We start from the raw sequence: 70150 nt of genomic DNA, 5'->3' as shown, positions 1-70150 counted from the left end.
AGTCCTCAGCTGTCAGCCTCAGGGAGGCAGCCCCAGAGAGCACAGGAGCATGGGCTTTGGGCTTTCCTTTTCCAAGGCCACAGGGAATTCCAGGAGCTTGTGGGCGGAGAAGGCCCAGGGCTGCTGTCTGGGGAGGGGCAGCCCTGTAGGGAGGTGGGGAAGGACATAACCAGGGCTGTGCCAGCTTTGGATGGGAAGCACAGAGCCCCAGGAAGCTTCCTTATTAAGTGATAACCATGTACTGGTGTAGAGCTAACTACTTTTACAAGCCTTATCTAATTTGATCCTTCCAACACACTTGTAATATGGATACTGTTATTAGCCAGATTTTAAAGGCAAGAAAGCCAAAGCTTGGCTATTTAAGTAACTTCTCCAAGGTCATATAGCTGGTAATTGGTGGGGCTGGGATTCAGACTCAGGCCTGTCTGTCTTCCCAGCCTGCATTCTTGCTCCCTGAAATGAGCCTTTGTTTATCCTGCCCCATTCACTCTGTTAGCCACAACAGTCCCAGTTCTCCCCTCTTGGCCTTTGCCCTGAGTCCCACTTTCTCCCCAGTTGTACCAGACACTTGGAAACCGTCCCCCTACCCAACAGTCTCTGCCCCTTTTTCCAAAGTCCTTTCTTACCACACCTGATCCTGGGCGATCATTACTTATCCTCATGCAAGATCCATAAAGAGAGGGCTTACCTTTGACATACAAATGAGCCACTTCTTTTGTCCGTGATATATATAGTATTTTATGGTCTGTATGTCTCCTGCGTGTCTGCTTGTGGCCACATGGGCTGTATGTATGTGTGTGTGTGTATTTATCTGCCTGATGGGCTAGAAGCCCCGGAAACACAACAGCCTAGTCTGGATTTCTTGTTGTTTGAAGTGTAATCTCTCTGTGTGTGGGGTTTTTTTTTTTTTTTTCCTCATTCTATCTTCCCACCTAGTCTGTGAACCACTTGTGGCAGGGCGTTCGGTTTTGCTCATCTCTGTAACCCCAGCCCCTGCGTGATACCTGAAGTTGAGTGATGCTTAGTGGATGCTTTTAAAGAAAGGAGCAGGAAAAGGTGCAGCCGTGAGCAGGGAGGCATTTAATGATGGTCGTGGTCATGATGAATGGGGACCATGATCATTTGGACTGGAAGGTCTGGGCATGGGCTGGGGGTCGGGGGGAAGTTCCCCAGCCCCTTTCCTCCCTGAGCCTCTTGGGACCAAAGGGAAGAAATCAGACCTGGCTGACTTAAGCACACACCAGTGAAGGCCTATTTGAGGCCAGTCAGCTGGGTTGTGCTTCAGGGCCACTGAATGCTCCCTTCTCCCTGGCCAGCCATGCCTTCCAGGTCCTTTCAGCATTGTTAGTCTTCTGGGGAGTAACAGCTCACTGGGTGGCCTCATGAAATGGATCAGATGTGCCATCTTCGAAGGAGACACTGCATTTCATTCTCTCATCATCCTTGTCACAGTGGGTGAGGGGATCTGCTCTTCCAGGAGAAGGAAAACCAAGTCCGTGGCCAAATGACCCATCTATCTGCCTTCTTTCTATGCAGTTCAATGTTGTGTACCCTCTATTTGCCAAGCACTGTCTTCCAGGGTGCTGGAGACCTTAACAAGAAGATATAGTCCCTGTCATTAAGGGAAGTATGATGTGTGAAGATACCACCATGACAGCAGCCCCAGAGCCCAGCACTATGTTCATACATGGTAGGTGATTTAAAAAAAATTCCATAAAAACCAAAAAAGTGATATACTCAGATGCTCAGGGAGCTGAAAGGAGGAGTTTCTGACTCAAACTGGAGGTAAAGGCATGGGATGGGGGTGGAAAAACATCAGAGCTACCTCCTGGGAGAAGTAGCACTTGGATTGCATCTTGCAGGAATGGTATGAATTGTGGTAGAAGGGAGAGGAGCAAGGGGGGGGTGCAGGGGATGAATAATGGCCATCATTCTGAGAAGAGGGAATAACATGTATAAAGCATAGAGATAAGTGAGAGCATGGCTATTCCTGAAGAAGTTTATTCTGGGAACACAGGATGCTTAAGGGGAGATTGGAGAGAATTTATTGTGAAGAGTGTGTCTATCAGGGTTCTAAATAGGATATCTATACGTATAAAGGAAACGCTAGTGGCGTAGCGGTTAAGTGCTATGGCTGCTAACCAAAATGTCAGCAGTTCAAATCCACCAGGTGCTCCTTAGAAACTCTGTGGGGCAGTTCTACTCTGTCCTATAGGGTCACTATGAGTCAGAATTGACTCGACAGGACTGGGTTTGGTTTGGTTTTTCGTATCTATAAAACCGTTACCATGGAGCTGATTCCAACCCATGGTGATCCCATGTGTGTCAGAGTAGACCTGTGCTCCACAGGGTTTTCAATGGCTGATTTTTTAGGAAGTAGATCATCAGGCCTTTCTTCCAAGGCTCCTCTAGGTGGACTTGAACATCCAACCTTTTGGTTAGCAGCTGAGCATGTTAACTGTTTATACCATTCAGGGACTCCCCCTGTATCTACCTGTCTATCTATCCATCTAGATTTAGCTGTATTGTATATAGGTAGACAGATAAATAGATAGATATTTTGATAGATAAATAGGTAGATGTTGCCGTTGTTGTTAGCAACCCAATGTGATGGAGTAAAACTGCCTCGTAGGGTTTCCTAGGCTGAAAACTTTACAGGGGCAGATTGCCAGGTCTTTCTCCTGTGGAGCAGCTGGGTGGGTTCAAACTGCCAACCTTTTGGTTAGCAGCTGAGCACTTAACCATTGCACCACCAGGGCTCCTTAGATAGACAGACAGACAGATAGATAGATAGATACATGCATATTTATATACCTTTATATCCATCTATCTATCTGGAGATTCATTTTAAGGAATTGGCTTATGCAATTGTGGTGGCTGGCAAGTTCAAAATTTGTAGGGCAGGCCAGCAGGCTGGAAACTCAATCAGGCGTTGATGATACAGTTTGAGGCAGGACATCTCCCAGAAACCTCAGTTGTTTTGCTCTTAGGGACTTCCAACTGATTGGATGAGGCCCATCCGTATAATAGAGAGTAACCTACTTCACTTAAATTCAACTGATTGTAGATGTTAAACGTATCTACACAACACATTTACAGCAACACCTAGATTAGTGTTGGATTAGATAACTGGGTCCTATTACCTTAGCCAGGCTGACACATAAAACTCACCATCCCAGAGAGGTTGCAAGGGGAGACCATGAAGAGCCCTCTAGTTCATGATAAAGGGTTTAGATTTAGTCCTATAGACCAGGGTTCCCAGGCAGTGGGTAGCAGACCCCTGTAAGACTGTGGAATTATGAAAGGATGCAGGAATCCATAAAGGCACTTGTATTTTTTTAGTCAGCAGATACTAGAAGGACAACTATCATATGGGGAGGTGGGCAAGATTTTCTGCTTTGAAAACTTGAAACCCTTTTCCGAGAACATGAAATACAAATGACAAATAAACATATGAAAAGATGCTCCAGCTCACCATAAATGAGGGAGGTGCAAACATAAGAGACACAATGATCTACCACTTCCATCCTACTGGCAACAAATTAAAATGTCTGTGTCACGAGTTGCTTTCTCTAGAAGCAGGTGGAGTGTGGGGGGCAAGATGTTTATGAAGGATTAATACCTGTGAGAGGAACCAGTAGGAAGTAAGATTGGGGAGAGGGAGAAGTCCAACTGCCTCGGTCAACTTGGTGGGGTTCTCTGGAGTGAATAGTGTCCCTCGGAGTGTCTTTCGGAGGCCTTAAATGGCTGGACTATTATGTCCCCAGATGTAGGCTGCCCCAAGAAGAGTGCACCTTCTTGTGAGGTGAGTTTCTGCCACTGAGGCAGACCCTGAAGGAGCTGACAGTTGGAGGCCAAGTGCTGACACTCCCACAACTGGGCAGGAGGTCCTTCCTGAAAGGGAATCTGGGCAGCACATCTTGTTGTCTACCACAGTCTGACCATCAGAGTTAGTAAGAATGAGCAGTGTGGTAGACCGAAAAATAGCCCTCGAAAAGATATCCATGTAAAATCCCTGAAACCTGTGAATGTTACCTCATTTGGAAAAAGGGTCTTTGTGGATGTGATTAATTTAAGAACCTTGAGATGGTTTAATCCTGGAGAATCCAGGTAGACCCTGAATGCTACTGCAAATATCCTTATGAAAGAAAGGTAGAGCCCCTCAGGCCTGTGCTCTGTGGTGGCAGCGGCCGGCGTGGCACCCGTCCATGCTGTCAGGATGCCCTCATGCCCTGAGCCTGTAGGCAACACCGCTAGGACTGTGGTGGGGAGGAAGGGCCAGCTCTTCTCATCTCTCAAATAAAGCTGTTTATCTAATGGAAAAAAAGAAGAAAGGCAGAAAGAGAGTAGACAGGCAGAAGGAGAGTAGACAGGCAGAAGGAGAGTAGACAGGCAGAAGTTGAGTAGACAGGCAGAAGGAGAGTAGACAGGCAGAAGGAGAGAGGCCCTGGGTGATGCAAACAGTTAAGTACTTGGATACTAACTAAAAGGTTGGTGGCTGGCATCCACCCAGAAGCATCTCTAAAGAAAGGCCTGGCAATCCACTTCCAAAAGGTGACAACCATTGAAAACCCTGTAGAGTACAGTTCTGCTCTGAAACACAAGAGGTCTCCATGATTCAGAATCGACTCAATGGCAACTGATTTTTTTGTTTGTTTGTTTGTTTACTATATTCTAGGCAGAGCCCTGGTGGTACAGTGGTTAAGCCACAATGATGGGCTCAAGCATAGCAACAATTGTGAGAATGGTACAGGACCAGGCAGTGTTTTGTTCTATTGTACCATAGGGTCACTGTGAGTCAGAACCGACCTGATGGCACCTAACAACAACAACAATCTTTATGGAAGCACATCCCCAGTCCGGTCTTCCATGGGTCACTGGGTGAGTTAAAACCAGTAACCTTTATGTTAGTAATTGAGCGCACAGCATTTATGCCACCCAGGGACATTTTACTCCCTGGGCAGGGATCAGGAAATGGAAATGATATGTCAGGCCAGATTAAATTTGTAACCCAGTAACCGCCCCCAACACCCTCTCTGGTCCTATGGCTGTGCGCCTCAATCAGGGCACCAAGGTCCTCGGGGCTCCCTCAGATGTATTTAACTTGCTTTACCCAACAAGGACAAGTTTCTGAAAACACGCAAATCGCATGTTCATATACAGAATATCACACTTAACCTGCTTTCAGGAAGGTGCACTTAAAGGTGACAAAAATTTTATAAAGCAATGAAGCAGCCTGTGTGTGTTATCTGTTTATGGGAGCTAAGTTCGCCTTATCTCAAACTCCCCTCCCCACCCTGCTCCTTCCAGAAATAAATCCCCTGAAGGCCAAGGGTTGGGCCTGGCCTCCCAAGTGGATCCCTCCCAAGGAGGTGGGGGATGGAGTTAGGGGTGTGGGCTAGGGCCTCCATATCCCGCATCTGGTCCCGGTGGTGCCCTTGGAAGGGCAGGCACAGGTGAGCTCCTTGGGGCTCACTGGGGCTCCTTCTCCTGAGAGAAGAAGAAGCGCTGCGTCTCAGACCTCAGGGCAGCCTGGATTTCTGAGGTGGATGAAACGAGTGTGTCCCACTACCAGCCCCTTCCTGTTCAGATGGGAAACAAGGCCATGTCTCCCAAGCCCCAGGCTCCTTGCACCATCCTTCCTGTCTTTTCCCAGTACCTGAGCTGGGATGAGCTTTTAGCCTTCTCTGGTGCCTTCTGGCCCTGACCTCCACTCTCTGAGCGGACTAGACTTTCAGAGAAAGCAGCAGATGTAGAAAACTGTGAGCAGCTTCCCGGGACATTTCACACTAGAGGCAGGGGGAAATCGTGCAAAATAATATCCTCCGATTCACGTAAACCACTTGGAGCTGATGATGTAACAGCAAGCCTGCTGTAGCTGGAACCACAGGAGGTCAAATAAATGGGTTTTCTCTCACCTTCGCCCACACCAGGGAAAGTGGGACAAAGGCAATTGGCTACATTGCTTCTTGAGGGCAAAGACAATGCTTCCACTTCTCATTCACGTTTATAAGCTGGTATTAAGTACCTATGACATGTCAGGCCTGTATCAGTGATAGATAATTCTGGGCTCAAAGAACTGAAATCCTCTAAAGGAAGAAAACACATGAATAGATAATTACATATATGGAGCCATGGTGGCACAAATGTTAAGCAGTTGGCTGGTAAGCAATAGGTCAATAGTTTAAACCCAGAAGCAGGAGAAAAGACCTGGCTATCTCTCCCCTAAAGATTACAGCCTAGGAAACCCTACAGGGCAGTTCTACTCTGTCCTATAGGTTCGCTATGAGTTGGAATCAATTCACACAACCACACAACAACGTATATATACATATATATATTTGTTGTTGTTGTTAGGTACCACGGAATTGGTTCCAACTCATAGCAACCATGTGTACAACAGAAGAAACACCGCCCAGTCCTGTACCATCCTCACAATTGTAGCTATGCTTAAGCCCGTTATTGCAGTCACAGTGTCAATCCATCTCGTTGAGGGTCTTTCTCTCTTTCACTGATCCTCTGCTTTACCAAGCATGATGTCCTTCTCCGGACACTGGTCCCTCCTAATAACATATCCTAGGTACATTAGATGAAGTCTCACCATCCTAACTTGTAAGGAGCATTCTGGCTGCATTTCTTCCAAGACAGATTTGTTCATTCTTCTGTCAGTCCATAGTAAATTCAATATTCTTCACCAACATCAAAATTCAAAGGCATAGATTCTTCTTCAGTCTTTCTTATTCATCCTCTAGCTTTCACATTCATATGAGGCGATCAAAAAATACCATGGAAGGGTACCTTAGTCCTCAAAGTGACATCTTTGCTTTTTAACATCATAAAGAGGTCTTTTGCAGCAAATTTGCCCAATGCAATATGTCGTTTGATTTCTTGACTGCTGCTCCCAGGGGCATTGATTGTGGACCCAGGTAAAATGAAATCCTTGATAACTTCAATCTTTTCTGTTTATCATGATATTGCTTATTGGTCCAGTTGTGAGGATTTTTGTTTTCTTTATGTTGAGGTGTAATCCATACTGAAGGCTATGGCCTTTGACCTTCGTCAGTAAGTGCCTCAAATCCTCTTCACTTTCAGCAAGCATATCCCAGGTTGTTGAGCATGTCCTAGGTTGTTAATAAGTCTTTCTCCAGTCCTGATGCCCCATTCTTCTCCATACTTCGTATTCCCTCGTTCTGTTTGAACGACTGCCTCTTGGTCTGTGTACAGCTTCCTCATGAGCACAATTAAGTGTTCTGGAATTCCCATTCTAGGAAATATTATCCATAATTTGTTATGATCCACACTGTCAAATGCCTTTGCATAGTCAATGAAATACAGGTAAACATCTTTCTGGTATTCTCTGCTTTCAGCCAAGATCCCTCTGACATCAGCAGTGATATCCCTCATTCCACATCCTATTCGGAATCCAGCTTGAATTTCTGGCAGTTCCCTGTGACTGTACTGTTGCAACCGCTTCTGAATGATCTTCAACAAAATTTTACTTCAGTGTGAATGAGTATTTTTCGATAATTTCCACGTTCTGTTGGATCATCTTTCTTTGGAATAGGCACAAATATGGATCTCTCCCGGTTGGTTGGCCAGGAAGCTGTCTTCCAAATTTCTTGGCATAGATGAGTGAGCACCTCCAGTGATGCTTCTGTTTGTTGAAACACCTCTACTGTTATACCATCAGTTCCTGGAGGCTTGTTTTTTTGCCAGTGCCTTCAGTGCAATTGGGACTTCTTCTTTCAACACCATCACTTCTTGATCATATGTTACATCCTGAAATGGATGAACGTCAACCAATTCTTTTTGATATAGTGACTCTGTGTATTCCTACCATCTTCTTTTGATGCTTCCTGTATTATTCAATATTTTGCCCGTAGAATCCTTCAGTATTGCAACTCAAGGCTTGAAAACACACAAACACACACACACGTATGTTGTTGTTAAGTGCCAAGTCAGTTCCAACTCATAGCAACCTTACGTATAACAGAACAAAACATTGCCCGGTGCTGTGGTCCTGTGCCATCCTCACAATTGTTGCTATGCTATATACGTATATAGTACTGCAATTACCTATTCTTGTGCCTGCCTCCCTTATACAATAGATAGAATATATATAATTATATATATAGCATATATACATATAATCAATCATGGTATACATTCATGTGAAATTGAAATAAATGAGCCAGCTCTGTGGGAATGCAGAAGGAGGGACAAGAAACTTCCTGGTGGGGAGGGGAAGCATAATAATTTATCCAGGTCTCGAGGGATGAATAGGAGTTTGTCTTGGGTTGCAAAGGGGGTGGGGGGCCATTCCTGGCCAAGGACACAGCATGCATGCCTAATCTTACCCTCTTAGGTAGCCTCTGTGCCCAGGAAGGTAGGCAGAGAAAGGACCTTGTGTGTGTATTCAGAGAGAGTTGGGAGTGGTGGGCAGGGATAGAAGTCTGCAGAGGCTCCGTCTTAGAAGGGCCAAGCCACGTGGGTTCCACCATGGGCCATGGGGACCTTTTGAAGAACTGTCGACTCGAGAGACCAGGGCCAGGGGAACTATGGAGAATGGAGGGGAATACCAAATGAAGAGGCCATGAGAAGCTGAACCGCGTGGAAGTAAGGCTTGTGACAGGATGGGACAGGCTTGAGAGTTGGTATGTTAGGATTTAAAATGTAACTTAGATGGGGGAGACAGGGGAAAGGGGGAACTTCATGCTTTTTCCCTACCTAGCGCCTAGCTCAGTGCCTGGCTCATAAGGAATACTCAGTACATGCGGGAAGGTAGGTGGGCTGATGGATTGAGCATCTAAGCTGGGCAGCACAGGGCGCCAGGAACTGAACGTGCAGCAGATGTTGCCCACTCAGTGATGCCCATCAGAGGGGAGAAACAAATACAAATGCAATCCACCACCTCAGGGGGACTGCAAAACAACGTTCTCCAAAGCCCGGAGCCAGCTCCAGGAGCAGCAGGGCTTGGCTGGGCTGTGGTGGGAGGGCTAACATGGGGAGGTTTCCAGGAGGAAGTGCAGCTGCGGCTTGGCGAGGAGACACCCCCTTCGTGCACACTCTGCTCCCAGTCCCCCCACCTTATGGGTTTCTCTCATCTCCCCCTCTTTCCCTGTAAGCTTGCTTGGGGTTTTGCCACCTTCAGAATCTCAGTAGAGCCTTCCAAATGACTGCTGGGAGTTTGTGGGAAGTTGAAGGAAGTGGCACTTGGGTGTGGGGAGGCAGTCACAGTTCTCTTTGAGAGTCTGTGAAAGCTTTGGATCCTGTAATAGAAAAAGCAATGCCCCTCTGTCCTCACGCGTGGAGTTTCGCGTGGGATTCAAGACCCCTGAAGCCCTCCTCTAAGCTGGGGGCCAGGGAATGAGAATGTTTGAGATTGTGGCAGATCTAGAGAGCCTGGCCCATGGAAGGGCCAGTGCCACCTTCTCTTCCACCTCAGGAAGATCCTGAGGAGGGGCCTTCAGGTCAGGAGGGACCCATAGCACTCCTCCACTGCTCCCCCACCCCACCTGAGGAGCACTGAGGCTTTTGCAGGGGAGCAGACAGTCTGGGAACCGGTCTGCCAACCAGTTTAACCAGGGACTAGTTTCGACTCAAGGAGTTCAAAGGCAGCTGGGGTGCACCCCGTCCTGCCGCTGTGCGGTCCTGCCGCTGTGCACCAACGGAACAGCGGCCCTTAACCCTTTCCCGGTTGTACCTGAGGCAATGTCCAAGTGATAGTTCACGTTGGAGAAGGATCTGAGCCTCTTCCAGGGATAGAATGGGAGGGGGTGACCTTGACTATAGCTGGGGTGCACCACCGGGCAGCCCAAGGGTGGGGAAACTGAGGAGAGAGACTTCCATGCCCCCACCCCCACCCCAGACACCCTGTGGAATTCCCTCGTCTGGCTTGGTGGTCCCTGGAGAACCCTGGCTTCCGGGTGGGTGCAGGGGCACTGGGATTGGGTTTCTGGGGTGATGAATATTCATCAGCCTGAGCCGGCCTTTGCTTCTGTTTACTTAGCTGGGAGGGGCTGGGTTTCAGGTTCACCTTGACTCCAGGAGCCACAGCGGGAGCAGTTACCTGCTCCTACACCTGTTTCTCTTGCACCTGACGTACAGCTGCTCCTACCCACCCCTCCTGCCTGGAGTGGCACCCTGGAGACACCCCTACCTTCTCCAGTCTCACCCTCCTGGGCAGCTCCTACACTCGTTCCTTCTCTGGGGAAGGTCTCGCCTCCAGCCCGGAGAAGGCAGGATTACAGGTACAGGCAGAGGGCAGGTGGGTAGGGAGTCTGAGGCACAGTCCCCAGTCAGGGCACCATGTTCTGCCTCCATAGCTGACAAAGCCTACTGGGAAAAGAACCCAGGCATGCCATCTCCCACCTCTCTGTAGGTGGGCAGGCAGGACTCTGGACTCATCCCACTGGCATCTTGGAGTTAATCCAGGCCTCCAGCAGAGCTCCTTCTGGGAAAGTTTCACTCCAGAGCGGTTCTCTATTAACCCTTGCTGAACTAGAGCTCCCTTTATCCACCTTACCCTGCCCCCCCCCAACCCCAAACTCAGCCTGGAAGATATTTCTTGCTGTCAAGCAGGAGTACCTCCCTGTTCTGTCCAGGGCACCTTAACCTCATCCAGAGTCAGAAGTGCCATTAGGGACCCTGGGGGAGAGGGTTCTGAGTCTTCTCAAACAACCTAGAAGCTGCCTTGCTCTGCCTCTCCCTTAGTCAATTGTTAACCCACCCCAGTTTAGGAAAAGGCCAGGCCCAATCTGGGCAAAGCCCTCAGAGAAGCTCACGAACCCAGCTGGGGTGGTGGGGTTGTCCTGGGGCACACACATGCATGCTATGGTGCTGGCCACCAAAGGCAGAGGTAGCAGGCATCCGTCCAGACCCTTTGTGGGCTCCAAAGCTGTGCAGACAGCGGAGGTGGAGCCGGCATCCTCAGGGGCTGATTCCAACTCCCTGTAGATTGTAAGGCCCCAGGGCAAGGGCCCAGCCCTGTCTCGGCCAGTTCAGGGCCCTGTACAAGGCCAACTGCAGGGTCACCAACTTCCACCAAATGCTGGACCCATTTGAAATCCCAAAAGACACCCCCGTCCCAGACCTTCTGTGATTAGGCTGGGCATTTAGCTGTAGGTATCTTTGGTAGGTATCTTCCCAGTTTGGATATCTGGGAAGTTTCAATATCATGTCTCAAATCAGATTTAACACTATCTTGGGGTAGCTCACACTAGAAGAATCTTGTAGCTGGGTTATTTTGTAAAGCAAAGAAGCGCCTTAATTTATGTTTTGCAAATTCAGATTTCCGTATGTCAGGCTTGCCTAAAGTGGTAAACACCTGCTCACTGGTGCTCACATCTCCTTCCTGGACAGAAGGGACTGGAGGCCTAGCAAAGGACCTCCCAGAGAGACCAGGATACACCACCAGGATATGAGGCCCTAGGGCAGGTCCGTGGGCTATTCTTGTTTCTTATGGCTTTCTGGAGCCCTGGTGGTGCAGTGGTTAAGAGCTGCTAACCAAAATGTCGGGAGTTCAGATCCACCATCAACTTCTTGGAAACCCCTTAAGGCAGTTCTACTCTGTTCTATAGAGTCACTAGGAGTTGGGATCAACTAGACAGCAAGGAGTTTGGTTTTGGTTTTTTTTATGGCTTTCTGATAAGAAGTTCCTGGTAATCTGTGGCTCCTTTTACTCTGAGAGTAAAGCCCACGAATGGCAACTCATAAAACCCATTAAAGTGGATATATTTTAGCGGGCACTTCCTCTCATGGACCTAGGTGGTCTGGTGGTTAAAGTGAGTCCAGGAGCTGGATCTTCTGTTCCTCTACTCCCCAAATTCTTTGACAGGCCTGATGGTCAATGGTAGGGCTGTGGGCCTTGTCCCAGACAAGTCAGTGACTGGGGCAAGCACAGTGCAAGCAAGTGCCCTGTCTCTCCTTCCTTGCCTTGCCCCCAACTCCTTCTAGAAGCCCATTCTGGAACACCAAGTTCTGTGCAAGGCTGTGCTAAGCCCAGGTAGGGAAAGGTGGCGGGGGGGGGGGGGCAGGCTGCCAAAATAAACCTCTCGGGCTGTCCCCTTTGTGCGCTCACCTCTCCAGGGTGCCCTGAAAGCATGTGTCTGCCACTCTCACCCGCTCCTTCATATTCCAAGTAGGAGCTGTGTAAGATCTCCCCTTGGCTTCTCTGGCTACTTGAGCTCAGCGACAGAGCCAGAGCTAGCACTGTGGGGTTTGCTTCCTGGACAATGAGGTGGGAAGGAATCCACTGAGTATGTGCTCTGGGCAAAGGGGTGGGTATGTGGAGGGGTGGAAAATAGCAGCAGCAAGGAGCAATGGCTGCAGGCACACAACTCATTCCAAGCCTAAGCCAGCATTCTGTTTTCTATTTTCCCTAATTCGATAGGTTCCTCCCTTTATAACATAATCCATACTCATTATGGAAAATCTGGAAATCAGAAAAGTAGAGGGAGAAAGTATCTCCTATTTCTTCTATATAAAAAACCACACTATTAATAGTTTGGCATATTTTTTTCCTGATCTTTTTAGAAAATATAGTTAAGGCCATCAGTTTTTTGTTGTTGTTTTTAAATATTTTATTGTGTTTTTGGTGAAAGCTTACACAAAAAATTAGGTTCTCATTTAACAATTTCTATACATATTGTTCAGTGACATTGGTTACATTCTTCACAATATATCAGCATTCTCATTATTTCCATTTTGGTTGTTCTGTTCCCATTAATCTAGCTTCTCTGTCCCCTCTTGCCTTCTCACTTTTGGCCTAGGGTAAATGTTAACCATTTGGTTTTATCTAGATGATTATTTTGAGGAGCACAGTACTCATAGGTGACAGGATTTATTTTATGGGCCAATCTGTCACTTGGCTGAAAGATGACCTCTGGGAGTGGTTTGAGTTCTAAGTTTAAAGAGTATCTCAGGGCAATAGTCTCAGGTGTTCATCTAGTCTCTACCGATCCAGTAAGCCTTTTTTTAGGATTTTGAGTTTTGTTCTACATATTTCTTCCATTCTATCCAGCACCATCTATTGAGAACCTGGTTGGAACCATCAGTAGTGGTAGCTGGGCACCATCTAGTTCTTCAGGTCTCAAGGTAGGTGATGTCACTGTTCATGTAGACTGTTGGTTCTGCAGACTAGTTTCTTCTCTGAGTCTTTGGTTTCCTTCTTTCTCTTTAGCTACAGACAAGTAGAGACCAATAGCTGTATTTTAGATAAGGCAATCAGTTTTTAAAATGAAGTCAGCTGATCAGCTAGCTTTCTGGTCTATTCTATGGCTACTGTGGGGGCAGTGGTGGTTCAGTGGTAGAGTTCTTGCCTCGTATGCAGGAGACCTCAGTTTGATTTCCAGCCAATGCACCTCAAGCACAGCCACCACTCATTTGTCAGTAGAGGCTTGCATGTTGCTATGATGCTGAACAGGTTTTAATGGAGTGTCCAAGCTAAGAGTAGGAAGAAAGTCCTGTGGATCTACTTCCAAAAATCAGCCAGTGCAGACCCAGTGGATCACAGTGGTCTTAGCCTGTTGTGCATGGGTCACCATGAGTGGGGGCTGACTCCATAGCAGTTAACAATGAGGACTACTGTATCTTCAGGAGGTTTCTCAGCCCACATTCAGGAGTCCTAAGAGCCAGACCACCAGCCTCTCCAGGCCCAGCGATGACTATATTTCTCATCACTCTGCCTGTTCTTTCACTGATCTTAATTCCTCTAGTCTATTATCCCCTTCTCCCATCCTACATGCCTCAGGTACTAATGATGTCCAGGCATCTTCATAACCTAGAACCCCACTAACTCATACAGTTCCTTTGTGCAAATTAGCAAAAGGTGAGGTCCCTGGGGAAGGCTTCTCTGTGGAAGGGCACACAGCTTGTGAGTGGAGAAGCCTGGATCTCAGCCCCCACATCCCATGTCTATGAGGAGCCTGTGTGCAGGTACAACCTGTGATGGCCATATCTCACATGTACCTCTTGACACCAAATCTCCTTCCAAACTCTTTCAAGTTTCTGTTCTCATGGAAGCTGGGTGGGGAAAGAGAGCCATCCTTTAGTAATTATTAATATTAGCATAAGTTTTACTTTGCAAAGCATGTCTACCTCTGTGGCAGGGATTAACGTCAGAGCGAAAGGGCTGGAAGGGACAGATGATGAAACTGAGGCCCAGAGAAGTAACCGGCCAGAGGTCAGGAGGCTAGAACAGTCCCAAGACTTCTTGCTCACTGCCACCCCAAGGTTCTTCCCCCTTGGACAAAGGTCAGCAGCTTCTTTAGCCTGTTGGTCACCAGTGGGAAGCCTGAATTACTCAGATTATTACAAATTCTGTTTGATTTTGTAATGAATTCCAAGCAAAATGTGAAGAGCATTTCAGTCCGTCTGATACCAGTTGTCCATCTGCCCATCTCCTGGCAGCAGGGCCTGGCATGGAGTGGGAAAAGCATGGGAAGGTGTTAAATGTCTGGATACTGAGTGACTCAAGCAAGCTCTTCCCTTTCCTGTGACCCTGAAAACCAAACCAAACCCATGGCAGTCAAGTCAGTTGACCCATGATGTCCTGTGTATTACACAGTAGAACTGTGCTCCATAGAGTTTTCTTGGAGCAGATCACCAGGCCTTTCTTCCAAGGCACTGCTGGGGAGGGTTCAAACCATTAGCCTTTAGGTTAGTAGTTGAGCGTAAACTATTTGCACTACTCTGAGGGGCCTGGAATCAATGATCTTAAAGCTTCCTTCAAGCCTGCCTGGCAGCGCTGTGTGATTGTCACCCTGTCCCCTCTGTCTGGCTCCACTGACTTCCTTGCCTATGTTGGTTTTGGCTGACCCCTCACCAGGCTCTTCTCTCTTATACTCTCCAAAAGCATCACATCACACCACCTACCTGAATCCTTGGTTCATTTGGCCCTATCTTCAAGTCTTTCAGGTCCAAGCTATTAAAATCACCCATGATTAGGAGTCCAGAGAGTGTTGGGCCCTGGGCACCCACCCCCTTCTCCTCACTGACCTCCATCTCTCCCCCACCCTGCTCCAGCAGAAAGCCCTATCTTCGGATCGGGGATCGCCATGACTGAAGTTGGTTGGTGGAAGCTGACCTTCCTCCGAAAAAAGAAATCCACTCCCAAGGTGCTGTATGCGATCCCAGACACCTATGCCCAAACGGACGGGGGCACGGAGCCCCCAAGGCCCGAGGGCGGCAGCCCCACCAGCGACTTTAACACCCGCCTTGAGAAGATTGTGGACAAGAGCACAAAAGGCAAGCATGTCAAAGTCTCCAACTCAGGCCGGTTCAAGGAGAAGAAAAAAGTTCGCGCCACCCTGGCAGAGAACCCTGACCTCTTTGATGACAGGGAGGACGAAGGACAGTGAAGGGGACCGCGGAGGATGCTAGTGCCCTCGCTCCCTGACATCAGCAGGGTCAGGGACCAGAGCAGGCCACGCTGGTCTCTTTGGCCACAGCGGACACCGTGGGGTAATGTAATTGATGGCCAACCCAAAACCAAACCCAGTGCTGTCGAGTCGATTCCGACTCATAGCGACCCTACAGGACAGAGTGGAACTGCCCCATAGAGTTTCCAAGGAGCGCCTGGTGGATTCGAACTGCTGACCCTTTGGTTAGCAGCCGTAGCACTTAACCACTACACCACCAGGGTTTCCAAATGATGGCCACTGGTGAGAAAATGTCTGGCTTTAGGTTTATATTTATGTATCCAGCTTTATTTAAGGCCCTGGGGACCTCAAAGTCCTCCCATTCTCCTCCAGTCACATACAGAAGGCACTCCGGTTCAAGGATAGAAACTTCCACCCTGGAAAGACAGTCTGCCACAAAGCCCCGGTGGTGCCAGCGGGCAGGTGGCATGTCAAAGAACTGAGAGAGAAGGCCAGACAGACCCCCGACCCCTACACCCGCCCCCCAGGCCCAGGGTCAAATGTGAGTGTCTTTCTCCACCTTGGAACGACTCTGAGGAGAGCACATTTTCCAGAAGCCACGTGATGGGGAGTTGGTTTCCTTGGAACCAGAGGCGGAGACTGAGACACTGAACTTGAGCTCACCTCCCAACACAAGTGGTAAACTTCCTGGAACTTTGCTGCCAGGTGTGGAGGGGGAAGATGACCCTGGCACTCTATGGGGCCACAGAAGGCCAGATTAGTTGACTCTATGAATTCCTGCTTTGGCCACCACTTATGCAGGTGCCAAGCTACCTGCCCTCAAAGGGAGGTCCCACTGGACCAAGGGTCCTAACGGGGGAGGCAGCAGGAGAGCTAAAAGCTGCCCGTTTTCGCCTCTTGGACCCCTACTAGTATTTAAGACAGATCAGCACCAGAGACGAGTCCTGGAGCTGTGAATTTTGTTTAAAAAATTCATCATAGGTCTTTGTAATAAACAATGCTACAAAAGCAGGGAACGTGTGTGCTCTTGTCCTGCATTTACCGAGGTGACTGGTTTTCATGTCTTTATCTCCCTTCATGTAAACGTGGAACTTTGTGCTGAAACTCTTCCTTGCAGGCACCAGGAAGGGTGTGAGAATGTAGGAACTGAGTCCCTGGTTCCCCCTCAAGCCAGCCTTAGCATCCCGGGGCTGAGCTGAGGGAGAGCAAAGAGCTAGTCACACTTCAGTGGTCACTTCCTTCTTGCCACAGAGAGGCGAGCAGGGGGCCCAAAAGAGTGGGGCAGGCCTTTGGTGACTGACCTCAAAGTTTGGCTTGGGATTAGGATTCATGTTCTCATTCCACTCCTTAGTACCTGAGCGATCTTGAGAATATTTTTTAAAAATTTCCTCTGAGTCTTGGATTCTTCCTTAAACCCTCTCCTACCTTGAGTCGATTCCGACTCATAGGAACCCTAAAGGACGGAGTGGCACTGCCCCTAGAGTTTCCATGGCTATAAATATTTACAGAAGAGGCTGCCACATCTTTTTCCCACAGAGTAACTTTTAGGTTTGAACTGCCGACCTTTTCGTTAGCAGCCAAACACTTTAACCACTGTGCCACCAGGTCTCCCTTAAAAGGGGGCTGCAATAATACCTACTTCACAAGGAGGCGTCAGTAATAAGCCACTGGCCCAAACATAAGTGCTCAGTTAAATATAGATTTCCTTTCTCCTTCCTTTATTAAGACACTCCAGCATACCCCATAGCTTCAGTTTAAGAAGAGAGCTTTCTCTACGATGTCATCAGCTGCTGTCAAGTCAGCCCCTGACTCAGGGCGACCCCATGCACTATGGAACCAAATGCTGCCCATTTCTGCATTATCCCCATGATCGGCTGCAGATCAGACAGTTGTGATCCACAGGACTTTTCATTGGCTGGTTTTCAGAAGTAAATTGCCAGGCCTTTCTTCCAAGGTCCAGTTTTTTCTTAATCCACAGCAGCTACAATTGGAAAAAAATTGTCCAAATCTCAGGAGTTTGTGACAGGAACAGGGAGAGACCAAGGTGGCCAGCTAAGCAATGTGGTCCTGTAGCTTCCAGGTCAGCTCTTTGCATGCTGCTGGGCCACCCCACCCCACCCCAGAGAGCTGTTGCTCAGAAATTACCAAAACAAACAGAACTATACAAGGGGTCTTTGTTAGGTAGTGTCACCCAGGCCAAGGGGAACTCTGAGGATGAGTTAGGGAGACCAGGAGGGGAAGGGAGGGAAGGCAGGATTAGGTCTGCTGCCTTCCCCAAGGCCTCTTCCCTCATCCTTCCCCACCACCTGGAACTTCCTAGGGACCTACATTACCAATCCTTGGAGCTCAGGCTTTCCCCACAGCCCTGGCCTACGTTAACAGTTAACATCTAGAGAGCACTTACGTAGGCCAAGCCCTGTGGCAAGCAGTTCATAAGGTTCCTCTTTTAATCCCTGCACCACCCCTGAGACAGGTGTTACCATTATCCCTATTTCCCAGGAAAGTTAGCTGAGGCTCAGGAAGGTTAAGTCACTTGCCCCAGGTCAGGTGCTCACAGTGACAGCTGTGACTGAAGCCAGAGCTGATCTGCACAGGTAACCACTATACCACACAGTCCCTTCTCACTCTTGATTTTTGTCTGCTCAGGGGAAGGGAAACTGAAGCTCAGAACAAAGGAACACAGTGGTCTCTTGCAGAAGGGGAGGTGGGAATGAGGGCAATGTCTGGGCCACTGGAGGGCGCTGTGTAGATTCTGGAACCAATGGGAAAAGCCAACCAGCTTCAGGGCTGGGTGTCCTGAGACTCCAGCCTGTGGGAACCTCCAACTTCAACCCACCTTGTGGTTCTCTGGCACTGGGAGGTGGGGAAAGAGGATAGGCCCGGGGCCACCAGCATTGCCACCTGTCCCTGTGATATCACGGACACCATTGCTCCTCTTAGGTGACAGGGTCCATGGCCCCTCAACAGCCCCAAAGTGATCTCCACAGAAATCTCCAAGGGAAACTCCACTTAAATCCCTAAGCTGAGGGCAGCGGAGGGGGGAGGCTACTAAAAGCCAAAGGAGGGCTGGCTGCCTGAGGAGTCAGAGTGAGGCAGCTGCAGGATTTCAGGAGGAGGAGGAACTGAGAGTGCAAATATGTGCATGAGCTGGGAGAGGCTACAGGTTATCGACCACAGTTTCACTGGGACGCGGCCCAAGGTGGGGGGAGGGGGGAGCAGGCTGCCGCCAGAACTGGCCTTTGTGGCCCAGAAGGGACCAATCCTGGGCGGCTAGCTCCCCCTGCTGGAGGCCCAACCTTCCCCAGGAGGAAAGGGGAAGTGGGAGGAGACTCACATTCCCCAATTCCCCTCCTTCGGGCAAGACCAGGACAGGCTCAGTGTTAAAATCACGCACAGTTGACAGGCTTTTATTACATATTCGGGATTGACTATTTGCTGGAAAATCTGAAAGGTGCAGCTGAGACCAGGATCAAAGCTGGGGGGGATACACAGCCCCCAAGAACACAGGTAGGGTGCTGAACGTCTCCAAGCGTGTGCGCGCCGCACACACACGCATACATGGACTCCTAAAACTTATGGCACAAGGACACAAAGGACAAGGCAGTGAAGGGCATCCTGGCACCCTCTCCTGAAGGTGGCCACGAGGTTAATGTTGTGCCTCCCTGCACTCAGGTTTAGGGGGGATCAACACAGGAGAGGCTGCCCTTGGAGGAACCCAGTCAGTAAGAGATGCTAAACCCCACGCCCATTACAGTCAAATGAAGTACAGTTGACAGAGTAGCAAGTTCACTGCCAAAAAGTGCAAATACTAGTCAGTTCTCTGATCCCGGCTTAGTCACAGCAAACATTTGCCAGCCTGGCTCCTCTCCACAGCAGCACACCTCTCCTCCAGGCTGTCCCTGGTCACCAGGTGTGTGCTCAAGGAAAGCAAATACATTTCAGCAGAGGCCTCAGCCCAGGTTATTAAAGACTCACAGGCTGTGATGGGGGAGGTTGTTGTCTAGAGGCTGAGGCCAGTGCAGACGGTCACCTGGGGGCCTTGTGGAAATGGAGAACAGAGTTCAGGGAGTCTGGGGTGAGCCCGAGGGTCTACACCTCTAACTGGTTCTGGGGAATGCTGGTGCTGTTGGCCCATGGCCCACACTGTGACTAGCAAGGATCTAGACCACGGGTCTCAATCTTGGCTCCACAAGAACTCCTTGGGGATTCTAGTCTGGAATGCACCCATGCGGTAGACCAGGCTAGTTAAAACATCTCTGAAGGGGGGAACCAGGCAGCAGGACTTTTAAGGCTCCCCAGGTGAGTCCATTGTGGTTGAAAACCACAGGTCTAGGTGGTCAGCATGGGTAGAAGTGGGGAGTGGGGGAAGGGGGGTTGTGAGTAGTCTGAAAGGCATAATTTCTACAATAATTTAATTTTATGCTAGGAAAAGGAGCCCTGGTGGCGCAACGGTTAAGCACTCAGCTGCTAACCGAAAAGTCAGGGGTTTGAGCCCACCAGCTGCTCCACAGGAGAAAGACCTGGCAATCTGCTTCCATAAAGATTACAGCCTAGAAGACCCTATGAGGCAGTTCTACTCTGCCACATGGGGTCACTGCAAGTCGGAATTGACTCGACAGCATCTAACAACAGGAAAATGATGTATGTATGTGTCAAAAAAAAAAAACAAACCCACATATATACAGATTTTATAAACAAACAGGAAAAATGAAGATTGATTAAAATCTTCTCAGCCTGCAGAGCACCCAGCACATGAATCCCTGCTACCAATTGCTAACTGGGATTGCATACTCCTAGTTACAAGAAACTTATCACCTAACAAGCAGCCCACTCCCTCTTGGGCACTCTGATTGTTTAAAATCTGCCCCCATATTGAGATGAAACCAGCTTCCCTGCAACTCCCATTCATGGAGCCTCTGGATTAAAAAATTAATCTGTGCTTCAAATAATGGAAGGCAGTAATCATAGGGCACATGCCACTAAAATATCCTATCAGTCAATGTATTAGTTAAGGCTTTTAGCTGCAAGCAACAGAAATCAATTCCAGCTTTCTTAAGCCAAAAACCGAATATGAGGGATAGTGTGGCGCTGTGAGGCAGAAGGAGAAACTGTACAGCCCAGACCTGGGAAGCAGGGGGCTAGGGCATCTTGGGGGAATCCCAACAGCTACAACCAGAGACCTGTTGCTTCTTGGCTGCCGTCAATGGATTGACTATGAAGACTCCTGTCCTCTGGGCCTCTCCATTCCAAATTTCAAATTGTTGACAAGAAAATCTGACTGGTGAGATTGGCTCAGGTGCCTACACTGGAACCAATCAGCTCTGGCTAGTATGACCCATCACATGGTAACAGGCAGGGCTGCTGGGGGCCCACCAGGTGTTACCAGAGAAGCGAATCATACCACCTGTTACCCCAAGAGGGAGCTATTAGAATAAATCCTCATCAAGGTGAAGAAAACTAATTATGGGATTATTGCCCATTTGTGATTTTCTATGCCACTGTTACACTCTACTGGCCAGGTAATTGAGAGAACTGGGAGGACAAACTCTGGAGAGCCCTAATACAAAGGTGGGGAGGGAAATGGGTTGACTTTAGAGGTGGCTGGCTCCCCATCCCACACTGTCTTGTAGCACCTTGCCCCAGTTCCAGCCGTGCAGGCAGACTCCGGAGTTAAGGTGCAAGTCTCTCATACAGCCAATCCTCCTCCCCACGGTGGGTCATGGATCCCAAAGGGCAATCTCCTGCCGGTAGTCGCCGGAAGACAATCCTGTCGTGCAGGCGGTTGGTTTGGCCTTGCCAGAACTCCATCACCTGCGGGCACAGGACGTAGCCACCCCTATAAGGAAGAATAGAGGTTTCAGTCTCTGAGGATTTTTCTAGTCAGGTCACTCTCCCCCTTCCACCCCAGGGCCCCTTGAGGGAAGTTGCTGGAATGCCTTTGACCAGGGTTGCAGTGGGGGACTGATTTGTAATTCCTTGGACAGGGCAGCTTCAAGCAAATTGGGTGGGTGTGGGGGGTGGGGGGCGGTCCTGGTGGTCCTTTCCAGATGATCCCAAGGCATCACTCACCAGTACTTTGGCTTAGGCACCTCTTGTTCCTGGTAGAGCCGCTCTAGTTCCTCATTCTTCTTTCTCAGATACTAACCAGGAGGAGGAGACGGGGGAAGGGCCAGCTCCAGTCAATGAGCCATTGAATGACCACTTACTGAGCATGTGCCCTGGGCCAGGTGTTGACCAGGAGCTGGGGACATAGGTGAGCAAGACCGACTGGCCTCCTGGAGCACACAGTCCAACGGGAGGTCAGACAGTAATGGAAGCTTATTTCTCTACCCCACCTCCCCCAGGGAGATCATACTTTTCTCTTTGCTGGAGAGACAGGCCTCCAGCAGTCACTGGGGGAGGAGCCAAGGCCCTAGCCCCCCGCCCCTGGAGGACTGTGGATGAGCCCCACTTACCTCCCTATCGGGGATCACAGAGCTCTGGTGGCTGACCACAGCCCCAATCTGGCTGCTCTTGGGGCGGGAGTGGAAGTAGCGCTCGGCCTCCTCCTCGGGCAGCTTTTTCACAGGTCCCTCCACTCGCACCTGCTCAGGGATGATCCTAGCTAGATGGGGTTCAGTGTCGCCTGCCCTCCCTGCCAACACATGCCCCATGCCTCTCTGTTCTTCTTATCAACTGCCCTTCTCCTCCTGGCTCCACCCAGACCAGTGACTGAGAGCTGCTTCTGGGAGGCAGGGAGTCCCTGGGTGATGCAAACAGTTAATGTGCTCAGCTGCTAACACAAAGTTTGGAGGTTTGAGTTTATCTAGAGATGCCTTGGAAAAAAGGCCTGGCAACCTACTTCCAAAAAATCAGCCATCGAAAACCCTACCGAGCACAGTTCTACCCTGACACACATGGGGCCGCAGGAGTCGGCATCAACTGCAAATGCTTAACTGGTGTTCTGACAGGCCAAGTGCCCCAGGCCTAGGCAAGATGCTTGCCCATCCTGGGACCCCTCACTGGGCTCATCCATAAACTCAGGCCCCTCCTTACCCAGCCCACCCCAGGCTGTCCAGGAAAGCACTCACTCACCTGACGGTTAAGAGGCTCCCAGTAGAAGACAAGGGAAGCAAAGGGATTAGAGTCCTGGAAATGGAAGAGAAGCCATAGACAGTTATCAGGACAGGAGGAAGACAACTCTGGCATGCAGGGCAGAAGGTAGGAATCTGCAGGGTGCAGGCCCACAGCAGGTTCATTTACTGTAGCATCTCATTTAAACCCTCAGAGCAGGCCTACTTTTACAGATGTGGAGACAGGCTCAGAGAGAGTATATAACGTGCCCAAGTTCACAGAGCAAGTGGTAGAGCTGGGTTTAAAACTCAAGCCAGCCTGGCTCCAAAGTGAGGCTTTGCCATTTCTCTCACCCTTGGGTATATGAGTCCTGAGGAACACCTGTTTGGCTGGCATGGCCTCTGGGAGGGCTTCTAATTTTGGATTCAGTCACTGAATGCATACTAAGGGCCAACTCTGTGCCCGATATCAGGATACATGTTAAGGATACAGCAGAGATAAGACCCGTGCAGCCTCTGCACCTACAGGGCTTACTTTTTACCAGGGGGGACAAACATGAACCATAATCACATAAATAAATGTACAGTTACAAACCATGAAAACAGAAAGTTACAAGTTACAATGGACAGCAAACAGCATGAGGGACTGATTCAGTGTAGGAATCAAGGAGTTAATAAGGTAAACAGATAAAAGAGGAGGAGGGTAGGAATGATTAGAAAGAGAATTCATTTATGGCAAAGAGAACAGCAAGTGCAAAGGCCCTGAGGCGGGAAGGAAGGAGTCTGAAGCACTGGAAGCAAATGGGGGTCGAGAGGATGGGTGGCTGTTGAGGAGGCAAGGACCGGACCATGCAGACCTTGGCAAGGATTTACCAGCTCTTTTCCTTTTCGACTCTCATAGTTGGTGAAGAAGTGGAAGCCATCCTTGCCAAAACCCTTCAGCAGCAGCATGCGGGCAGAGGGCTTTCCATCCCTAGAGGTACAGAGCAAAGCACTATTTCAATGCTCTCACTACTGCTTTCACCCTGGACAGGATGTCTGAGCATCCCCTACAGCTATATCCTGCTTATTTTGCACTGTCTGGGCACTCAGGCTTTCAGTCAGCTCTACCCACCCCACTTGTCCCTGGGAAATTGTCCTAAAGGTACAAGTATGCCACTACTTCCTGGGTCCCTAAGGGCAGGGAGCAACAATAATGCAATCAGCTCACAGTTTTTGATCAGGGAAGGTGTAGTCACATCAGGTCCTCTATGCAAACCTCTGGGATCACCCAGGGATATAGTATAAGTTCCCTGTCTGCAAAGGCCTTACCCTTTCGTGAGGCAGGCACAAAAGAGGCTAATGCCTGAGATGTCTCAAGGGGTTGACGAATTAATTACATGGCACGCACTGCGGCACTCTGTCAAGTTTCAAGGGAGGGAGAGAGCTTCATGGAGAGGACTCAGGAGTAGATCTCGAAGGACAGATGGGAATTGAGTAGGTGGGTAGATGACGGAGGCAGGGGTGTGTGGGGGGTGGGGAGTATCAAGGGCAGAAATGAGCAAAGCACTGAAATGGAATTTAGTGCCCTGGGTGCATAACGGTTATGTTTGGCTACTAACCAAAAGGTTGGCGGTTTGAACCCACCCAGTGTCTCCGTGAGAGAAAAGATCTGGCGATCTGTTCCCATAAAGATTACAGCCTAGAAAACCTTATGGGGCAGTTCTATTCTGTCACATGGGTTGCTGAGTTGAAACACCTAAAACCACAACCTAAAAACAACCGTCTTCAGTTTAGAGGTAAGAACACTGAGGCCCAGAGAGGACAAGTGGCTTGTCTGAGGTCACACAGCATGTGAGCAACTGAGCTGGCACCATGAAGTTGGCATTCATCAACTTGAGAGCTTCATAAATTCCCTACTTCATCTACACTCACCCACAGAAGGACCTGGGGCACACCTACCTGGTGCAGGTGGCCAGACACATGGCATTGGCTTCTCCTATGTCAGGGCACTGAACGGCCTCCTGGAACCAGGCAGCAAACTGCTTCATGGGGTCCAGGGAGGTCAGGTGAACCTCCTCAAATGCCTGAGGTGGAGATTTTTATTCTTATTTCATTTAACAAACACTTATAGCACTTGCTGAGTACCTGGCACTGTTGTAAGCACTTTTCAAATATTAACTTACTTAGTCCTCATAACAAAAAAACAGCCCCATTTTACAGGTGAGGTAACTGAGGCAGAGAGAGATCCAATAACATGTCTGGTCATACAGCTAGTGAGAGATGAATCAGGGTTTCATCTCATGGTTATCTGTCTATCAGAATCACCTGGGGAGCCTCAAAAAATAAAAGAGATTCCTGGGCTCCACCCCCATAGACTCTCATTCAGCAGGCTTGAGGTTTATTGAAAAACTGCATTTTTAAGAAGGATTTCAGGAGGTACTAACAACCTAGTCAGATTTAGTCACCCTGGTTCTGGGCTCTAAGCCCAAAACAGTTCTCTTGGTTCCTGTCTTGAGGAGGGAAGTGTAAAAGAACTTCTCCAAGTGGTCTGCAGAAGGACCTGAAGGCAGTAACAGCTAAGAGCTTTCTCCTCTCCTCCTAGAGAAGTTATTCCCCCTCCCCCATATTCTACTTATTTTATTTATCAAATATTTATAAAGTGCTTAACACGGCTCAAAGCACTTTACACATATCTAAGTACGTAACAACCCTATGAGGTACGTACCATTTTACAGATAACGAAACTGAGGCTCAGGGAAGTTAAATAAATTGTTCAAGGTGACACCAAGGTTCAAACCCAGACAGGCTCCAGAGTTCGTGCCCTTATCCACTATGTCCTGCTGCCTCCTGAGCCCACCTGCATCCATGTTTCCCCAGAACCTCCTCACCACTGCTTTTTAAACCCTCATGATCCACCGGGGCGACCCCCAAATCTCTTTGCCCCGACGGGGTGATCCCAGAAACCCCGTGAGGTTCCTCCAAAACTGCGCGTATCCCGGTAGATGACTCTGGGACCTCCTCTAAGGCCCCCGCCCCGATGACCGCACCTCTCGGTCCCCGCGGTAATTCTTGCGCATCGGTCCCAGGTCCATGACAGCACCACACCTGCACAGGCGACGGAGGTAGCCCAGCCACTCGGCCCCGTCGCCCGAACGTCACGGCGACGCCCGAACGTCACGGCGACGCCCGCTAACCCACACGTCATGAGGGCCGCCAGCCACGTGACCCAGCGTCGCTCCGCGCCAGGTTCGGTTAGGTTGGGAACCAATGTCTCAGCTCCAGCGTCTATCTGGGAAGGAAGAATTTGCCAGTTGCCAAACCCAGACAACAGGTCCTAAGTCCTCGAGCCAATGAGAGGCCAGGATCAGAGGAGAGAGACAGGCGCGGAGGGGTCATTGGTTGGAGTTTTGGGGAGCGAGGCCAATTAGAGCGAGAAGAGAGGAAACCAGCGGCCAATGGGCAGCGCCTCTGGGGGCGGGAGCAGAGAGACAAGGAAATGCGGTCGCCGCCGTTAACACGCACGTGGAGGTTTGTTAAAGGTATAGGGACTGCAGAAGGCTAGGCCAGGCGCGGGGGCTGAGCCACTGAAGGCTTGAGGCGAATGGTCAGTATTAAGTGGCTGACATATAGTAAGTGCCTGAAGGCTAATTTACTGCTGGAAGTACTCCCTGGGAGAGGAGACTGGTGGGCTGGCAGAGGAAATCCAGGAAATGGATATAGTAGGGGGCAATCCTCCAAGCAAGGCGATGGGGAGACACAGAGAAAGGTTGGGAGAAGAAATTGGGGCTTGAAAGTGGGAGAGACTTGTGGAGCACACTAAATGAGTACTGTTTAGTTGGTGGCAGGTATGGGTACTCTGGGATCTGGGAAGACCCGGGTGAGAAGGAAGACAGCTGAGTGGGAAGGGGGAAGAGGGAAATTTGAGGTCTAGACATCCCAGACCGGAGCCATCTTCCTCCTCCAGCCCTGAGCCCTCTCTCCAGGCTCACCTTCTAGCTGGGGTCAGGGCATGCTTTGCTCCCTGTTTCCCCTTTCACAGTGCCATGGAGCTGACACTAGCCAGTGTTCTGGAAAAGTTGCCACTGCCCCACCTCCTGCAGGTCTCCCTTGACTTTGCTGAGTTGCCCCCTTTTCCTAGCTGTCTAGGAAAGTCCATCAATGCCAGCAATAGCTGAGGGCACAGGGTAGCAGGTGCCTGCACAAAGCCACTTCCAGGCTGTGAACGCAGGGCTGAGAGATGGGAAACCTGACAGTGAACATTCCAGCTTTGACTTGGCTGGACCTTGGGTTTTGGCCTTCTCTATAGCCTCAGTTTCCACCAACATCAGGAAGGGGAGCTGCAAGAGCCATCTAGGCAGGCACCCCAGGACTGTGCCAGGTAAGGGGAACTTTCTGCCCTGCCCTGCCCAGGTGTCTGCATTGTAGCTAACCTTCTTAAAGCCCCACATTAGATACATATCATCCTCTGTTATGTGGTCAAAGATTGAGCCAAATGGAACCTGGAAGACAAATTTGCTGCAAAGAAATTATATAGGTTTCAAAGCTTAATGATATTGATCTATGGATTATCGACTGGTTGGAACTTTTTGTGCTGCCATCATTTGCCTCCATCTGCATGAATGAGAGAGAGTTGATTGGACTTACTTTCTTGTTGAGGGTGTTTTTCCACATACAAACATTGCTGTCCCCCCAACCTCCATTTCTGCACTTGCACCCATTTAAGCAGGAATCAGTACTCTTCAACTCAGACTATTTTGTCCATAGGGCAGCTTCTTTTAGCATTCCTGGACTACTGCTACCCTGGACCCTGGATTCTAGGGAACCAAGACTACGGTCATCTGAATAGGAGCCTAAGTTTGCTGAAAAGGCAAGAGCTCCATATGATGGCGTAGATAGTTATTCACTTGGTAGACATTTGTTAAAGACTTCTTACGGACCAGGCACTGAGGTAGGTCTGAGAATACCAGATGAAGATGGCAGTTTCTGCCCACAAGAGGATTGCAGTCTATAAGGGGAGGCCTATCTGTAAGCTAAAGAGTTGCAGGTACTTTAGTAGAAAATTTTTTTTATAGAGTAAAAACCCCTTGCTGTTGAGTGAATTCCAACTCACAGTCACCCTACAGGACAGAGTAGAAGTGCCCCATAGGGTTTCCAAGGAGCGTCTGGTGAATTCAAACTGTCAACCTTTTGGTTAGCAGTCAAAGCTCTTAACCACTATGACACCAGGGTTTCTATAGGGTAGAGGGGAGCAAAAGGAGGGAAGTGGTCTCTGGGGTCAAGCAGAAAAGGCTTTGTAAAAGGAGTGGACATTTGACTTGTCTTGAGTAAGTGTTTGCTAGATGGACAATAGAATAGGCATTCCAGGAGGTGGGAAGAACATGAGGAAAGGCTGAGTGCATTTGGGAAACTTTGAGTGTTGTGATACGACTGGTGCGAAGTGGTGAGTAAATGGGCTGGACAAGTAGGCAGGGGCCTGGTGTGCCTTGCTGAAGAGTTATCACGCAGGTAGCCAAGACCAGACTTTTAGGCACAAAGATTCTAAAATTTTTTATCCCATGATATTATTGAACCATAGAGTCCCTGGTTTGTGATCAGCTGCTAACCTAAAGGTTGGTGGTTCAAACTCACCCAGTGGGGCCATGGAAGAAAGGCCTAGCGATCTGCTTTCATAAAGATTACAGCCCAGAAAACCCTGTGGAGCAGTTCTACTCTGTACCACACGGAGTTGCCATGAGTTGGAACTGACTTCATGGCAATGGGTTTGTTTTGTTGTTTTTTAATTGTTGAACCAGAGTGTTGAACAGAGTGTCTTGTTTTTTAAAGACTCAGATGGAGGGGAAAAATACTAGATTCTGACAGCCTCTCCCTTCCTTGATGATTAGTGAGGACATTTGTCTTGAAGCTATGAAGTAGGCATATGTTGTGCTTTTCTGCCTAGTCAGATTTGGTGTCTGGATCACAGAGCGACCCCACAGTGTATAACCAGAGGGGGAACAGGCCAATGGCTGCTGTTGCCCCTGATGTAGCCTCACCGAGGGCTTTACCTGAGTGGAAGAAATGAATTTTTCCCTGCTTCTGCTTTTCCTTCAACGCTTTGCCAGCTTCCCATCAACTTTACGAAATTATTGACATTTTCTTGAGAAGGCATCTTGAATGAATAGAAACTACATTGCTATATTATATTGTACACAGATGGTTTGTCAATATGAAACAGAAAGACTGCCTGTGGGTTTGGGGATTAAACTTTGCCTGTTTTCTTCTAATGCATTTGCATTTATGGTCTTAAACCAGCTTTTATCTAATTAAATATTCCAGTCATATATTTTAGTAATTAGACTTGTGTTTTGGGACCTGGCACTGGTGACCAAGTGGATGATGGGCTAAAGGAAAAAGGCAAGGTTCGTGCTGGGGGTGTTGGGAGCCACTGCAGTGTTTATTTATGTGGAAGCTGGGCAGGGGCGGGGGCTGGTGTATGGGCATGGGGATGAGGAGGAGGTATGGAGAGGAGGGAACTGGCTCACCCAGGGTTGGCTTTAGGTGTCATGGATGATGCTGTTCATTGAAGTGGGGCATGCTGGAGGAGGGGGTTTGGAGAAAAAAGCTGAAGTCATTATCGGACCTCTTGATTGTGAGGGTTTATGGGACATCCACACTTGGTCAGGATGGATAATGAAGTCTGGAGGTTAGGGGCGGGGTTCCTGCTGGTGATACTGATTTAGGTATCATGAGCCTCCAATGAGGGAGGGTGAGAATGAATGTCTGAGAAGGGAAGAGAGCCTGGGGGAGTTAAGGATGATAGTGGGGAAGGGAGAGGTCCAGGAAAGTGGCAGTGACACTGGTGAAATGCCAGCACCAGTTGCCATCAAGTCAGTGGCGACGCCAGTGTGTGTCAGAGTAGAACTGTGCTCCGTAGGGTTTTCAGTGGCTGATTTTTCAGAAGTAGGTCTTCAGGCTTCTTCCAAGGTGTCTCTGGATGGACTTGAACCTCCAGCCTTTTGGTTAGTAGGCAAGTGCTTAACTGTTCGCACCACTCAGAGACTTCACTGGTCAGGGAAGGGGATGGTTAATGCAGAAGTCATAAACTGCTGGTCTGAGGGGTGAAAACGGTCCTGTATGTTTTTATACAATTTTGAGTCAGCATTTAAAGACTGAGAGATTTCACATAAAACTCCACATTTTTGGCTTCTCTCACAAAAGTCAGATCTGGCATTCTTGCATAGCACCAACTGGCCAAAGCTGAGTGGGGGCACTCGTTTGATGGGAGCTGTGCACCCTAGTTTGGCAGTCCCACACTCCCCGCTACCCCCATGTTTTCAGCCCTAAGGCTAGCTCTTTTCTTTACAGTTGAGAACCGTTTCCCTCCCAGCCCCTGAGGCATCTGAGTTTGAACTGGGCTAGTGTTTAATCAACATGGGTGAGAGCCAGAGAGGAAGAAGGGGCGCTGGTGGCCCCTGGTGGCAGTGGGGCACCGAGGCGAGCCCCAGGAAGAAGGGCTGACTAGGAGGGCTCTGAAATGCAGAGGGAAGGAGGGGTCAGCCCTCACAGAAGGGAAGGAAGAAGGGACTCCTGATGTCCCGAACGGGGTCACAGGAGGGGGAACGGCCCCAGACCATTGCTAAGGAGGGTTCTATTGTGAAGTACTGAGAACAGACCAGGGTTTAGAGATGGGGTTTAGGAGACAGAGGAAAGATGGCTTCATTATTATTCAGAATCTAAATAATCCACAGCTTAACTTTTTCAGCCTGAGTTCTGGGTGTGGCAGAGGTGGCTTCAAAGGGGATTCACGTTTGTTTGGGAAATGGAAATACTCAATGGGGTTCAAAAAGGCCCCATTCTCTGCCATTCAGATCAGGGCTGCAACTGCTCAGGGACCCAACCCACCCACCCTGAGCTTGGGGCTGGGTCTGAACTGTTCTCTGGACCCATTCTGCCTTCCTTAAAATATGCCAGAATGTATGTGGCTGGCTGTACTGTCAGCACTGTCATTGACCTCAGGTGTAGAGCCTTGCAAGGGCAGTCAAAAGATGATTGTAAAGATGGGCCAAGTGGCTTGAAGAAAGGCTGAGCCCTATTTACTGGTTTGGTTTGAAAAAAAAAAAAAAAGTACTTTGCCTGGATTTGACTTCAGGAGAGGTAATCCTTCCCTAGCCCTCTTTTTTTCAGGCCTATAATCTCAGCATCTAGGATTAATGAGGAGAGCTCAGTGTTTAGCATCAGCTGGGCAGAGAGGAGGGGTGGGGAAGGATAGCCTTTGGTGCTGGTGACCCTGAGCAGGAAGGCGGAGCAGAGGGGGAAACACAGGCTGTGTGGCCCCACCCCTGAGCTGCTGCATGTGGCCTGCCCCAGATTTTCATCCGTGTGTCCTTTAAAAGCCAGGAGCTAGGAGGACCAAGGGTCCGGCCAGGTGCCTAGGGCAAGCTTGGGCTGCATCCCACCCTCGACAGTCTCCCCACTGCCTCCCCTGCTCCCCCAAAGTCTGGTTTGGAGCCCCCTGCAATTCTCACATAAAAGGTAGATTAAAGCTGGATGAGGGCTAACTTGCTACAAGGTCTTCCCATTCCTTCCTGGGGCCTTCACTGTGCTAGGTAGAATACATTCTCTCATCCCCTTTCTATCTCAGGCTCCTCCGACACAGAGATGGTCAGGCAGTCCCTTTTGAGCCCGTGTGTCCCACTGGAGAAGGGGGATCCTGGTATGCCAGCTTGCCCAGTTTGACAGCTGGCAGCTGGCCCTTCACGTCCAGACCATGCTGAGGTCAGTTTCCACACTTGCAACATGAAGCGCATGAGTTGGAATCAGCTCCCAGGAAAGGAAGATTCTTGAAGCCTGAGAGCAAAGCCAAGGGGAACATGTGGCAGAAACAGGTCAGCTTGTTAATATTTCCCTTCTCTCTGCCAATCTCCTTACTCAGAACACATCAAGGCCAACCATTACTGAACATTTTAATCAAAGAGTCTATAGAAGAATCCTGATCAAAAGGGGGAAAATGGAGAACAGAATTTCAAATTCTCATGGACACCAGACTTTCTGGAGCCATGGAGCTGGATAAACCCCCAAAACTATTGCCCTAAGATAATCTTTAAACCTTAAACCAAAAATACCCCTTTTAACTAAGTCTCTTAAAACCAAGCAATAATTTAGCTTAACTAATAAAGAATGCCTACCTTGAGCAGTGTGCTCTTTTAAGATCTATCTAGGACTAATGGACCACATCTACCACGGCCTCTACCAGTACAACTAGATGGTGCTCGGCTACCACCTCTGATTGCTCTGACAGGGATTACAATAGAGGGTCCTGGACAGAGCTGGAGAAAAATGTAGAACAAAATTCTAACACACAAAATAATATCAGACTTACTGGCCTGACAGAGACCAGACACCCTTTTAGCTCAGTAATGAAGTCACTCCAGAGGTTCACCCTTCAGCCAAAGATTAGACAGGTCCATAAAGCAAAACGAGACTAAAGGGGCACAACAGCCCAGGGGCCAGGACTAGAAGGCAGGAGGGGACAGGAAAGCTGGTAATAGGGAACCCAGGGTCAAGAAGGGAGGGTGTTGACATGTCGTGGGGTTGTTTACCAATGTCATAAAACAGTATGTGTACTAACTGTTTAATGAGAAACTAGTTTGCTCTGTAAACCATCATCTAAAGTACAATAAAAACAAACAAACAAACAAAAAAAAGACCAGGGGGAAAAAAAAGACCTATCTATATGGGATCAAACTGACAACAACAACTCGTAAGATTAGATAGGAACCTTAGGGGGAAGCGAATGTATGTTAATGGGAGAGGCACAACTCAGAAAAGGAGGGTGAGAATAGTTGCACGACTGGGAGAATGTAATCAGTGTCACTAAAATGTACATGTAGAAACTTGAATTGCTGTATGTTTTTGCTGTGTATATTGTCAACAACAACAGATACCAATTATTAAAAACAACTGCACAGCAGGGCCGTTTTCCAGTCATCCAATCTGTGCATGAGGAATAGATCAATATACCTCCTGTCTTCCTACCAGTGGAGCAATGAGATGAGGGGCCCAGGGGCTGATGAGAAGGCAGCCGTTGGTCTAGTACAGTCCGAAGAGATCAGGTACCAGGAGGACGGGTCTCCCCGCCTCGTACCCAAGCAGTGATCAAGGGCAGAGATCCTGGGATCCATCTGAGACGAGGGCAACACAGCCTCTCCTTTTTCTGCCTTCAGTCTACTTGAGGGCTGACTGGCTCTATGGAAAAGCTGTTTCCTTGCAAATACAGGCTGCTGGTGACAAAGGAGACAGATTAAGGGAAAGGACAGCCACTTCACAGAAGTGACCTGGCTGTGTCTTTGAGGGTCATTATAAGGGAAGCATATATGGGTCTCTATATGCTTGAGACTGACTCGCTTCTCCCTTTAGCCCTGATGCTTTCAGGCCCTGCAAGGCTTAAATACGGGCAGCGAGCTAGTGCCAGTCACCGCTGCATAACAGCACAACCCTGACTTCCTAATCCGAAATCAAACCAGTTGCTGTGGAGTCCATTCATGGTACCCCCATGTGTGCAGGGTAGAACTGCTCTATAGGGTTTTCAAGGCTGTGATCTTTCAGAAGCAGTTTGCCAGGTCTTTCTTCCAAGCCACCTCCTGGTGGTAGGTTTGAACTGCCAACCTTTTGTTTCATAGTCGAGCGCGTAGACATTTGTGCCACCCAGGGACTCCTGACTTCCTAATAGATCTGCCAAAGAGAAAAAGAAAAAATCCCCACCAAAATTTGAGATCTGCAGCACGTACTAAAACCATCAGGCTCCAGCTGACCCACTGCCCTCCTCCCTGGGGTGCTGGGGTGGCGGGGGGTAGAAGAAAAACAGATTCTGTAGCCAGGGCCCTCTCCTGGGTAGAGCTGGGCTCCCAGTCCTCTAGCTGCCAGGCCCTCCCAGGAACCTGCCTGGACCTCCACATTTCTGGGGCACTGCCTTTTCTCCAGACTCTGTAGCCTTCCAGAAGTAACTGAGCCAAGACTCCTTTGGCTTTTCTGTCCCAGACTTCTTCCTAAAGGGCAGAGAGGCTGGGGCGATGAGTGAAGGAATTAGCTTGCTGGCAGAGGAAGTCATTGCTCTCCTTGCCTCTGTGGTATCCACTCTGCTCCAGGCAAAACTGGCTTCGAGGAGAAAAAGCCAGGAACCCTGTGCTAGGCCCTGCCTCTGAAGGTCCCAAACAGGCACTCTGGGGGCTTGTGCCAATGCCATAAGGTCCATGTAGCTGTGGCTCCTCTCGGGCTGTGGCCTGGCCACTGGTGGCAGGATTTGCTGAGGGTCAGGAGGGCACGGTCCTACCTTCTTCCACATGGATCACTCTGAGAAACCACGGCTGCCTCCTCTGAAGTCCCCTCTCCGAGCTCTCCAAGGTAAAAGACAAAGGAGGCCGCATTGCCAAGTTGCAGATTTTGCCTCAGGCAACTAAATTTATTAGCAAGAAAAAATTTTTTGTCAGCTCAGCGCTGACCAACAAAGTACATCGTTAATAAAGGATAACAAATCTGTCACTTAATTCATAAAACATACCTCAAGCAGTTACAACTAAAAATAAAGTTGGATTTTTGTTTAATTTAAAAGCCTCAAAAATAACAAGCAATATGTTTTTAAACATGTAGTAGACACAGTTGTCTATTATACAATATACACTGTACATGGGCAGAGCTTGGGCCGGGCCAGGGGAGATGAGGGGAAAAGGGAAGGGGTTCAGGACGTGAAGGCGTTTTTATCTGAATCCAGATATGAATTGAAATGCTGTGTCATTTAGAAATGAGAATTGCTAGTGAGAAAAAAATTCGTATGCTCATCATTGCCCCCAAAACCCTCAACCGAAAGCAGGCATATGGGGGAGGTGAGTGACAAGGAAAAGAAGACAGGAGCAATTAAATAAAACTTCTTTAAAGCACGCACAGTACACAGTGTTCATCATCTGAAGTAGAGTATAAGGCAACGTTCTCCATAGAAAAACCGGGGGATCGGGAGGAGTCCGTGGGTCTCTTTACTTTTTTAAATAGAAAGTTGGAATGTGCTGGAGAGTCCTGGCAGGAGCTGGGGGCCTGTGGAGTGGAGGCAGCCTCCTGAGCCTCCCCAGAGGGGAAGCCCAGGGTGCAGGGCCCCTGGGTGACCGCTGTGTCTGGTGGGGCCAGGGAGGAGCAGGAGAGGGGTGGGGGCATGGCACTATGCCACTCGGACTGGTCAGGCTCTAGGTTGCTACAGTGTTGGGGGAGGGGAGTGGGCGGGGCAGGGCTCACTTTGCTCCTCGATGGAGTGAAATTCACGTTTTTCCTTTGGAAATAAGGGTTCCCACTCGTCCTGGTTTAGAACGTCTCATTGGGCACGGCCAGTGTCCACGGTCTGGGCAGGCCGGGAGCTCCTGGTGAGAGGGAAGGGGCTGGGGCAGAGCCACGGGGCTTGAGGAGGAGGAGTAGGGGGCAGCAGGGCCCCTTCCTGTGGGGACACAGTCGCAGAAGAGGAGAGAGGGCTGAAGGCGGGTCCAGGGCGGCCATGGGCCTCCTTCCCCAGGGTCCCAGGAAGGACACGGACGGGGGACTGCATCTTCGGGGTCTGCCACCTCAGCTGGCCTTACAAGTTCTTCGTGACCAGGTGGGTCTTATAATGCTTGGTGAGGTGGTCACTCCTCATGAAGCGCTTCTGACACTGGGCACACTCAAAGCGTTTGTCCCCTGGAAGAGGAGATGCCCGTCACTCAGAGTTCATGTACAGCACTGTCCTAGGCCCCGAAAGGGAGGGGCACGTGCAAGGGGCACCGGGCAGAGCTGACACCACCCTTCGTGTTCTGCCCACTTCCTGCCTGCATCCCGTTTGCTCCCTGTCCTCTACTGAGTGAAACCCTCTTACCAGTCCTCACTGCTCTCTCTCCATTTAACCTCTGTTTCACTTTGTCCCATTCCCTGTCCCTTGCCCAAGACACTTACACTTTTGCCTCTGCCCTATGGAACCCTTTCCACATAGGGATGTCCTCTTGCTTTCTTCTGATCTTTGTCCCTCTGTCTTCTGAACCTGGCTCAACATCTTCCTCCTCACAGGAAAACTCCAGGCCACTCTGCCCTCACCAGCCCTGAGCACTTGGTTGTCTGAACATACTGGCCTGGCCTGGGTCAGCTGCTGTTCTGTGCAGTGTTTACTTTTCGGCCTTTGAGGGGTGGTGTGACCCATCTCACCACACTGGCCAGGAGCCAGAGCTCTGGCATCTGTCCCCCACCCCTAATCCCAGGACAGGGGTCTGCTTCCCAGGGGGCTTCACTACAGCAGCGTTTCTCAAAGTAGGTGCTGTGGACCAATGGGGATACCCGAGACAAGTTTAGGTGGTAGATGAACATTTTTTTCATTTTAATAGTTTTGTATTTATTTGCCAGTGTGTTAAAAAGTATAACCACGATATTGCACCTGTGATGGCAAAGGTAGTATCACACAGGACGTACCAACCAACCCCACTGCCATCAAGTCCATCCTGACTCATAGGGTTTCCAAGGCGGTAAATCTCCATGGAAGCAGACTGCCTGCCACATCTTTCTCCTGCACAGCCACTGGTGGTTTTGAACCACCGACCTTTCGGTTAGCAGTTGATTGCTTTAACCACTGTGTCACCAGGACATAAATGAGTAAAAACAGTGAGACAATTTAAGGTAAATCATAGTAGGAGAGGCAGTGGGAGTGGATGGTGGTCCAGCTTCACCGTCACTAGCTGTGTGACCTTGTGCACGTGACTTTACCTCTCCATGCCTCAGCCTAATGGGGCTAATCCAGGAACCCTCTCCAAAGAGTGGTTATAAAGATTAAATTAGTTACTTTGCAAAGTGCATACATAGAACAATGGCCAGCACACTAGGTCAGTGCTTATTAAATAAATAACTATGCAGATATGGCAGAAGTCTTCAGGGTTATGTAATGCAATGACATTACTTTGGGAAACGCTCTGATAAGAGAATGACTTGAAGGAATTTCCTGTGTCGTCCCTGGACCCCTGAGAAGGCAGTGTGTGGCTCTTGCTTAGTGTGGCAGTTCCTTGGCAGGGTAGGAACCACCCAGCTGTAGGAGTCCTCCGTGTCATGGGGCGGTGAGGTGAGGAGCAGGCCTGTGTGGGGACGAGGAAGGGCGTGTGTGGACAGACCTGTGTGGGTGCGAGCATGCCTCTGGAGCTCGTCACTCCGTGTGAACCTCTTTCCACAGAAGAACCAGTTGCAGACAAAGGGCCGCTCGCCGGTGTGCAGACGCACATGGGCCCGCAGCAAGGACGTCTTCCGGAAAGTCTTGCCACAGTCAGGGATATGGCACACGTGCTTCTTCTTGCCCTGCTCTCCAGACCTGGGAATCAGGTTGAGAATGGGGTGGAGGGGATGGAAGAGGGAAGAGGTTGAAGTTGGGGACAGGACCAGGATGGAGAGAGGACATGAGGTTAGGTCAGAAAACACGGTAAGGTGAAAAGGCATGGTGGCATGAGGCCCGCCTGGGCCCAAGTGGCCACCTCCCCTCTGGTCTGTGCTGGCTCTCAGCCCTGGCAACTGTCCCAGGGAGGGGCTCAGGGTGCCCAGCATGTACAGGCTGGTGGTTTGGCCCCCCTCCTCCAGTCACCTCTTCTCCCCGTCTTTGCAGTTGGGGCACGTGCAGGCCATGCGACGACGCTTCTCCCCGGGAGGGGTCTCTCCGGCCAGGGCCTGCTCCATCTGCAGCTGGATCTGGGTGGGGCTCAGCCCACTGATGGTCAGGTTGTTCCCAGAAACATTCTGCACTGTCAGCTGCTGCTGCCCTGTGGGGATGGGGAAGGCACAGTCAGGGTAAGGAAGCCTAACGGGGCAGAGGAGAGAGCCTGACACCTCGGACGGACCCTTCTGCACATGATAACGTATGATGATAGTAGCAGTTGATATTTTCGAGAGCCTGTTACGTGCCAGACACCATCCTAGGGACTTCGTATGTATTAACTCATTTAATCTTCGTAACAGCCCTGGGAGATAGGTGCTATTGTCTTCATTTTACAGACGGAGAAATGGAGGCTCAGTAACGTATCAGTCACACAGCTAGTAAGTGGTAGAACTGGGACCTAAATCCAGGCAGTCGACTTCAGCATCAATGCCCAGAACCTCTATACTACACAGGCAGAATTCATTTTTAGATGTTGCCCACACAATTTCAGTTGGGAAGGGTGTTGTATTGGGTTGTCTTAGAGTGTTTCTTCCAGAATCTCTTCCAAACTCAGGTCCTTGGGAGATGCCAACTCTGCTTTCTGGAAAGTCTCCAGGGATTTTTGTTGATTAGAAAGAGAAAACAGTTCTACGGACTTTGGAAAAAACCTGCGTTCTTTAAGGTGACACCTGTGTGTAAGGCCATCATTCAAAGCAAGGATGCATCCCTGACCTGATGCTGTGTCCCTCTGAGAGGGTCCCTTCATGCAACTGAGTTCCTCGAGTTCCCTACAAAAGAAGAGGAGCCTTGTCCTCCCCTGCCTTGGGGTCGCCTCAAGTGGGAAGACCTAATGGATGAAGTGCAGTAAACGCATTAAGGGTGAAGAGAGGAGGCTCGGAACCACTACTTTGACCACTGCCTCTCACTCAGGTGACGGATACAAGGAACCATTTTTGCTAGGTGGTTGTAACTCTGCCTTTGATTATTTGCAAGGCTGCTTTGACAGTGTCAGTCTCTCCACTGAACTGAAGTGCAGCACAAGCCACCCCCATTGTGAAAGGCTCCCTCCTCGTCTTCCAACCTTAACTCAAAGCTTCTTCCTCCAAGAAGCCTTTCTTGAAGCTCTTGGAGACCGTATCCCCTAAACATGTGTCCTTGGTCTGTACCAAACTAATTTCAGCATTTCTGTGTTAGGTGGAAGGTTTTCCTGGGTACATCTTATTTTCTCCGTCACACTCAAGGCCTTCAGCTGTAAGATGGGAACTATGTGTCTTAAACTATCTCACAGGGCTCCTGTAAGGACCAAATGAGAAAAGACACACAGATGTGCTTTTAAGCTGGAAGTGACTAAGCAAATGATGGGAGGTATCATCGCTATTGTTACTGGGAAGCCATAGTCCCATGTGCAGGCACCACCATCAACACTTGGTAGCCGGGGCTCCCCCTCACCGCCAGTGTTGGTGATGGTGACGGGCACGCCCTGGACCTGGACACCGTTGATGTTGATGGTCTGCATGGCCTGGGCAGCTGCCGCCAGCTGGGCTGCATTCAGGCTGATGATGCTCCCGGCGGGGGCAATCTTTGGCAGGGGACGCTCTTTTCGGAGGATTGCGGCTGAATGCTTTTTGCTGGTCCCGCTGACATGGGAAGCCCGGGTCGCAGGACTGCTACAGGTGGTGGTAGAGGCGGTCACAGCTGTTGCTGGGGGGCTGTCCTGGACAAGGACCGTCTGCACCTCACCAGAAGGCGTGCGGATGTAGACCTGGGAGAAGCCAGAGAGAACAGTCAGTGCTGACAGAGCCTGGGTCCCTGCACCAGTCAGGGAGTCCTTCCCTGCCCACCTGAGAACTGGGGTGCCTGTTTGTCAGCCCACATCTCTTCTTCAACTAGCTTAAACCTGTATTTATTCACTGTGGATGTTCAACACAGGGCTGATGTTGTACCGGTACTAAGATGGTAAATACTGACTGTAGATTTTTAACCAAACGTTTCATTTACTTGGTATGGAAAAATAAAAATCGCCAAATCTCAGAAGTAGAGAATTAGAATGCAACTTAACGATTACCCTCACAGAAGATGCAGCGTGAATGACTATCAAACAATGAACACAGACTCAGTTGTATTCATCCTTAAAGAGCTACAAATCAATGAGAAACAACCTTCCCCAATTCATGCTGGCAAACACCTCAATGTAGGAACTATGAAACTCTTAGAAGACATACATACAAATCTTCATAACTTTGGATTTGGCAAAGGATTCTTAGCTATGACACGAAAAACACAAGCAACAACAAAAAAAGAGATAAATTAGACTTAATCAAAATTTAAAACTTTTGTGCTTCAAAGGACACCATCAAAAAAGTAAGAAAACAGCTCACAGAATACTTGCAAATCATATATCTGACAAGGGACTTGTATCCAGAATATACAAAGAATGCTTATAACTCAGCAATAAAAAGACAAATAACCAAACTAAAAAATGGACAATGGATCTGAGTAGAAATTTCTCCAAAAAAGATACACAAATGGCCAATAAGTACATAAGAAGATGCTCAACAGCATTAGTCATTAAGAAAATGCAAATAAAAATTACAGTGAGATACTGCTTCATATCCACCAGGATGGCTAAAATCAAAAACCATTACTATAAACATAAAACAAAACAACAACCAAAAAAGGATGGGAATGTGTTAAAGAGACAGAAGAGCCAACCTGAACGTTCCCAATGGTCAAAGATGGAATAATTTAAGCAATAAAATAAATAATGTAGCTTTAGATTAATAACCCAAAATATAAAATAAATACACGAGTCCATACAGATATAAATAAATGATTGACTAAATATACAGATGAAGGGAAAAGAGACAAATCTTCCTTATAGAATTCCAAATAATATATATAGCTACTCCCCCTTCCAGGACCAAAAACCTTTTGCTGTCAAGTTGATTCTAACTCACAGCGTCCCTGTAAGACAGAGGAGAACTGCCCCTTAGAGTTTCCAAAGAGTGGCCAGTGAATTTGAACTACTGATCTTCTGGTTAGCAGCCGAGCTCTTAACCACTGTGCCACCAGGACTTGGGCTTAATTCCCACCCCCACCCCAACCCCTGAAAGTGGGCCAGGCTTGATGACTTGCTTCCAAAGAACAGAGTAGGGAAAAGGGAAAAATAGTAACTTTACAGTGGAGAAACCTGGCAAAATACTACCTTAGCCAAGTGATAAAGGTTAACTTCACAAGGGATATCATGTACCCCAATAAAAAAAGTGATGAGAAGGCCACTTCACCTCTGTGGTATTCTTTCCAAAAACCTATACCACCAGTCTAATCCCAAGGAAAACATCAGAAAAACCCAGATTGAAGAACATTCTACGGGGTACCTGGTCAGTACACCTCAAGAATGTCAGGATCATGAAAATACAATGAAAAAAAAAGAAACTATCACAGACCAGAGGAAACTGGGGAGACATGACAACTAAATGCGGTACACTGGATCGGACCCTGACACAAGCTGATAAAATCCAAATAACGCCTGGGGTAGGGTTAATGATCATGCATCAATGTTAGTCTCTTAGTTTTGACACACTCACCATGGCAATGTAAGATGTCTGCTAACGGGGAAACAAGGTGAGAGGTACAGGGAAACTATACTACCTTTGCAACTTTTCTGGAAATCTAAAATTATCGTAAAACAAGAAGTTAATTGACAAAGTTTCTACCATAGTAAAAAACCAGTTGCTGTTGAGTCAATTCTGAACTCACTGCGGCCCCATGTGTTTCAGGGTAGAGCTGCACTCCACAGGGTTTTCAACGGCTGTGATCTTTCGGAAGCAGACTGCCAGGCTTTTCTTCCAAGGCACCTCTGGGTGGCTCTGAACCACCAATCTTTCAGTTAATAGCTAAGCGCTATCATAATAAAGGAGCCCTGGCTGCACAGTGGTTAAGACCTTGGCTGCTAACCAAAAGGTCAGCAGTTTGAATCCACCAGCCGCTCCTTGGAAACCCTATGGGGCAGTTCTACTGTGTACTATAAAGGTTGCTATGAGTCAGAATAGAACTGATGGCCAACAGTTTTTTTTTTTTTTTAATCATAGTAAAAGTTAGATACTAAAACAAGTAGGTGAAAGCCTGCTAGGAATGGGGTATTTACAGAGTCTCAAAGTATCTCTGCAGAAAATACTTATTACAAAGAGAAATAAAGTAACCTTATAGTACAGAAACTTGCCAGACAGCACCTTAATCATCACCAGTAATGGGACAAACTGAAATCATGCACCACTCTTTAGGGTGCAGTGAGAACAGCATCACTTTGTGTCGTCTCTGCAAAAAATGCATAACCTACGTTAAGCACGAGGTACGAGACAAACCTACGTTGTGGAACATTCTACAAAATAACTGGCCTTTAATCTTCAAAAGTAACAAGTCACGAAAGTCAAATAAAGACCGAGAAACTGTTCCAGATCAAAGGAAACAGGACAACTAAATGCGATGTGTGATCCTGGATCAGAGACTTGGGCTATAAAGGCGTGTCGGGGCAGGTGAAGAAACCTGAAAAAGGGTCTTCTGTTTCATTGCTGATTTGCTGGTGGTGATGGTTGTGTTGTGCTTATGTAGAATGTCCTTGCGTGTAGGAATTACACACATTCTATAAAGCATTTGCAAGTGCTCAAATGATTCAGGGGGAAAAGTTCTTTGTAAACAACAACAAAAAATACTGCTGTGATTTTGATTGGGGTTATTTTCAAGTCTTGGATTATTTAGGACTGACTGCATTTCTCAGTTAGAAACAACAAAACCTCATATCACCTCTTAGTAAATGGACAAATCTCATTCTCAGTTTTCTAGTATGTGCCCCTTCTGCAAATTGTTGCTATTTTCTGTGTATCTGAAGTTTCTGTTATGAGAACATTTTTTGTTCATAATACAGAGCAGGGGTTGACAAACTTGGGTAAAGGGCCATATAGTAAATATTTTAGGCTTTGCAGACTGTATGGTCTCTGTTATAACAACTCAATTCTGCCACTGCAATGCAAAAGCATCCAAAGACAATATATAAACAAATATGGCATGGCTGTGTTCCAATAAAACTTTATTTACAAAAATGGGCTGTGGGCCAGATTTGACCTGTGGGCTATAGTTTACCAACCTCTGATGTAGAGTACATTTTTTAAACTATGCATATCCTTTGACCCACTTTTAGGAATTTATTTAGCTAGAAGACTGGAAATAGCCTAAATGTACAGTTAATAGGGTACTAGTTGTATAAATAATAATACCTAAGAATGCAGGAACCCTGGTAGCGCAGTGGTTAAGTGCTCAGCTGCTAACAGAAAGGTCAGCAGTTTCAACCCACCAGCCACTCCAAAGGAGAAAGATGTGGCAATCTGCTTCCATAAAGATTTACAGCCATGGAAGCCCTATGGGACAGTTCTACTCTGTCCTTTAGGATTGCTATGAGTCAGAATTGACTCAACAGCAATTTTTTTTTAAGGATAATGTACCTCAGGAAAACTATGTAGTCATTAAAAAATAATGTGTAAGTAAGTGTTTCTGCACATATATGCTTATTTCCTTAGGAAGACCTGGGCTCAATCCTGCCTCCATCAATCTCAAGACGTGGGATCTCAGGGAAGGGGAGGCGTTTGCCGGAGATGTGCGCACCTATGCACTTATCACCTTAGCTCTTCACCTTTAAGGTAGGCCTGATAATGGAACCTCACAGATACTGTGACAGAGAAATTAAGTAATATGTAGAAAATCACTTCGTAATATGTAAAGTGCCACAAGGAAGGAGCAGTTATTCTAGAACAGGCTTCAGACTTCCTCCTGCTCGATTTCTGCTCCTATGGCCCAAATTCAAAGGCACGTCTTCTCCACCCAGGAGATGCACAACGTCCCGCCCTTACTCGTGACGCTTCTCTGTCTAGACAACTAGGCTCTATATAGACAGCTGGATGATAAATTCCTCAATGGTGTGCATATATACGTAATCTCTGTGCCATTTCCCCTGCAGTACCTGCCACACATAGGACATAGAGTCAAGGTAGAAAAATGAAAAAAGTGCAGGGTTTGAAGTCAGAAATGTGAGTTCAATCCTGGTGTTTGTCATTTATACCCTATGAGATAATGAAGACTCCGGTGTCTCCATCTGTCACATGGGCACAGTCCCTGGGCTCCAGCAGGCATGCACAAAGACTAAACCTGCCTCACAGAGCCAAAGTGATTCCGGAGCATTACAGTACCTTCGTAAATGCCAAAAATAAGAACATCCTTGTTGGATCTAGCATATCAGATGGATCCAACCTAAACATTCCTGCTGCAAAGCTGGGCTGCCTCTATTTCTTCTCATCATTGCCAAGGCTCAGCTTATTCTTCATTCATTTTCTTACTTTATACCGAATTCCATGGTTGTGACTTGGATTTTTTCATTTTTGCTACTGTTTTGGAGTATGTAAAATAAACTCTATTTTTAAAAATATATGTATCTGCCCCTACCCACCCCTCAAAAAAACTCCCATAAAGAAAAAGCCAACCAAAATATACCTGTGTTTCATCTGATTTCTAAAGATAAGCTGTACTTGGCCCTCTGAACTGAAGAGAGCCCATCTGTCAGGCAGAAATGTCCACTTACTGCCCACCCCAAACGATACTGATGGTAATCACTCAGATCAAATCAAGGGATGTATCAGCATCGTCTTAAAAAGCAAGTCGAGGGCTAACCAGGCATAAGCCATTTAATGCTGAGGAGGAGAGGAGGCAGGTGCTGAGTGTTTGCGTGGTACCTGAGTAGGCGTCTGCTCAGCCGCCTGGATCTGAAAGTTCTGGGAGGGCTTCTGGGGGACGGTGGGGAGGGTGGCAGACGCCGCCTGCACCACCCGCAGGGCCTGCTGGGGGATCTGCACCACCTGCTGCTGCTCAGCCTTGGGGGGCACCACCTGGACCTGCTGGACCACAGCCGGCTGGCCCCCACCGGGGCTCTGAACAATGAGCAGGTTGTTTCCCGCCTGGATGATGTTGTCTGCGGTGGTCTCGATCAGCACCGTCTCCACCTGCTCCGCCATGGCCATGGGGGGCTGGGAGGCAGAAAGGCTTTTCTTCCTCGCTTTTTTGTTAGTCTTTGACAGTGGGGTTGGGGGGCTTTCAGTGAGGAGCTGCGCCGTGGCTCCGGTGTCGCTGGTGTTCACGAGGTTGTTGACAGGCAGAGTGAGTGTCACGTTGCCACCCCCACCCGTCAGCTTTACCACATTGGCCCCGCTCTGCACGGGGGTGGTGGTCGTACTTGATTTCTGGACAGGGGCAGGCTTGATGGGGACAGGCTTATGGCTGGATGGTGAGGGGGTGATGATGGCTTGGTTGGTGCCAGGAATGATCTGGATCTGGTTGGTGAGACCGGGCTGCACTTGGATGGTCTGCGAACTGCTCGCCTGAATCTGCGGGACGGCCTGGTACTGGATATTGGCATTTGATCGGCTCCCTTTGTTGATCACGGTGGGATTCTGGATAGCGAACACCAGCTGCCCTCCAGGATAGGACGTGCTCAGTTGTGACCCCTGAATCTGAAGTATGTTTCCTTTGGAGGACAAGATTCCAAAGCTATTTTTGCCAGGACTGAGAGGGAGAGGGGCAGGTTTGATAGGGACGAGTTTCCGTGGTGTGGGCTGGGGGGGAGCAGGAGGTGTCACAGCAGCTTCCACAGCTGGGGGGCCAATTTTGCTACATGTCGCAGCAAGCAGAGCTAAGGGAGACGGTTGGGAGTCCTGCAAAAAACCGAGCAGGGAAAAGGAGTGAAACACGAGGGCCTATTGCTCCAGCCATGCTTCTTCCCTTTGACCCTCTCCTCTTGGCCGCTCCCCATGTGGCTCTTTCCTGCCTCTGTGGTAGGCACGTTGCTGGTATCCTCCCTGTGCTGGCTCCTGTCTCCCCTTCCCTGCTGGCTTCTCCATTAAGTGAGGGAGAAAGGGTAGGGAATGTCTTTCTCAGGAAGGAACTCCCCAGCAGCACCCCGTGGGCAGGGTGCTTCTGAACAGCCTGAAATGACCACTTACTCCCCATGGGCCTGGTTCCTAACAGGAGCATGGAATCCTCCTCAGGTCTGGAGCTTTCTTAGATGGACCTCCATCAGGCTACCACAGGGATTGGGGAAGAAAGGAGAAAGGGAGAAGCAACAGGAGGGATAAACACTTCAGTAAAGTGTTTTCTACTGCTTGGTCTGTGAGAGTTTAGAGACTGGGGAGGGGTGCTCTTTCCAGGCCCCAATGAAAGGACCTCTGGTGTTAGGGCATAGAGCCTCTATTTTCCTTTTATGGGCAGTGCGGTCTGGTGGAAGGAACCTTGGGTTTCATCCTGGTTTATCCCCTGACTCAGCTGTGGCATCTTAGCTAAATGGCCATGGTTTCTTAGTTCGGAAAATGTAGATAGCTGAAGCTTCCCTGGGCTCATGTCCTAGGGTATCTATAGTGAGACTGTGCAGGGGACAGACAGTGCAGAGAAAGCGTTTTCAGTTGTGGTTTAACCTGAGCCCCAGTTGAGTCCTTCCAGGTGGATGCAGCCCCCAGCTCTTAGAGCCCCTGCCCACTCACCTGGGTGGTGGAGGCAGCGGGCTGCAGGTAGTCACTGGGGCTGACAGCAGCAGTGGCAGCCATGCTGGTCTGTGGATCTGTTGGAAGAGACAGAGTAATGCACAAGATGCTCAAAGACTCGAGCCCCCTTGCCTCAGATTTTCTTTTGGGCACTATTTCCTGCTTCTTCTCCTTTTCTCCAGGAGAGGTTAATGACCCTTTCCCCATACATCCCCAGACCTATGTCTATCCCAGGAGGTGACCGTCTCTTCTCTTCAGACTCAGCCATCTGCGGTCATGAGGACAGGTGGTCCTGCCTCCACCGGACTGTCCCCTCCAGGCATCATAAATTCTAGGATAACATGAAGATACCAAGACTGTCTTCAGTAACTAAGCTATGCCACCTAACAGAGCCCTCTCTCTGCAAGGCACTGCCGACTCTCCCTAGCTAGATCAAAACGCCTTTATAGTGGGCGGGGGAGCCCCCAGCTCATCCTCTAGCCCCACCTCAAGCTTCCTGCCCACTCCTGCTATAGGCCAGCTGCCAAGCCAGCCTGGGAGAGAAGCACTGCTCGGCCAGGATTCCTAAGCGGACCAAATGCTCCATTCGGATGTCCTGGGTGTTTTGTGCTCAACCTTCACCACAAAGGCACAGTGGCCCCAAGTATCACTATATAGCACATGGGTAATTTCTTTAAATGAATTTAAACTTTTACATAGGACAAAAGGTACATGGCCTCATAGGTAGCATCAAGACTAGGTAAGGTCAGTGACCAAATATAACTAGAAGGATGAAAATATAGTAAATTCAATCTTTTGCTTTAATGTATATATTTCTATACAAGAATATAGCTGAATAGGATTAAAAAGTCTAAAAAAGAATGCTAAAATGTTAAAAAACCATTACCTCTGGGTGGAAGAATTTTGCTTGACTTAAACGTTTTTCTCCTTTTCTGTATTTTCTCATTTTCCCACAATGAACATACTCTAGTGTACTTTTATTTTTCAATAAAGGAAAACAAAGACGAGGAAATAATGAAAGAAATCTCTGTACTTAAGTCTGATCGAAAAGAAAGATGAGGTGAGTAAAATGGGAGTCATGAGAATTTGGGGAGGAAGCATCTTCACCATCTGACAGTTCACCAATCTCCAAGGAAAAGGATGCTGGGCACCTGTATGCTAGGCCTTTGGGAAGTAGACTTTGGGAAGTACAGAAACAAGAGCAGTGGGACCTCAGGCACTCAGAGACAAAACAGCTCAAGAAAAAGAACTTCTTAAATAAAAATCACAAATCATCCCTACATTCAATATGAGGAAGCAGCAGCTACATAAACAAATGGGCTCTGATTTCAATCACTTTTAATGTGATGCTTCTCTGCCCCCATTTTGTGTGGCATCAGGCTGCAGAGGAAATGAGCAGGAGGCCCAATTGGGACTACAGACTTGATTTTATTAGGTCATGTGTAAAAGAACCAAGGTGGCCCAGGCCAGGAGAGCTGGCATTTAAAAACTGACACCTAGAAAAGGACTTTGACAAATACTAAAGATCACCGAAGGAACCTTTAACTAAAAAACTACACTTGACTCAGGAAGAACCAGGAAGGGGTGAGCCCCTGCTGGACATTTGGTGAGAAGAGAAAGCGGAACCATTCACATTTTGGCTGGCCTCTGGCTTCTCCGGGAGAGTGATTTCTTGAATGGTAGAAGGGAAAGAAAAGATGGTTTAGGGGGAACTGAAGCCAGGACAGGTGATGGGCTGGTACAAGGACACGCCAATGCCTTAAAGGGTCTCCAGGCTCTGAGCCCCAACACACTGTGCTCCAGAGTAAGAGAGACTTCACAGACGTGCTTGCAACTATGTGAGGAGCCAGAGGGCAGCTCTGGGCCAAATCTTCTGTGTAGATTCTGAAATATGCAGATCCCTGGCAAAATCGAAGAACAAATGACCGAACAGCACCGCAATTACTTCGGAAAGGAAGAAGTAATCACAAGGATTAAGTACAGGGTTCGTGAAAAACAAGTCATATTCAACAAACCTCAGTTTGTACACACCATGCATTTTATTCCACAAGGCATCTGACTGAACTTTTCCTAATATTCTTGTCAACAAGAAGGTAACAAAATATGGACAGGATGACAGTCCCACTGGGGGGCTAAGCTGAGCATACCTTTGCTAAGTGGTGAGGTCAGCTGTCCAGGAGTCTGCTGCTGCAGTGTCAACCACTGTGTGTCACCCAACAGGTGGGTCCCCGGACCAGCGGGCCCCCGGACCAGGGTCCACAGGCTTCTCCTCAAAGGCTTGTGCTTTCTCTACCAGGCCTTATTTTTCATTTTGATGATCAGCTTTTTAAAAATGAACATTACACTACAGGTCACTGGGTGACTGCTGCTAAACCAAGTCCTACTGCATCTCAGGCCTGTGTTTCTGTTTACTACATGCGCTAATTCAGCCAAGTTAATTCTGACCCACGGCATATCTGTGCAGAGTCAGAAGTCCTGTGAGGACTGCAGTGTAGAGTACTAGCACACCCTGTGGGGTGGGCTTGTGAAATGCAGGAGACCCCGGAGTGTCAAGTCTGTGTCATGCTTACGCTGAAAGCAGTGATTCAGGCTCAGTAAAGCATCATCCTCCCTACAGTGATGATGGTGGTTTGAATTGTACTGGCTTTTGGTCATTATTTGTTAATTCCATAGGAACTACATCTATGAACTGATACACAGATTTATGTTTACACATAACTAACATTGTAGCATTATAATGAAAACAATCCAAGTCAACCCCAAAACATTTGTCTTTTACAGCAGTGGTGTTCAAACTATTTTGAACATGAACCAGTTATAAAAAACATTACATTAAGACCCTCCCCCACATACACACACTACGAACTTCCTTGTCCTGTGCTTAAGCAATAAGTTTCTTGGAACAGAAGTTACCCTTACTGTGTGTGATATATGGAAACCCTGGTGGCGTAGTGGTTAAGTGCTACGGCTGCTAACCAAAGGGTCAGCAGTTCGAATCCGCCAGGTGCTCCTTGAAAGCTCTATGGGGCAGTTCTACTCTATCCTATAGGGTCGCTATGAATCGGAATCAACTCGACGGCACTGGGTTTGGTTTTTTTTTTTTTTTGGTGTGTAATATATGGAAACCCTGGTGGTGTAGTGGTTAAATGCTAGTGCTAACCAAAAGGTGGGCAGTTCGAATCCACCAAGGCGCTCCGTGGAAACTCTATGGGGCAGTTCTACTCTGTGATATACTTTGCTACTTTTTTATTCTACTTCACTTTCTTAAATTTTGTGACCCACTACATTGATTTTATGACCTACAGCCTGGAAAATGTGCCTTTACACTAGTCAACTGGACCAGTGAGCAACATCATGATAAACGGAGAAAAGATTGACGTTGTCAAGGATTTCATTTTACTTGGATCCACAATCAACAGCCATGGAAACAGCAGTCAAGAAATCAAAAGACGCATTGCATTGGGCAACTCTGCTGCAAAGGACCTCTTCAAAGTGTTGAAGAGCAAAGATGTCACTCTGAAGACTAAGGTACGCCTGACCCAAGCCATGGTATTTTCAATCAAATCATATGCATGTGAAAGCTGGACATTGAATAAGGAAGATAGGAGAAGAGTTGACGCCTTTGAATTGTGGTGCTGGCAAAGAATATTGAATATACCATGGACTGCCAAAAGAACAAATCTGTCTTGGAAGAAGTGCAGCCAGAATGCTCCTTAGAGGCAAGGATGGCAAGACTGCGTCTTACATACTTTGGACATGTTGTCAGGAGGGATCAGTCCCTGGAGAAGGACATCATGCTTGGCAGAGTACAGGGTCAGCAGAAAAGAGGAAGACCCTCAACGAGGTGGATTGACACAGTGGCTGCAACAATGAGCTCAAGCATAACAACGATTGTGAGGGTGGCGCAGGACCGGACAGTGTTTCGTTCTGTTGTGCGTAGGGTGGCCGTGAGTCGGAACCGACTCGACGGCACCTAACAACAACAATCTAGTGGTGGTAGATCCACTACCCACGTTTAGGAAACAGTTCAAAGACCCAGAGGGCATGTGAAACTTGCAGGTGTCACAAATACAATGAGTGTAGCTATTAGAGTTCAAAGAGATCTTCTAAAACTGGTAGGTGCAGCGTTTAAGAGCAGGAGGCTACAGTCCTGAGGCTCCTGACTGTGGCGGTCATCCGCTGGGTGGCTGGGGCATCCTTCTCTCAGCCTCATCACACCATCTGGAAAGAGTCCTGTCCTCATAGCATTTCTGTGAGACTTCAATAATGTATATGAAAAGCATCAAGCACAAGACCTGGCATATAGCAGGTAACCAATAAATGGTGGTTTTAAACTTTAAGGTTTAGGAAATCCTGCACTTACGTTTAAAAGAAAAAAAGGAAAACACATGCGCATGATATAGGAAGACAGGGCCTAATATTGGTTCTCATGTGAAAAAGCCCCAGTGGTTTTCTGACTCAGCTAAACGGGAGCCAATAGAGTCTACACGTGGTTGCCAAAAAAGCTATTGCAATCTTGGGCTGCGTTCCTAAAAGTTCAATCATAGAACAAGAAAAATAATAGTCCGAGTGTATTCAGCATGCTTGGACTACCTTTGGCGTGTCAGATTCTGTCCTGAGGATCACTATGAGAGGGTAGACTTTCCACAGACGCTTGTTCAGAGAAGAGTGACGATGGCTGTGACCAGGATGCCCGAGTGAGGGTATACACCAGGATATTTAGTCCACATGTGGGCCCAAAGGGTAGGACCAAGACTTCTGGATAGAAATTTCAAGAGGCAGATTTCAGTTTAATGTGAGGGAGAACTTTCAAAAGATAGAATCTGTTGCCTTTTGTGGTCATGGTCTCCCTTCCCTGGAACCTCTCAGCTGGAAACAAGATGTCTGTATGGGGTGGGAAGTTGGACTAAATCATCTTTTTAAGGTTTTTATAATTCTCAGACCATGTTGCTGATAAAAACACAGGATTAGTTTCTGGCAGGGCAGGGAAGGGAAGGCGGGGGTCGGGGGGGGGGTCTTTTCAGAGCTCCCCTGGGCTCAGGCTCTCTTAGCTAAAATCAGTGAATGACTCTCCCCCAGACATCCCATTATGAAAAAGAAAACAGTGGAAAGGGATAGAGTGTGGACGAAATGAAACGAAAACAGGCCCAGCACATCCTTTATCATCTCTTTCACATCTCCCTTGCTCCCTCTGCAGTCATTATCATCCTGGACTCAAACTGTTTGGAGACCCGGCCGGGCTCTGAGCGATTCTTCAGAGTTAGGGTGTTAAAGAGGAATCTAATGGAGCAAGACGCAGACTGCTGGCGCCTGACGTTGTACCGGTTCAATTTGGTTTCGTTTTCCTCCCCAGCTAGCTTTTGAAACACTCACCCAGATCTCAAACCACGTTTGTTAACTATTTCTCCTAGTGTCCCTCAGGGCTTTGCAGGCCCTAGGCTGCAGACCTGGGCAACCAAAACAGAGTAAGCTCTCCCTGCCACTGCAGAATTATATCCTGCAATTAACCATGAAAGGGAAAAGAGAAGTATCTGCAGTCGGTGTTTCTAAGCCTAAAGTGGTTATGGAGAGATAGCTTAGGTAGGGAACTGCAAGACTATGATCAAAGGTACTTTAGAACCTCATTAATTTGTAACCTTATATTTAAAATGTACAACTGGGACATAAATTGTGCTTAACTTTTCCTTACACTATTCAAAGAGAGGTTAAATAGTGTATGGAGATTGCAAAGGGACTCTTAGGCATAGTTATGTAACTATTTCAGACCACTTCCGCCATTTTCATAGTATAATTTGCTTTTAACAGCAGTTTACATCCAGTCACCGAAACCTACATTTAGCAATATTGGTAAGTGGGATTACTGCATGTGCTTGAAAGAAAAAGCCACGTTTCTTTCAAAGTTCTATCAGTCAGAGTTGTCATTAATTCAGGTTGCCTAAAACTTTTCCAGCAGTCCCTAATCTGGCAAAGTTTTACAGCAATTTACTCAACAAGCACTAGTCCCTCTTAGGCTCCAAGGAAAAACTTCCAAAGGCATCACATGAGGCTTCAAGGCAGCACTGAAGGCTGGGGGTGCGGGTGGCTGGGTACAAGCGCCTGCCCAATGGGACCACACCCGATCCCGCACACTGGAAGCCAGTTTAATTCTAAAAGCAGCAGAAAAGTATGGAGTCTCCAGCGCTTGATGTCCTGATTATCCATCCCTCTACCTCCCGCCCCCTCCAGCTCCAGCCTTCCCTTCTCCCTCCTTCCCCACTTGGTCATTTCCCAGGCAGCTGCATCAGGACTTCAACCCTGGCACTCTGCTGAAACTGCTCTTGCCAAAGTCACGAATGACCTCCTAAATCCAGAGTCCCTCTTCAGCAATTCTTGACCCTTTGATCATTCCCTCCTCCTCAAAATTCCCATGATTTTTTTCTCCCACTTCTCTGGCCACCTCCTCCCCTTGTGGGCTCCTCTTCCTTTGCCACCCTTAAATATCGATGATCCTTGCCACCTGTCCATTCCGTGGGTGACCGTACCCACTCACATGGCTTTAGGAACCTTCCACAGGCTGTCGACTCCCAAGTCACTGTCTGGCTCAGGTCTCTCCTCTGTAAGTCACCAGTACATCCAGCCCTCTGTGGGCCTCCACCTGGGCTGGCCACAGACACTTCAGACTCTGAGCTATACATCTGCCCATTCTCTCCCCAGCTTTCCCATCCTCAGACACCACAGGCCTTCTTCCAGTTCCTCGAAATGCCCTCATGTCTGCCGCTGCGCTATCCTTGTTGGAGCTCCTTCTCCTCTCTTCACCTAACTAACACCTAGTAACTCTTCAGGTCTCGGTCCGTTTTATTCCAGCTAAATTTATTGAGAGCCCACTGTGTGGCTGGCATGTAATTCCTCAGAAAAGCCTTCCCAGACTCCCTTCAACACCCAGTCACCTCCTTGGTAACACTTAAGCACCTACTGGCTAACTAATCGTTTCTTCTTGTATTTCCAATTACAGTGAATGGCACCATCTTCCAACCTAAATTAGAAACTTGAGCATCATCCTTATCGACAATCAGTCAACAAGTCCTGGTGATTCTACCCCCTAAATGTAAACTCTCTCCATATCTACCCATTCCTCTCCACCCCATCACCATTTTCCCAGCACAAACCAGGGTCAGCTCCACATGAAATACTGCCCATAGCCTCCAAAATGGCCGCTCAGTCTTTGCCCCTCTAATTCTGCCTCTGTAATCCAGTCAGAAGAATCTTTTTTAAATGCAAATTCCATCCAACCACACCCCTGATTAAACCTCTCAATAGCTTCCAGATGATCTTATAAATTTATAGAGGCCAGATCAGCTCCTTTCCTGCCCCTCCCCCATCTGCCTCGTCAACTTTCTCTCTTGCCCTTATAACACTCCTCGCACTGCACTGCACTTGAGTTTTTCATTTCTGGAGTTAAAACGTGCCACGCTGTCTGATTTGAAGCCTGAAGCGAGCTCTTTTTTGTCTAGCCAACTCCTGTTCCTCAGAACTCATTTATAATCCGCTTACTCCAGGAAAGTCTTTCCTGACCCTCTCCCAAAATGTCTGGGGCAGGGTTGTGTCTCTACTATATGCTGCGGTATCCACCCCCCCCAAAAAAAAACAGACTGCTGTTGAGTCTATTCCTACTCACAGCGACCCTGTGAGTTAGAGACCCTGTGAGTTGGAATTGACTTGATGGCAGTGGGTTTTTTTTTTTTTTTTTTTTTTTTGCGGGGAAGAGTATCCCCAGTCCCTCCATAAATTAACTGAAAGTTCACATCCTAGGGGGTCCTTTCAAAGGCTGATTGGGAGCATCTGTAACAGGAAGAGACCTCAGAGAGAAACCCTAAGCTTTGGACATCAGGCTAAGGGTGGGTCTACTGGTCTTTTATTTTAGAGCACTATTCTTGAGACACAAATGTGAGAGAGAAGGAGCCCAAAGAAATACCACAACAGTAGACTTTAGGAGGCTTTTGTTCCCTCTGGCAGAGAACCTGGGTCAAACTCCAAAATCAGGCCTTAGGGTACTAGTGGCTCTTGCCTCAAAAGGGTTCCTACTCTCCTGGCTATAGCATTACCCAGCATCTGCTATGGTATTTCCCCTGGAGGAATTTTATTCAGCTCAAACAGTTCTGCTGGCTATTTTGGTCAGCTCAGCTGGGCCTGAAGCCAACAAAGCAGTTACTAAGCCCAGTCTTTCCCAGTTGCCTGGCCTGGAAGAAGTCAGAACTAGCTGGTGAGGGAAAACCAAGCCAAGGCTGGCTTTAGAGAACAAAGTCGGACCTCAAAGGGAGCTGACAAACAGCCCAACCGAATCCGCTTTGGCTGGGGGGAGCAGCCACACTGCTGGTAAAAGACTCCTGAAATAGCTAGAACATTCCTTTGAGAAGCAAAACTCCAGCAATCACAATAACCACATAAAAGAGCTCAACAACAGTAAAATGAGTTTCACTAACTTTCATTAAACACAAACAACTCTGGGCAGTAGATCGCTATTGCCACAGGCCAAAAGAGAAAGGTCAATAAGGAAAGATCTCGTCTCTACCCAGACACCTAGCTGAACTAGCCTGTCTTCTTCCCCAGCTCCAGCCCATGACCCTCATGTGTGTCCACAATTTCATCAAGAATTTAAAATTCCTCCACCAGCTAAGATCATTTCTCTCATTTCCTTCAAGCAAAACTCCTTGCAAGAGTTGCCGATGCTTGCTGTCCCTAATTTCTCTCCTCCCAGTCTCTCCTGAACCTGCTCCAACCAGGCTGTACATGCCCTACATGTCACCAAAACTGCTCAGGCCACCAGCAACCTCCATGTTGCTAAATCTAATAGTTAATTCTTAGACTTCTGTGTTGATCTGACATTTGAACCCTCTTCCTCGTTGATCAGTTTCTTCACTTGTTTTCCAGGACACCTTTGCCAGCTTGGCCTCCTACTTCTCTGGCTAGTTCTATGTCTCCTTTGTTGGTTCCTCCCCTCCTCAAATTCTCAACTGTTGGGCTGCCCTAGAGCTCAGTCTGGGCCTACTGTGTATACCTACATGCTGGGTGATTTCATCCATTCTCAGGGCTTTAAAAACCACTAATATATAGATTTGTATAACAACCCCAAATTTATATCTCCAGACTTGTATACCCAACTGGCTACTGATAGCTCCACTTGGATGTATTAATTGGCATCTCACATCTAACTAGCCCCAAACAGGGCTCCTGATGGATAGCTCCTGAATTCTGCACCTCCTTCAATGTTCCCCACTGCAATGAATGGCAGCTCCATCCTTCCAGCTGCTCAGTCCTAAAACCCTGGGAGTCATTCTTGATGCCTCTTTCTTCTACACCCACAAAGACATCAAAAACTTCTGACTCTACCTTCACAATGTATTCAAAATCTGACCACTTTTCACCAGTTCCTCTGTTATGACCCAGGTCTAGGCAACGGCACCTGCCACCTGGATGACTGCAAAATCCTCCTAGCTGGGCTCTGACCTTGTCCCCCATTGGTCTGTTCCCAACCGCATCCAGAGTGAGACCCACTGACCTTAAGTCATGTTACTTCTTAGCTCAGAGCCCCAATAACTTCCCATCTCCCAAAGAACCAAAGTTCCCACCGTGACACATAAGGCCCTATGTGACCTGACTCCTGTGACCTCTCCTACCTCCCCTCCTGCCACTCCCTCACTCGCTCTGCTTCAGCCACACTGCTACCCTGCTGTTTCTGAACATGCCAGGCAAGACCCCATGTCAGGGCGTTTGCACTTGCGGTTCCTTCTGCTTGAGTTCTCACCCTCTTCCCACCCCCACCGCTAGATGGCTGCATGGCTCAATCCTTCACTTCCTTCAGGGTTTTACTCAAAGGTCACCTTCTTAGTGAGACCCTTCCTGACCACCCTATGTAACGCCCACCTCTCACATACCTCCAAAGCAGACACCTCACCACCACATACCAGGCACGGCACAACATTTCAAAGTTTCTTTGAAGTAACATAAATTGAGGAAAAGTTCTTTTCTGAGTTAAGGTAATGACAGTAGCTGCCATATGAATACCTCTTGTAAGCCTCCACCCTGAATTCCTCTACCCAAAATGTGACTGTGTCATTTGCTAGTTTGAATCCTGCCTGAGTCACACCCCATTGTACTGGAAGGATTCTGGAGAGAGGGAGCAGGGGTTGGTTAGAACTCTTCACTCTGACAGAAGCAGTCCCAGGAAACGGTGCAAAGGATTCTTGTCAGAGAATACTAGGCCTCAGAATTCTGTCTTGAAGAGTAGGAGAAAAAGAAATCGAGACACAGGTTTTTCCCCCTAATGAATAAATATCATTATGTATAGTGAACACACTGCTTTCTCTGCTTCAGCACATTTATTTATGAGTCACTCCCCACATTCACTGAGGTTCGGGATTGGCTTCTGCAATATGAGTTGTGACTTCATTTCCTCTGCTAGGCCAGGGCTGCCTTACCATTTACGTTTCAGAAGTCTGGGGAACATCTTGGTCTATTTTTTCAAGGCTGGTCTGAGAAGATTTCCAATTAGACATTGACCGGGGGCAGAATATTCCACTTTCAGTCACACAGCCCTGCCTGCCAGCTCTTATTTCCTATTCACACTCTTTTGGACGCCACTCTGTGATTCCACCAAACCCCACAGAAGTGACAAATAACCCTAAAGAGGGGGCTTAGAAAGAAAGAGGATATTTGGAAACATGCAGGTCTGTGCTTCTTATATCCTGAGCCACTTTCACCCTGTGTCTGAGATGAGAGGCCACCTAACAGTCTAAGTTGCTACATAGGGAAGAAGGGCTGACATCTCAGAGCCCTCAGCATCAAAAGCAACAACAGTCACCCATGCTAACCCTCTGCATTGCAAGGTGGTGGTGCTTCTGGCGAGGTATAGCAAGCAATTCCAGGGCTGGAACAAACTGCGACTACGGGACTGAGATGCCCAATGGAAGGATTCAAACCGTTGTGTCGACAAGCATGTTTTTCCAGCATCACAAACAGTCCTGACATCTCAACACTGCTCACTGGGAGTAAACTGAGAATTATCTAAACCGGACACTTAGCCTGCTCATACTCTTTGCTCCAGAGCAGAACTCATCTCCCAAGATCATGCCAGCCTAAAGTCCACCCTGAGGAGCAGCACAGTAACCCCGTGTTAGTGGCAGCCTCCAAGCATCCTGAAAGAATACTTCTAGACACACACTGGAAGCTGTGGCTTCCCCTGAGCCGCTAGTGCTGACGCTGAGCTGGCTCGGGGGTTCTTTTTTTCAGGATCCCATGAGGCAAGTGGAAAGATCACTTTTCCATTCCAGAATCCTGTCAACCGGAACAAATCCACCAGTACCACCCAGGAGCATCTCCTCAAGGACAATCTCCAGTCCCTTTCCTACTTAGGCTGGCAATGCCCTTGAGTTGGAAATGTCCCAGGTCTTTACACTGGGCACTCATCCTTCCACCTGCTCCACTAGATCCCTGATAGCAAAGTGACTGACCTCCCCCACTTGAGGTCTTCTAAGAGAATGCTGCTAGCCAGAAATCGTAGAGGAAGAGTACCTTAAGAGAAAGAGAGAAAGACTTCCAATTACATTTTATAGATCTAAGTGCTGGCTCTATGAGGGAAGAAATAAAGAAAAAGAGCTTTTTTCCCTCCTACAAGAGGTCTAGAAGTCTCACTTGGGGTTTTACAAGCACATTCAAAACAAAATCGAAGCAAAAACAAACAAGCAAAAATATCAACAAATGAATTTCATAATGATGTCCATTTGTCAGCCCAGCCTACGCTGGTTTGGTCCAGTCTGTAAGCCAAGTGTTCATGGTTCAGAACTTGCTGGGAAGAATCTCACAAATCCAGTTAAGCTGCCCAAAGGGACACCCCAGACATACCATCCAATAAACTCATAAAAAAGTATCTGAGCTTCTCCAAAAAGACTTTATTCCAAGTCTGCAACTCACAAGGTTTAACAGTGTACCATGGAAATTCAGACATATTCACACCACCATGTCCCTAAACTTTCTAATATTCTATATTACAGTTTTTAAAAGGGCTTTGAACAGGTTCCTTCTGGTTCAAACCCCTGCTGAGAATCTGCATTGCTAACAAGTTCCCTGCCGAGAATTTGCACTTCTACCCCAGATATACTGATTCAAAGCCCTGCTTTAAGGCAGTGTTTCTCTGTCTTTCGTTCTGTGGCCATTGCTCACCCCTTCCAAAATAATTCCTAAATTTTTCAAGATATATATAGTGTGGAGCTTCCAATTTGTGTGCATACAGAGAACAGATGAGGCAAAGATAAATCTTAGAAAAAGAACATGCCATATTTCTATGACAGAAATGGGGGTGGGCAAGTTGGAAAGACTGCTGAGTTCTAACCAAAACTAGGGCCTACTGTTTGGCTGCAGCAAGCTTCGAATGTCTTCATAAGAGCCCTGGTTGGGTAGTAAATACTTCCCTAAGTCAAGCTGAGAAACTGTCACATACTTATGGCAAGGTGCTGTTCATGCTACAAGGGACTCTGCAACTTCTCCAAGAAAAAAAAAAAACAATGCCGTTGAGTCGATTCCGACTCATAGCGGCTGCTATTAATCACCAGAACTAAGAAGTTCAAGGTTAAGATATCAAAATGAACCACTCCACCTGCTAGAATGCCATGAGTCTTCTATATTCTATACCCAGACATTTGCCAAGACCTTCCTATGCTTCTTCTCTCCTCCGACAGGCCTCAAGAGGCCCGAACTGTAGTAGCATCTGAGAGGAGAAAGGTGGCCAGTCTATGTGCTGCCAACAGTGATTCCAATCTCTTCAGGCAGTCAGGTTAGATACACTAATGAACTAGCACTATTTGGTTCCTCTAGGCAGAGTCTGTGTCTTTGGCAGCCTAGCTCAGGGGGGCTGATAACTATGTCAGACCTTTTTACTTTTTATTTCTTGTTGCTTTTAAACAAAGAAGATAAGCCTCTGCAAAACCAAGTGGAGGAACTAGAATTGGAAAACTTACCAATTGCCCCAGCCAATAAGAATCCATTTCCAACAGGTCTTAATGCCTGTTAGAAGCCACTGGAACATCTGACATCATCAGCCCAATTGATAGGCTGCCTGACAAATTCGCCCCCTTTATCACACACAAGAATTTAAAACAAAACAAGATACTTCTGTTATATGCATTATTGCAGTCAATGGGTTTCTTTGTATTACTAATCAAAATTAACTCCTATGGTCTGGACTCTACCTACCATCATTGCCTTCACAGTGTCTCTCAGCTTTTAAGCTGGCCAACACGCTAAACTTTCTAGCACTAAGAACGTTATCAACCAAAATACCAACTCAACACTCAGCCCTCCATTATGATATCTAATGCCTTCTGGGGTACAGCATGAAACTGTTTTTGACAGTACATGCCAGCACACCTTGAAACAGCTGGCACCCTTCTTTCTACAATGAACTCTGTGTAATGGAGGACCCTGGGCCAAAGCAGAACTACTACTCCCTCCCTTTCTCCAGGAAACAACAAATAAGTAGGCAAGAAGTAACCTCAGAAAGAGAAAAGAACTTCGGGAGAATGTACACTGAAAAAAGCCAGATCAAGTCCCCCTGGATCAAGTTAACTAAGAAACAAACATGACAGTCTATTGGAATCCAAACCAAGGAATGCATTGAGGATAGGTTTCTCAATTGCTCATAGAAGACACAGTTTCTTCTGAACTAAAATTAGAAAGCTGAAAGGAAGGTGAGCCAAGAATCACGGGTAAGAGGCTGAGAACCGTCAGTACTGGGCATGGAGGTGGGGTGGAAGAAAGCAAGTCTCCATTTTGTTTTATTTCTTCAGTCATTCCTTAGGATTGTTTGTGCGATTTCAGCAGTAGCCCCCATGGGATGTCAGGTAAAAGATGGAAGCTCTGTCAGCTCTGTCAACAAGTCCTTAAATTTCCCACAATTCTGCTAAGAGCTTGTAGATATCTAGCTGGTGACTCCAGAATCCAAATAAAACATACAAAGATTTTTGCCCACTCCGCAGTCTAAGGCGAGAAGTGATCTGCCTAAGGCGGTCCGTGGTGCTCTGACACCATCCCTCGCCTGCGCTATATCGGTAACCAGACCGGCTTCCATGTTCAACAGTGACTCAATCTGGTTGTTACAGTCTGTATCTAAGGCATTTCGCGACCTCGCCCCTCTCTGCCCTTTGGAAAACCCTGTATCACTGGGGTGCACCCAGGGTTGGGGTGCAGGAGAGGCCTCCAAACACAGGGCAAGTATAAGGGGTGTCGGCCGCCTCCTCGCAGAAAACCAGGCTTTGTCCGTGGGGCGGGTGGCACTGAGATGGGTCGGCGACAGAGCAGAGGGGGTGCCACCCCTCCCCAGGTGCCCGCTCTTCTCACCAGCCCCCGGAAGCGCCACCCTCCCGCCCAGCGGGCTCCGAGGGGGCGGGGAGTCGAACGCCCCCTTCCGGGTACCTCTGCCTGGCTGGCCAGCCCCGCTCCTCCTCCGGGCGGGAATCCTCCCTCCCCCGCCCCTCCCGAAGCCGGGCCCCAGCGCCAGGCCCGGCCCCAGGGGGAAACCCCTAGCCCCGGCTCCCCCTCCCCGGGGCCTCTGCCCGTCTCCCCGGCCCTTCGCGACCGGGAAGACCCCGCCGGCAGCGGCCAGGACCCACCGCTCATTACGACATCTTCCTCCCTGGCCTCCGCCGCCTCCGCCGCCACCGAGAGCCTGACACCGCCCGCCTAGCACCCGCCAATCCCGGAGCCCGCCACTGCCCGAGCGACGGCAGCGTTCACCAATAAGAGTTCGGTACATTGGGGACCGACAGCAGTTCTAACCAATGAACGAGAGTTATCTAGAGCGACGTTGGTTTGGCCAATAGGCCTGTGAAATGTCACTGATGGACGGCAAAGAGCGCCAGCCGGAAACTTATTGAGGAATGAATGACATGCTCACCAGCCAACTGGCGGGAGGCGAAGTCCCGCCCACCAGGTGGTTGATGGACAGCAACAGGAAGCTGGGTGGGGCGGGGCTTAACTGAAGAGTGTTTTTGTATTGGTCGTGGTTGACCTCCCACCCACCTCTAACCCAGAAGATGAGTGATAGATCTACCCTAAAGCCAATCAAAAGTCCTTAGGGTGAGGCAGAGGCGTGCCCTATAAATAGCATATACCTTGCACCTTAAATCCCATATCGCCCTGGTTTGGCAGGGATTCCTCCAGCTTTTCGGTCACGGCTATCTACCACTCAACCTCTTGCCTGGTGAGTGGAAAGCCACCCAACCTTTTGTATAGTCTCTCGCCCTTCATCGCCTTGGGAGTGGGAAAGGGGCCTCCGGGAGACCTTGTACAATCAGGCATTAGGGTCCAACACAACAGCGATTGTGCGATTAATTGTTTTCTTCCAAGAAAGGGAAATATTTTCATTGCATCGGTTAGTTCAAGCCCCTTAATCATCACCAGGTTATTGCAGCGACATCAACCCCCTCCCCCCCGCCCCCGCCGGCGGTCCCCAAACTCGTACAACATCTGAATCACCTGAAGGTCTTTCTAAAAGTAGATTCCTGGAGGCTGCCTCTCGTAATCCGATTCGGTAGGTCTGGGGCCTGTCTGGAATCTGCATTTTAACAAACGTCTCTGGTGGACTGAACTGCACATTTAAATTTGAGAACCACTGTTTGGTCTCTGCCCTCATTTACCTCCTTGAATGAGGTACTGTGAGTAAAGCACTTGGCAGACACTGCTTGGGTAGCTTTATCTTTCTCTCCCAGGTCCCTTTCCTGTGGACGTGTAACTTGGGAAGCCTTCAGACCAGCGTGGGTTCAAACCTCCGCATCCCACGTACAGAAGACCTTAGGCAGGGTACCGAAATTCCCTGAGCCTTATTCCTCATCTGTAAAATGAAGCTAATCACAGCTACACCTTAAAGTAGTGGCTTTCCTTTTTTTTTTTTTTAAATCGTGACACACAGAAATACATTTTGCTTCGTGATCCAGTGCACACTTCTGTGAGTGTGTATAACTGAAGCAAAGTTTCAAGAAACAATACTAACACTTATTCCCTGTGATATGCACTCTGACATTTTCTATTCTATCTTATCTTTTTTCCTTGTTGAACATGACTGGCATTTTGAAAAACAATGCCTAAAAGGGTTGGTGTGCTCAAATAATATAGAGTACAGAGCAAAGTGCTCGGTACAAAATAATGCTGAATAATGTTAATAGTTTCTTCCAATCTACACTTCTTGGTGTTACCGTTGAAAAACAAAACTTTAGTAAAGATCTTTCATTAGCTCCCTGTGCCCTTCCTGGTAAAGCCCAAACTCCTTTCTTGGCAAATACTCTTCAGTTGTGTATTTTTCATGCTTTATCTCCAACCCACTTTCTCCATTTCCTACCTACAAATCCTACCCATTTGCCTCCAGGAAAGATTCCAAAGTTTCTAAACACTTATGCTTCTCTCTACTATTTCCGTTCCTACCTTGCCCTTCCTTTCTCCTGGTAAACTCCCATGCATCCTTCAAGACCCTGCTCAGAGAGCACCTTCTCTGAAATCTTTCCTAGCCACTCCCACCCAGCCATGGCTCTTCCCTCCTCTGTCCTGTGCTGGACTGTCCTTGGCACATACGAAAATCTTCTTTCTCATGCCCACACTGCCTTATACATTTTTTATTTTTACTTCTGACTCCCCGATTAGGCAGCGAGCTGCAATGGAACAATTGAGGCCAGTACTGGGAGGACTGGCACAAAATGTATGCTGAGTTAAAGAATGAATATTTGCATACAATTACATCTACATATAACTTACTTAAATAGTGTATACATTCTGTTCTCAGGCTATTTTCCAAGTAAAGATTGCTTCACCGTCAAGCCAACAACTCCACCCGGGTTTGGTGACTCAGCTATGTTAGGGTGTAGAGGGTATTTTGGGGGGAGGTAGAGTTGAATATCCTGCTGGACGGCTGCCAGACCTCTTCTGGGACAAAGGGGGGGGGGGCAGCTGCTGCTTCTCCCATCCCTAGAGGCACCATGGTGAAGACAACAGAAGTGAAAAAAGATTGGGGGGCAGGAGCAGTGTGTGAAAACTCAGAAGACTTCAGCTTCAATTTTGAGTTATTTGAATGGTTCTGCCCTTTTAAAGCAGGCCCTGTTGGCACAGTGTTTAAGAGCTATGGCTGCTAACCAAAAGGTCAGGCAGTTCGAATCCACCAGCCACTACGTGGAAACACTATGGGGCAGGTAAAGACTGCCATTTTCTTTCTTCCTTTTTTTTTTCTTTTCTTTATTTCTAAGCTGTCTTTCTCTTCTCTTACCAGAGGCACAGCTAAGAAAGGGGAGATTTTCTAAGATGAAACCTTGTACTTTTGTCAGAACTTTTGGAGTCACCCATAAAAAACCTGTTGCCATCGAGTCAATTCTGACTCATAGCGACCCTATAGGACAGAGTAGAACTGCCCAATAGTTTCCAAGGAGCACCTGGTGGATTTGAACTGCTGACCTTTTGTTTAGTAGCTGTAGCTCTTAACTCCCCAAAAATCCTCTACACAACTTCTCACACATCAATTCTTCCAAGATGGTGCCCTCCTCAGCAGAGAGGAAAGAAGCCAGGCTGCCAGCCACTAAATGCCCATTTTCTCCCTGGCTTCATTTTAGACTCACTGAAGAGCTTTTAGTAATCTAAAAGCTGGGAATCCCAGACCAAGGAAATCAAAATCTCTGGGGGGTGGGACCCTGGTATCAGTATTAAGAAGGTCCTCAGAGGATTCCAAGGAGCAAATGTTGACAGCTACACCTTGGGCAAAGATGGGGGTACACAGGTAAAAAAAAAAAAAAAAACTATGAGACGTGTACCTCTGCCCTCTCCCAGTCCTATCCCTCCCCTTTCTGAATTTCTCCCATTCACGACCCTACCTGCGAGGTCAGTCTTCTAGGAGCCAGGGCCAATCGGTGGTTCCAGCTGTGCCTTTCAACATCAGCTAGGGGAGATAGCTCTTCCCCTCCAGTGTCTGGGAGCAGGTTCTGTCTCAATGATGTTTTTCTTGTCTTCAACTGCTTTCACCTTCATCTTACTCTCAGTTGTCACTTTTTCCCCATTTCTAATTTACAAAGCTCCCCATTCTCTACCACTAAAAGCCCTATGTTTTTTGGTCCACCACTGGCTCTTCAACTCCCAGAACATTGCTTGATTATATATAGTAGGTGCTCAGTAAATGTTTGTTGAATTGACTGAGTGATCCTTTAAATATTTCCTTTAAATATTTCTCTCAGGCTTTTCCCCTTCTCTTCCAGACCCAGCTTCCTCCGCCTCCATTTCTCTTCTCCTTTCACACCTGTCTCTTAACCCCTTTCACTCTTCATTTTCCCACATTGGTCGTGCTTGCTAACATCCTACTTGTCCTTCTCTTCTGTGTGTGGCTGCGGGTGACTACCCACATCTAATCCATCAGTACCAGAGAGCAAGTGTTCATCCCCTAAGGGCGCTGAGGGCGCCCAGAGGGAGGGTCATAGAGCAGTCTCTGCCCTCAGGAGACTTCAGGTTTCTTCTGGAGCCTCCTATGAAAGGAATCAGATGGTGCCCCTGATGTTGGATATCCAGAAACTTGAAGAGTATCAGGCCAACCCCCGGCCATGTGTTGATCCTCACTCATAGCCACAAACTCGAAGTTTATTGTTCTTGTTTATATTTGGAGAGTAACTGCCAACTCAGCCTTCCAAAGGCTGCTAATTCTGCCTTAGAGAATCCCTGTACTCTCTGCTTCTCAGTTTTGTTTCCTCTGGTTTTCTACTTCTTGTCTTTTCCATTTTTACCTATGGAGAAATCAAATTGTAGATTTTTCGAACCATCCTTGACGTTTTTATAAGTAGGCCCAGAGAAAGATTTGATGGGACAAGTGCCTAATTACAATAAATCATGTTTGTTTTCTTCCCCAGGATCCATATAGGATTTCTATTCTTGAGGTTTCCTTAGTCTTCTCTGAGCATGAAAGATTCAGTTGTTAGTTGCCATCAAGTCGATTCTGACTCATGGTGACTGCATGTGTGTAGAGTAGAACTGGTCCACAGGTTTTCAAGTCATAAGTTTTCATAAGAAGATCACCAGGCCTGTCTTCTGGGGCCCTTCTGGGTAGTTTGAACTGCCAACCTTTGAGGCCTTAACTGTGTGCGCCACCCAAGGACTCCTGACAAATTGAGAGAGACTGTAAAATATATCTCCGTATTATGTTTTGGCAACTACTCCCACTCGATGCCCCAAGAGCACACACACAGCTACCCCTATTTCTTCAATTCCCAGGAATGCCATTCCTGACCCATACCCTGACTCATCAACTCTCTCTGCCTCCTGGTGTCCCTGCCAAGGCTGATGGCTGACCACCAACTGTCATGGAATCTTCCAGCAAGGACATTCCATCTGTCCTTCCCCACAGGGTTCTTTCTTCTTCCCTGGTTCTTCCTACCCGGGACACCTTGGGATCAGGTCTGTGAAGGCTCAGGAAGAAAGGGCAAACCTGGGGAGACAGCCCAAAGGTGGAAGGCACTGGGCTGCCTCAGCTTTGTCTGTCACCACCAGGGGGCACCCAAAGTATTTCTAAAGGCATCTACCCAGTTTTAACCTTGGACGAGTGGAAGACAGGTGTGGAAATTCACTTTAAGTGTATTGTGTGCCTACTTTATGCCAGGCCCATGTGCTGCTTCAGCTGGAGACTGCAAGTGGCTTCTAGTCTCTACAAAGAGACTCCTTAAAAAGAGCCGTTTGTCCCTTCAAGGAATCTATTTCCGACCAACCAGCTCCTCTTACTACCTCTGGTCACCAAATGCTGTCTCCACCTCAGCCTGTCCCCTGTCCCCAGCCCCTTCCCACACCCTCCTGGCTCTGATGCCCACAGCTTCATGTGGCTCAGAGTCTGCACTCCATCCAGACTGTTGCCTGGAAGTGTCCCCAGGAACCAAGGGAGGTTGTGAATTTCCCTAGGTGATCACTGTCTTCCTCTCTCTTCTGGGCCCCCACCCTCCTTTGTCCAAAGCCCCACCTTGGTTCCCAGAGAGCCTGAGTGTGGAGGTGTAGATTCAGTGAAGCCGCAGGCTGGGAAGCAGAGGCCCCTCCAGGGATGCTGGGTTCAGGAGCATCACTTCCCTCACCTGGAAGCACCAGCCCAGCTGGCAGAGACTCAGGAAGTGAGCAATGGCAGTGATAACAACAATAATAATAATAACAACATCGGGGCCCACAAAACGGCTGTGAAATACCCTCTAATGATCCCTTAGGTTTATAGATCTCCTTCTCCTAGACACTTCAGAGCCATTGCCCAATTAACTCTCAGAGCTTCCCTAGGAGGGACAATTAACCCCACATTTTATGGCCAGGGGAAACCGAGGCTATAAGAAGGGGATGGAGTTGGCCAAGGTTACACAGTGAATTTGTGACAGCCAGAATTTGTGTCCATGTCTCTCTGAGCAGCACTCTCTCTGTCCTTTCCTCTGCATCCAGATACACCTAAGTGTGCTCACCTGTGTACACACACGCTCACTGTCCATCCCAACACTGGACTTCAACATTGGGGAGAATCCCTAACTGGGGCAAAGGATGGCTGCCTGGGGTAATTGGGAGGGATGTCCCAGCTACCACTGAGGAGGGCTTCTCAAGGTCTTGGCTGAGGCCAGCCAAGGTTTTAGGAAAAATATTTGTTCTGTTGGACATGCCTCATGTCTGGGAGGGTGCTGGTCAGGACTGAGTCTTTCCAGACTCCAGGTCTCATGAGGGGATGAGGAAAGAAATGTGAGGACCCCACACGACATCCCCCCATCTTGGCACAAGGATATAACCTTACAGTGCTACACGTGTGTACAAAAGAAGAACCCCCATTAACCCCTTCCATGCCACAATATTGGAGATGGCAAGGTGGCTCCTAGCAGGAGAAGAGAGGTGGCAGTCAAGGGAGAAAGGAGAAGGTGAAGGCAATGAGAAGGCTGCCTTGGACAAGAATGGCAACTCTTTGGCCTGCACAGAAGCTGAGGACGGGAGTGAGGGGAAGAAGGAAAATATGGTGCTGAGGGCACGTGACGGAATTCCAGCTTCAGGTCTTTACCAGGAAAGTGTGCAGGAAGTAGGGGGATGCTTTTTCCTTGTCTGAACTCAGGCCTGGAAAGGGAGAACGTGCTTTTATTTGCAGCAGGAAGGAGCAAGCTTGTCTAATCCAAGAGCTCTCCGGTTGTGCAAAGTTGTGCGCTGGAGCAGATGACGGAACGGGGCTGCGAGGGAAAAGTGGGGTGCCATTGTGGCTAATATGAACTCAGGCCTGGAGAGAAGGTCCCAATTAGCCTGGAATCTGGGTTTGGGGAAGTTACACACAGGGGGATTGAGGGACAGGAGAGGACATGAGGATGGCCTGGAGGGGGCCCTGCTTTGAGAGAATAGTAGAAACCAAGGTGACCAAAAAGAGGCTGATTCGTCTTGACTAGCTTCCACCCACAGCTCACTCCTACCTCTGTCCCCACTCCCGCTCACACCCCTGACCCTTCCAGCCAGGCACTGGTCTGGTTCCACCCCCAGCTCCTGGTTTCACCTCTGAAACACCAAGGCTCCACATTGCTGAGATTTTACTAGGGCTCCCAGCTGGGTCCCACCTTTGATCTGGCTTCAAAAAATAAAAAGCAGTCACAGGAGAGTAATTCCGCACCCCCCGCCCCGACCTGCTGGGAGGAAGGCAGGCTGGAGGCAGGTCCTGACCAGCCCGGCCCACTCCTCCTCCAGCCTGTAGTCAGAGCTGGTGGCTGGGGGGGCCCAAGGGAGTAAAGCCATCTTCCCTCACTGACTCCCTCCCCGCTCCTTTCTGGAGCACTGACCTCCTGACAGTCAGCAGGAGAAAGGCTAGTGCTGTAGCCCTGGACACCTTCTCACCACCTGGCTCTGCCCTGCTCAGCCTTTGCCTGTTGGGTTGGCTGATAGCAGTGCCATTGCTAGAAGGGCAATGTCTCGGCTCTCTCCCTGCTGGGCCTCTGGCCTGTCGCTGGGGAGTGGTGACCACTCAGGGCGGGGCCTGACAATGGACAAGTCTGTGCCCACCTGGCTGGGCACCCGAGACATTACTCAGAGGGTGGATCCGCCTTTATGATGCTTCCTCCCCATTCCCCTCCCCTCCTGCTGAAAGCCCAGGCCTCGGATTTCCATCTTCTGGCAGCAGCCCCCACCCCTCTCCAGGCTCAAAGGCTCTGGCCCCTCACCTGTGCCTCGGATGCTCACCTGGGCCTTTTAAGTTGTTAGCAGTGTACCCTACCCCCACCTAGACAAGGGTGAGAGCTTCTCCATGCTGGTAAAGGGGACCAGGGTATGGGATGCAGAGTCTGGAAGGAGGCAAAAACAACACCCCTAAACCAGCTGAGCAGCCCCCAACCCATGACAAGCTCTAGACATGAGGGCCATTGACCACTGACTGCTAGATAGTCCCTGCATGGATAGGGAAGGAGCCAGGGGTCTGGTCCAAGGGAAATCTGGCAGAAGCGTTTTGGTGGGCATGGGGCTGGGCCTGGCACCTGCCCTTCAGGAGGTTCCCAGCTTGGCCTTGGGTTCATTGGCTGAGATGAGGGACATGGGTTTTCTCTGCCTCAGGGTCCTCATTTTGCCATCCTTGTCTCCCTTTGCAGTACCTGGGTGGTATAGTTAATGTGCTCAGCTGCTAACTGAAAGGTTCGAGATTCTGAATATATCCAGAGGCACCTCAGACGAAAGGCCTGGCAGTTTACTTTGGAAACAGCAGCCATTGAAAACCCTGTGGAGCATGCTTTGTCATACATAGGGCCTCCATGAGTTGGAATCAACTCAATGGCAAATTTTTTTGTTGTTGTTTTCCTTCAGGTAAGACCCCTACTCCATATACACACTCTGAAAGTATTCTCTAAATAATAGGACTCCGTGGAATTGGTCAGAACCCCTACACACATACTCCTGTCCCACTCCCAGGCCACAGAGTTTTTCAGGGGTTTAGGCCACTGCTGCCTGTATCTTGCCTGGGAAAAGGGGACACAGTGTGAGCCCCACTGTCTCCAAGGATGCTCTTCTGGAAGTTGTCCCCCTCAGCTGCCTCTCCCACCTTGCCCCAGGCACCTCTCCCTGACCTGGAGGCAGAGAGGAGAGTTCAGGGACAGGTAGGAAGTTGGGAGCCACCTAGTCTCCAGGTCCCCAGTGGGGCGGTACCCGACAATGATAAACATCTTTCTGGCAGCTCCAACCTGTTCTATCGGTGAGTAATTTTTTTTCCTAGAGGAGAAAGTTGAAGGCCTTGGTGGGGAGTTATTCTGGCTCTGAAGTGCCCCTGCAGATCCCTGCCTCCCCCACCTTGTGCAAGAGCTGTAAACCTCTCACCACCCACAGGCCTGGGGGGCCTGCTACAGCAACTTTCATGTTGGGAGGTTTTATGCATTTGCTCCTCTGTCCGGCTCCACAACTCCTGCCTGGGACCTCTCCCCAGCCTGTAAAAATCCAGGCCCATAAATCTCCGTGGCCCCACTAAGGACCAGGCCAAGTTCCTCCTACTCCTCCCCTCCCCCTACCTGTAAGCATCTCTTCCCCCAAGAGACAGCAGAACAGTGGCAGAGAAGGGTCTCTGAGAAGGGCAGCCATTGGGTGGGGCCTGCTGGGGCCTCCTTCCCCCTTGTTCCACGGGCAGCAGCCGCTGCCTAGCTGGATATGGATCCTTCACTTGAAGTGTGTTGTAGGCAGCCTCCAATGTTGAAGGGGATTCCTGGGGGTCTCTGGTGGAGGCTCTTGGCCTCCACTACCCACCAGCATCCCCCTGAGCCTCCTGAGACAGGTGGCTGTCTGTCTGCCAAGCCCCCAGGTACAGTCAGAGGTGGCAGGCAGCCCAGTGCCGATGCTGCTTGCTTTCTTGGATCAAAAATGGGGAACCTGAGGGTTGCGGAAAGGGGCAGTAGGGGCTGAGGCTGGAGGAGGCATGGATGAGTTGCATGGTCCCATGCGTTCCTGTGATGAAACATGGTTCTTAACTTCCCAGGCTGACAGGGGAGACTGGACACTCATCGGGCCTGGGCAGAGAGAAGGGGAGATTGGGTTGCAGGCAGTGGGGTGGGTCTCAGGGCTGGGGCAGGCATGGGAGAGATGGATGTGTCTGGGGAGTTTTGTTGGAGAACTGGAGTTCGGGAGGACTAGGGAAGGAGGAAGAGGTGCTGGCTGAGAGGCAGCAGGATGTCTCCAGTGGAGGAACAGTCTGTTCAAGGTTCGCAGGGGGAGACGATGTGGTCTGGGTAGGGGACACAGGCTGGCTTGCCAGTAAGGCTGAGGAGCCCATGTCTGGCTCTGCCCTTCCAGGAGTCAGGTGGGAAGAGAGGAGTAGCCTCAATGCCGAAGGTTGGGAGAGGCAAAGTGGGCATTGGGAGGGAGGACTTCACGGTAGAGGTGGCAGACTCTGGGGCCTTGAGTAGCCTCTCAGGCAGACAGCTTCCCACTCCAAAGTGTCGCTAACCCTCCTAGCTTAGGGGTGGGGTCTCACTACCAGAGGAGAGGACTTTGGCAAACCCAGGTTCCCTGCGCAAA

At 48.6% G+C, this 70150-nt stretch overlaps 3 protein-coding genes across 6 annotated transcripts; 1 reads left to right on the top strand and 2 right to left on the bottom strand.

Annotated features, from left to right (window-relative positions):
• The first annotated feature begins 15056 nt into the window (after positions 1–15056).
• On the top strand, positions 15057–15415 carry PRR15L (proline rich 15 like). Its single transcript, XM_064270325.1, has one exon. It carries the CDS (start codon positions 15057–15059, stop codon positions 15357–15359), a length of 303 nt encoding a protein of 100 aa, XP_064126395.1. The 3' UTR covers positions 15360–15415.
• Positions 15416–18760: 3345 nt separating this feature from the next.
• PNPO (pyridoxamine 5'-phosphate oxidase) lies at positions 18761–25617 on the bottom strand. Of its 2 annotated transcripts, none has more exons than XM_023553624.2 (7): positions 25520–25617; positions 24374–24498; positions 23306–23405; positions 22455–22508; positions 21836–21964; positions 21450–21520; positions 18761–21216 (listed from the first exon to the last, which is right to left on the bottom strand). In XM_023553624.2, the coding sequence occupies exons 2-7, from the start codon at positions 24460–24462 to the stop codon at positions 21051–21053; spliced, it is 609 nt and encodes a 202-aa protein (XP_023409392.1). In that variant the 5' UTR covers positions 24463–24498; positions 25520–25617; the 3' UTR covers positions 18761–21050. The 2 variants fall into 2 exon arrangements, with proteins under 2 accessions (XP_023409392.1, XP_010592673.1); XM_010594371.3 differs by having other exon boundaries at positions 25462–25602.
• Positions 25618–34449: 8832 nt separating this feature from the next.
• On the bottom strand, positions 34450–60369 carry SP2 (Sp2 transcription factor). 3 transcript variants are annotated; one of them, XM_010594373.3, is made up of 7 exons: positions 60280–60369; positions 45641–45717; positions 43844–44818; positions 38514–38826; positions 37014–37188; positions 36553–36746; positions 34450–35104 (listed from the first exon to the last, which is right to left on the bottom strand). In XM_010594373.3, the coding sequence occupies exons 1-7, from the start codon at positions 60284–60286 to the stop codon at positions 35004–35006; spliced, it is 1842 nt and encodes a 613-aa protein (XP_010592675.2). In that variant the 5' UTR covers positions 60287–60369; the 3' UTR covers positions 34450–35003. The 3 variants fall into 3 exon arrangements, with proteins under 3 accessions (XP_010592675.2, XP_064127244.1, XP_064127245.1); XM_064271174.1 differs by having other exon boundaries at positions 34450–36746; XM_064271175.1 differs by lacking the exon at positions 60280–60369 and adding an exon at positions 50234–50344 and having other exon boundaries at positions 34450–36746.
• Positions 60370–70150: the final 9781 nt, after the last annotated feature.

The sequence above is a fragment of the Loxodonta africana genome, chromosome 18, assembly GCF_030014295.1.
Source record: "Loxodonta africana isolate mLoxAfr1 chromosome 18, mLoxAfr1.hap2, whole genome shotgun sequence".
In the NCBI taxonomy this organism is placed as follows: Eukaryota; Metazoa; Chordata; class Mammalia; order Proboscidea; family Elephantidae; genus Loxodonta; species Loxodonta africana.
This window is presented reverse-complemented; position numbering and strand designations above follow the sequence as displayed.

Bases quoted from the DNA above. Each gene is read 5' to 3' on its own strand.
- PRR15L (XM_064270325.1), top strand. From the start codon at position 15,057: ATGACTGAAGTTGGTTGGTGGAAGCTGACCTTCCTCCGAAAAAAGAAA.
- PNPO (XM_010594371.3), bottom strand. From the start codon at position 25,506: ATGGACCTGGGACCGATGCGCAAGAATTACCGCGGGGACCGAGAG. The intron at 21,521-21,835 runs GTAAGTGGGGCT...CCTCCTGGTTAG, and splicing joins CTGTGATCCCCGATAGGGAG to TATCTGAGAAAGAAGAATGA. The intron at 21,217-21,449 runs GTGAGTGATGCC...TCTTCCTTATAG, and splicing joins GTGCCTAAGCCAAAGTACTG to GGGTGGCTACGTCCTGTGCC.
- SP2 (XM_064271174.1), bottom strand. The intron at 38,827-43,843 runs GTACCACGCAAA...GGCTTCTCCCAG, and splicing joins CTGAGCAGACGCCTACTCAG to GTCTACATCCGCACGCCTTC. The intron at 37,189-38,513 runs GTGAGGGGGAGC...CCATCCCCACAG, and splicing joins CACCATCACCAACACTGGCG to GGCAGCAGCAGCTGACAGTG.